Raw genomic sequence first — 69,867 nt, 5'->3', positions numbered from 1 at the left:
TATATAAAGAGAACTGACTTGGTATCAGGTCAGTCATCACTTGTGAATGTGCATCTTTGGTAACTCACTTCCCTTCTTTGAGTCTCAGTTTCCCTATCTGTAAAATGGAGATAATAATGGGACTTACTCTCAGTTTGCTGCTGAGAAAGCACTTACCAAAATTTTTAACATACTAGGTGCTCATGTGGTAGAATGGTTGGGGTAGAATTTGGATACGAGCACATGAAAGAAAGAAATTCCAGGGGAGGTGACAATGTGTGCAATGGCCAAGTGGCATGAATGAATAGGACTTGATTGGGAAAGGCAACAAGGAAATGTTAGCATGTATGGTAGATATTCAGAGAGGCAAGGGATATACCTGAAGTTGGTAAGGGTCAAAGAAGGATAATCCTTGAGTGGCAGGCTGAGGAGCTTGGACTTGATCTTTTTGGTAATGCGGAGCCCTGGATTTTATGAGCAGGATGGAAAAAGAGTAAGATTTGTGTTTTGGAAATATTCGTTTCCAATCCAATTTGTGCTGCGAGTAGAATGGATTTTGAGAGAGGCACATTGGAAAAATGGAGAATGCTGAGAAGGCTATCATACCAATTCGGGTAGAGATAAGGGCCTTAAGACAAGTGGTGGCAAGGTGGGGTAGAAGGGAGAGATGGTAAAGACAGAAGTCATAAGCCTTAAGGGAGATTTGGTGTGAAAAAGCATGGAACACAAAATCTGGTATAAGAAGACACTCTTGCTGAAGGAACTCTATACCTGGCTTATTTAGGATTAGGTGTGTGCCTTTGAGTGACAGAATAACAGCAGTTTAAATGAAATGAACCAGGTAGGTGGTCCAGGACTGGTGTGGTTATCATATGTAAATATCCACACTTCTCTACCTTATTACTTTGTCACTCATGAGTCAGACCTCATGGTCCAAAAAGGCTGCCCTAGCCACTGTATCAACATTCCAGCCAGAAAGAAGAAGAAAAGAGAAGGAGAAGGGCACATTCTGGAAGGTGCCCACCCCCAACCATAAGAGAGCATCAGAAATGTGGTCTTTATTTTGGGTGACCCATGTGTCTAAGTAGAATTTGGAGGTTCTCCCACTAAGGAAGAAGGTGGGGATGGATATCAGGGACCACTTGCAGTCCTAAAAATGGCCTGTTGAAGTGGAGGCTACAGGAAAGAGAGGAGCCAGAAATGATTCCCAGGAATGTGGGTGGAGGACAGGACAGGTCTTCCCTGAGGCGGGACCCAGGAGAAGGAACAGATTGGGGAGAGTGGGATAAGGTCAGAATGGACATATGGGGTCATCCTGGGTTGATGTTCAGGTAGAGGCAGGCCAGGTAAATGCACCAAGCGCTCAGTAGTGAGGTCTGGACTGAGAATAAACACTTTTTGTGTTATTAGCATATCCGTGCTTGCCACAGGGATGATGATGGCGAGTGATAGAAGCAAGTGGCCAAGGAGAGAACACCGACATTTAAGAGAAGGGAGGGATGGAACCTGAGAAAAAGCAGCTGGGGAGGCAGGAGGAGAATGAGCAGAGAGGTCCTGAAAGCTGAGGTCGACGTTTCCCAAAGGAGGTGTGGTTGGCAGTGTCTAACGCTGCTAAAAATTCAAGTGAAATGAAGGCTGAAAAGAGGCCGTTCAATTTATCAACCAGGAAGTGAAAACTGAGTTTGCCAGAGCAGCTTCAGGGGAGCGGAGGGCCAGAGTCAGGCCGCAGGGAGTCAGTAAGAGGTGGGAAAGAGGAAGAAGAATCAGCCAGGGTCCATGGCTTGTTTAAGTCATCTCTCCCACCTCAGTGCTTTCGTGGGTCCCAGTGACCCATGTCTGCCTGGGTTTGGCCGAGACGGTTCCAGCTCGAGGTAGGGTGCAATACCCCCTTCGCTCAGGAGGTGGCAGCACCACACCAAGCGACAGCACCTGGACCGACACAGGGCACGTAAGTTTATTTCCAGGAAAGTGAAGCTTAGTTCCCTGAACACCAAAGCTTTGTGGGAGGAAAAGGTCGTCATCTTGGATGAGAGCCTTGAGCAGAGGAAACTGAATGGAACTTTAGGTTCAAATCCTCGTTCTTGCTTACCGGCTGTGTGACCTTGAGCAAGTCCTGCTTCCTGGCTGGGAAACTGGGGATGATAATTAGCCCGAACCTACCTCTGGGGTCACTGGGAGTCTCTAAACGACTATGGTCGTGTCTGATGGTCTTGTGGGCAGCGGGGACAGGCTCAGGAACCGAGGGAGGGAATCCAGACCAGATGAGCCCGGGCGGGGGTGGGGGTGGGGGGCGGTGGAGGCAGTGGTGTGTGTGGTCCTACGATTCCCCGCAGTGATTTTGGAGTCAGGAAAGCTGGGTTCATATTTTGCCGTTGGGGGAACCGAGGCTTATAGAGAGGGGAAATGACTTTCCCAGGGTCACGCCCTGCAAGCAGGCAAAGCAGAGGCACCACAACCAAAATTTGGAAAAGAATTTGATGTGTAATATATTTTTAAAAAGCATTGAAGTTGTATCATGGGGAAAATCAGAACTCCGGGACTTTTCTACCACCATAATGTGGTTCTGTGTTTCCTGCACTCAGAACTATTGAGTGTCTCTCTCCTCTGGTTCCTGTTTGACCCTCACATTCTGAGAGCGCCCCGACGTCTGCTCCTCTCCCCCCCCCGCCACCCGCCCGAGATGACGTGCAAGCACATTAAGGACCTGAGAGAAGGAAGGCCACCTGAGGACAAGCCTGGAGGTCAGGAGACGTGGACTCAGTTCTGGGCTCTGCCCTGTCTTACTGGGCCTCAGTTTCCCCATCAGCAAAATGCGTCTGTTGGACCAGCCTAGCCCCTGGGAGTCTTGGCAGCTCTGATTTTTTTCCGAAGGCTCTTGCTTCCACCTTGAGCTTCCCTACCTGCCCCTCGAAAAACTGCTCCCCCTCAATGTTGTCACTATCCCATTTCCTGTTAATTTTTCTTCATAGCTCTTATCGCTCTCTGAAATTATCTTGTTTTTTGTTTATTTTCTGTCTAGACAGTAATCTAGTGTCTACTCCACGTGAGCAGGGGCTTTGTGAGTTTGGGAGAGCCGCTTTGACCTTGGCACCTCAAACAGTCTTTGGCACGTAGTAGAGATGAACAAACGATTGCAGAATAAATGAGTGAAGGACAAAGAATGCAGCCCCTGACTCTCTAAGGCAAGTCCTGCAATCCCCGTTCAGCTCTGCCATCTCTCTCTCTCTCTCTCTCTCTCCCGGACACACTGGCCCTAACTACTGGGCCTTCCTGGTCCAGCCTCCCTCCTGGCTCCAGACTGGCACTGTAACACCAAGCCAGGGTCTTTACTGACGCCTTGTGGCCATGGAGACACATAACAGGGGCTAGCAGGATTCCCACGGGAAAGATGATCAATCCCAGGTGACCCTGCTTCCCTCCCTTCCTGCCAAACAGCATTTCTTAATCACCTTGTGATGGTGATGACCGGAGATGAGAAGCAGGTGTGCTTCTTGCCCTCCAGGAGCTGAAGTGACACCTGGGGAAGGAGAGGCGGGGGAAGGGGGTCATAAGATTCAGGAGAGGAGCTTTGGGGAGTCTAGTGGGAGTGAGGGCAGGAGGTAAGTGCACATCCCACCCCTGTTCTGAGCAGGCAGGGAAGCCTGCGTCTTGGGCCTCAGGATCCTCCTCCCAGGGTATCTGTTCTCCAGCAATCTCCCCACTTTCTTCCAGGAAATCCTCCATGTCCCCTGTCCACTTTAGAGGCTGTGTAGGAAAAAGAGAAAGAGAAGAGGAGGTGTCTGGTGCCCAAAGAAGCCATTTGGGACCAAAACAAAGATGTTAGAGGAGAGTATAAAGAACATTCTGCTTTGTGATGGGCAATGTAAACCTTCCACAGCACAACTTCCTGTAAAATCCACCTTGCCAGCTGTATTAATCAGGTCTTGCTGTGATAATGCTGTGAAACAAGCAACCCCCAAATCTCAGGGGCCTACAAAATCCGCGATTAATTCACACTCCTGAGCCTTAGATCAGCTGCAGTTTAGCTGACGCTTGGCGGACCAGGCTGGACTCCTGACTTTGAATCTGGCTCAGGTCTGTTCCAAGAGTCTGCATTGTGGACCCAGAATGAAGGAACAACAGCTATCTGAGTCTTTTCATGGTGGAGGAAGGAAGCACCAGAAGGTCTGGCAGAACTCACCAGGCCTCTTTTGGCCTTACCTTGGAACAAGCACACTGTCCTTTCTCCCAACATTCCATTGGCTAGAGGAAATCCCATGGCCAAGCCCAAGGTCAATGGGATGGTAGAGTGGAGGCTGTGGTGCTCAGGTCCCCCCTTCAGGGACTATGCACTCGTTCCCCAGCTGCTGGGAGTTGCCACGGCTGGCTTACAACTGTCAATCCCTGGGAACTGCCTCATCTAAAGCCACGCCCCTCCCGGAGGCTCGTGACCAGTGATTGGCTGATGCATGGAAACAAAGGCCTGCCTCTTTCCCTCAGTTTGGCACAACTCTGAGCCCTGGAGTTCCTGAAGATCCGCAGATGCCTCAGCTTTAATCACATTGCGTTATCAGCTTCTCCCTCTGCCTGGTCCTGCCTTCCTGACATCCTTCAGATGAATCTCTTAAGGACGCTCCCTGATAAACCTTCAGCACACCACTCTCTGTCTCAGAATCTGTTTGTAGGAAAGCCACTTTAAGACAGGTAAGGAAGTATACTCCACCCAAAGGTAGCCATGGCGATGATGAGGAAGAAAGGAAGCCTTTGGGACAAATAATACCGTCTACTGAAATAGTTAAAGGATGCATCTTGGAGACGGATCTGATTTATTTTGGCTGCAACAAAATGCTGGGCACATGCTAAATGTGTGTGTGAGGGGAGAATTGGGGCCACATCTGAGAGGTCCACATTTTTTGGTTGCACTGATTTTTATCTTATATATTAGGGTCCCATATAAGGTTATGTTGTAGCAAAAGTTCTGCGACTTAAAAAAAAAGGTTTCCTAACCACTGGGTTCCATGATGTCTAGACGTGTGTCTGGATCTGTCCAGCTGGGAAGGGGCAAGCCCCAGAGTAGATCCTCAGCTCTGTGTACCTTGAGCAGAAAGGGAGCCAGGTAGGTGGGTCAAACCCCCATTCCAGGTATTATGGACTGAATTGTGACCCCACCCCAAATTCATATGGTGAATCCCTAATCCCCAGTACCTCAAAATGTGACTGTATTTGAAGATAGGGCTTTTTTTTTTTTTTTTTTTTTTTTCCGGTTGAGTCAGGTCTTCGTTGCTGCACGCCGGATCTTTCATCGAGGCTCGCGGGCTCTCTAGTTGCGGCACGTGGGCTCAGTTGCCCCTCGACATGTGGGATCTTAGTTCCCCGACCAGGGATTGAACCGGCGTCCCCTGCATTGCAAGATGGATTCTCAACCACTGGACCACCAGAGAAGTCCCCAAGATAGGGCTTTTAAAGAGGCGATTAAGTTAACATGAGATTGTTAGGTGGGCCTTAGTCTATTATGACTGCTTCCCTTATGAGAAGAGGAAAATAGGACACACAGAGAGAGAGAGAGGAAGATCCGACACACACACATGCACAGAGACACAATCATGTGAGGAAACCAGAAAAAGAAGTCCATCTACAAGCCAAGAAGAGAGGCCTCAGAATGCAACCAACACCCTGACGCCTTTATCTTGAACTTTCAGCCTCCAGGATTGTGAGGAAATAAATTTCTGTTGTTTAAGGCTCCACTGTCTGCAGCATTTTTGATGGCAGCTCCAGCAAACTAATACAGCAGGTAGCAGCTTTCAGGACCCTCTTGCACACAAGAGGTGTGGAAGGGAAAGAGACGTCCCTCTCAGATGGAAAATAAGATGTTTCAACAGCTGGAACTGTCCAAAGTACATGAAATAAGTTATCCGAATTGGGAACTATGTGGCATGGTTTTCTTTGATCTGCAAGAGTGTAAAAACTATAACATATACAGAGCACCCTGGACCCTAGGTGACACCAGCAGAACTGCTCGGAATTTGAGACCAGCTCAAATTGCTGACCCACAGAATCAAGACTGAATAAAACTGTTGTTGGTTTGAGCTATTGAGGTGGAGGGTGAGTTGTTACCTAGCAATAGATGAGTGACACACCAGCTAAAATCATATCTGCTCTCAAGGCCATATTTGATGACAGTCTGGGGACTCCCATAGCCACCTGCAAACCCTCCTTGCTGAGCCAGACAAACTTAGAAGATAAAGAGTGGCGTGTGCATTGGGTAATTGTGCATCTGTTTCCTCCAGGGGCTGGATGACCTCGGGGCCATAACTTGGTCTCCCGCGTCTGGTCATCCTGTGCATTGTGCTGAGCCAGGGTCTGACGTACAGCAGGTGCTCCATACACGTTTATTCAATTAGTGAAATGCCATGGGACTTGTCTAGATTACCGGCATCTCGTGCTCAGATTACCACAGCAGTCTCCTAACTGGTCTTCCTGCAGCCAGGCTTACTTTCTCAAATCCATCTTTCACCCTGGGAAGAAAACTTTCTAAAATGCAAATCCATCCTGTTTGATCCCTGGTCAAAATCTTTGACTGACTCCCCATTGCCCTCACGTTTAAGTCCTATCTCTTTGGAATGATTTGTGGATCCTATAAACCTTGACTCCTGTCTCATTCTAAAGTCTCATCTTGCACCACTCTCTCCCTTTCCCTCTGGGCCCAGCCAGGGATCTCTTTCTTCCCCACTCATGTATCACACTTATTGGTGCCGCTGGACTTTTACACGTGCTATGCCCTCTAGCTGGAACATTCACCATCCCTGTTCCCATGCCTGGCTAAATCCTACTCACCCTTCAGTACATTGGGTCACCCACTTTGCCTGGATTGAGAGATGACAAGAAGTGTGGATCTACCAGCAATCCCACTCCTGGGCAAACTATAATTCAAAAAGATACACGCACCTCTATGTTCATAACAGCACTATTCACAATAGCCAAGACATGGAAGCAACCTAAATGTCCACCGACAGATGAACTGATAAAGAACATGTGGTACATATATATACAATGGAATACTACTCAGCCATAAAAAAGAGTGAAATAATGCCATTTGCAGCTACATGGATGGATCTACAGATTATCATACTAAGTGAAGTGAGTCAGAAAGAGGAAGACAAATACCATATGCTACCACATATATGTGGAATCTAAAATATGACAGAAATGAACTTATCTACGAAACAGACTCACAGACATAGAGAACAGGCTTGTGGTTGCCAAGGTGGGGTGGGGAGGGACGTGGGGGAGGAATGGATTGGGAGTTTGGGATTAGCAGATGAAAACTATTATATATAGAATGGATAAACAACAGGGTCCTACTGTGTAGCACAGGGAACTATGTTCAATATCCTGAGATAAACCATAATGGAAAAGAATATAAAAAAGAATGTGTATATATATATATATATATATATATATATATATATATACATAAAATGTATAACTGAATCACTTTGCTGTATAGCAGAAATTAACACAACATTGTAAATCAACTCTACTTCAATTAAAAAAAAAAAGAAGTGTGGATCTACATTGGCTTCTGAGTAGTGGCTCACGGTTTGGCTGGATGGTCAGCACTCAGAAGGCACAGAATTGGTGGATTGAGGATAAGGAAGACTTGGGAAGAGGTATTTAGGTGGACATTCGGAAATGGGCGCAGGGTGTGAATATATTTCTATCCCAAGGAAAAATCTCACCAAAGGGCATCCACGGAGAGCAGGCTCTGGATATTCAGATGCTAAGACAGCACATCCTGTGGGTGTCAGTCAGCCTCTCTCCGGAGTCCCTCCAGTGCTAGCTCAACATGCTCTTGTATAATGTGGTCATGGTGGCAAGAATGAGACTACTTATGGGTTCAACGATATGGACTTACCTCACCGAGGCTGGTCTGGCTAAGGCCACAACCGTATGTCCGACCAACCATCAGCAGGGACAGGTGCTGAACACCCAAAATGTCACCATTCTGTGGGGCTTCATGAGCCACCTGGTACCAGGCTGATCCCACTGGATCTATTCTCTCATGGAGGAGGCAGTGGTTCATCCTCACTGACATAGCCAGTATATAAGGCTCCAGGAAACAAAGGAAGGTAGGTGAGAGTGGCGTCTCTCATGATTACACCAAGTAACCGTCAGTATTAGTTTCCTGTAGTTGCCATAGCAGATTACTATAAACTTGGTGACTTAAAACAACAGAACTTATTCTCTCACAGTTCTGGAGGCCGGGCGTTGAACATCAGCCTCACTGGGTCTACATGAAGGTGTGAGCAGGGCTGCACTCCCTCCAACACTCTAGGGAAGAACGCGTTCCTTGATTCTTCCAGCTTTTGGTGGCTGCTGGCATTCCTTTGCCGAGGCCACATTACTCCAATCTCTGCTTCTGTCTTCATATTGCCTCCTCCTCTTCTGCATGTGTGAGATCTCCCTCTGCCTCTTTTTTTTTTTTTTTTTGCGGTACGCGGGCCTCCCACCGCGTGGCCCCTCCCGTTGCGGAGCGCAGGCTCCGGATGCGCAGGCCCAGCGGCCATGGCTCACGGACCCAGCCGCTCCGCGGCATGTGGGACCCCTCCGGACCGGGGCACGAACCCGTGTCCCCTGCACCGGCAGGCGGACTCTCAACCACTGCGCCACCAGGGAAACCCCTCCCTCTGCCTCTTTATTATTATTATTTTTAAAATAAAGTTATTTATTTATTTTTGGCTGCATTGGGTCTTCACTGCTGCGCACGGGCTTTCTCTAGTTGTGGTGAGCGGGAGCTACTCTTTGTTGAAGTGCGCAGACTTCTCATTTTGGTGGTTTCTCTTGTTGCGGAGCACGGGCTCCAGGCAGGCGGGCTCAGTAGTTGTGGCACGTGGGCTCAGTAGTTGTGGCACGCAGGCTCAGTAGTTGTGGCTCGTGGGCTCTAGAGCGCAGGCTCAGTAGTTGTGGCGCACGGGCTTAGCTGCTCTGCGGCATGTGGGATCTTCCCGGACCAGGGCTCGAACCCATGTCCCCTGCTTTGGCAGGTGGATTCTTAACCACTGCACCACCAGGGAAGTCCCTCTGCCTCTTTCTTAAAAGGACACTGGCAATTGGATTTAGGGCCCCTGGATAATCCAGGATAAGCTCCCCATGTCAAGATCATTAACTTAATCACATCTGCAAAAATCCTTCTTCCTTATAAGGTTACATTTTACAAATTCCAGAGATTAGGACCTAATATCTTTGGGTGGTCATTATTCAGGTTACTACAGCCGCTCGTGAAGCTTTTGCTTCGTGTCCCCATGACACCAGCCTCCAATAGTTTGGAGGTCTCAGTTATCAAGGGAAGAAGGGAAGCAACACAGTTCTTGTTGAATTGGAAGCTGAAACTTCTAACTGGCTATTTTGGGCTTCTCATGCCACTCAAACAGCAGGCAAAGAAAGAGTTAACATGCTGGCTTGCCAGACTGATCCTCTCTGCCAAAGGGAAATTAGGGTGCCGATATACAGCAAGGGCAAGGAAGGGACCCAGGGGATTCTTGTGGGTCCTCTTAGTACTTCCATGTACAAAAGTTAACAAAAAGCAATGGCACTTGGGGCTTCCCTGGTGGCACAGTGGTTGAGAATCTGCCTGCCACTGCAGGGGAAACGGGTTCGAGCCTTGGTCTGGGAAGATCCCACATGCCGTGGAGCAACTAGGTCCGTGCACCACAACTACTGAGCCTGCGCTCTAGAGCCCACGAGCCACAACTACTGAGCCTGCGTGCCATAACTACTGAGCCTGCGCGTCTGGAGCCTGTGCTCTGCAACAAGAGAGGCCGCGACAGTGAGAGGCCCGCGCACCGCGATGAAGAGTGGCCTCCGCTCGCTGCAACTAGAGAAAGCCCTTGCGCAGAAACGAAGACCCAACACAGCCAAAAGTAACTTAATTAATAATAATTTTAAAAAGCTATGGCACCCAGGGCTTCCCTGGTGGCGCAGTGGTTGACAGTCCGCCTGCCGATGCAGGGGACACGGGTTCGTGTCCTGGTCCGGGAAGATACCACATGCTGCAGAGCGGCTGGGCCCGTGAGCCATGACCGCTGAGCCTGCGTGAATGGAGCCTGTGCTCCGCAACAGGAGAGGCCACGACAGTGAGAGGCCTGTGTACCGCAAAAAAAAAAAAAAAAAAAAAAAAAAGCTATGGCACCCAAAACTGTGCAGGACTACTGAAGCTTCAGACCTTTCAGGAATGATTATTTGGGTCACTCCACCATGTAACTAACTCCAACTAGCTGAGATCCTGGCGAGGGCAAAGAGAACATAGAAGGACAGTGGAAGAAAGAAGTTTATTCACTCAATTAGTGAAATATATATAATATATAAAGAGAAACATTTACTCAATTAAATGTATCTATGTATCTATCTATGTATCTAACAACTATGGCACTGTGATCAGTTACCAGAAGGAGGTCTACTGCAGCTATGTATATGTTCTTTGCTTGGTGTGTGTGTGTGTGTGTGTGTGTGTGTGTGTGTGTGTGTGATATTAAGTGATTTTTTTCCCCTCTCCTCTCCTTTTCCCTTATTATTATTTATTTATTTTTTTGCAGTATGCGGGCCTCTCACTGTTGTGGCCTCTCCGTTGCGGAGCACAGGCTCCGGACGCGCAGGCTCAGTGGCCATGGCTCACGGGCCCAGCCGCTCTGCGGCATGTGGAATCCTCCCGGACCGGGGCACGAACCCGTGTCCCCTGCATCGGCAGGCGGACTCTCAACCACTGCGCCACCAGGGAAGCCCTTCCCTTATTAGTTTAAGATTGTAAGCAATTGCTAACTTTACTCTTCAGTTGTAGGTGCAACTGTGACTGAATTAGAGTAATTAACATCGCTCTAATATGGATTCAGTGACTAACTCCTGGAGCTGGATACATCTATTGGATGTCGGGACTACTTGTTTTTCTCTTTCCGGGGAGTGAGTTAGAGCCTCTTCATTTGTATGCAGGATAGTTGTTAGATGGACGTTCAAACGTGTGGATTGACGTGTGTGGATACTGAGTGTCCAAAGGGGTGGGCGGTGCCAGTTATGAAGCTACTGTCTTTTCGTTCCAGATTCTGCCTTCTGTAATCTGCTCTGTGAAGCTGGAGCTGGCACTCTGCAAACCACATCAGCTTTGTCAGCTAGTTTTGACAACTAGGGACACTGGGGAAACACTGGAAGGCAGAAGGAGTGGAGATTTTCCTTCTTTGCTTACTAACCTCATCGGCAACAGCCTGGTAGCCACAGCCGCTCCCAGCCCTCAGCTACTTTTCTGTACTCCCAGACAAGCTTCACTGTGTCCCCTAGGAGGTACTAGCATCAGCCAGACAGCACCCCCTCTCCAGACCTCTGAGCCCTAGCACTTTAGGGTTCCCCCAATCAAGCCTGTAGTTTCTGTTAGTCCCAACCTCTTCCCTGTACTCCTGCCTTAGGAGTGGGAGCTGCTTCCTGCAGTGGTTCTGTTTGTTCTTACAGTCTACCTACATCAGTGTAACCCATTCCCTATAGTAAAGTCTTTGTGTTGAAAAACCTAGTGTAGTTTCTGTTTTTCTGACTGGACCCTGACTGATACAAACTATTAGAAAAGTGGTACTCACTTTTCACTGGGGCACTAAACCAAAAGAAAGTAAATTTGGAAGTGCCGGAGGTCATCTTGAGAGGTCAGCCTACCTAAGAGGAGAGCTGAGACAGAAGAGAGATCCCTGACACATTTAAGCACCTAGATCTAGCTGTGCATGAAGCCAAATCTATCCCCTGGACTTTTTAGTTATCTGGGCCAATAAATTTCTCCCTCCCTCCCCTTCCTTCCTTCCTTCCTTCCTTCCTTCCTTCCTTCCTTCCTTCCTTCCACTTAAGGCATATCGTGTTTCATTTCTGTTGTTTACAACCAAAAGAGTCCTGACTAATCCAAATCTCCTCGTCCTCCTGTGCAGCGTTGGTGGTATAGTGGTGAGGATAGCTGCCTTCCAAATCTCCTCATCCCCACCCCCAGACCAGATGCCCCACTCCACAGGCACTGAACAACCAAGACCAACCACCTCCTGCTGAAAACTTTAATGAAATCAATAAGTTAATAAGTTAACAAAGTGAGGTACTTGCATATCCGAGAACCGGGTTGGTGGGGAACCTTGATGGTGGAAGCAGGAAGGGCTTCTTCCCAAGTCTCCTTTGGTCATAGGGTAATCCCATTCTCCTGCCCCTCTCCACAGCTCTGTCTCTCAGGGGGCGGAGGTGTGGCTCTCTGGGGACAGTGCAGTGCAGGTGAGGTGAGCCAGGATAGGCTCCATCCAGGGCATGACGGTCACATGCAGAGGGCATGTGGGGGCAGAGGCTGGGCACCGTGGGGCTGAGCAAGATCCAACCCCAGCCCTGGCGCTGGTGCATGCAGGTCCCCAGTCATGAGATGCAGGCAGCTGGGCCTGAGACCCTTATTCCCTGGTGCCCCACAAAGGGTCACCATTGGTCCACTACCCATCACCCTCCTGCCACCTGCACTGGCTTTGCAGAAGAGGGACAAAGGGTTAGGGATACCAAAGAGGTGCTGGGGGCCTGGAGTGGATGGAGGCTTATGCGGTATGGGGGCTGCCAACTGAAGTGAAAAGTGGAGTATGGAAGGAGGGGAAACAGTGCATGTGAGCGCCGTATGCACTTGGTTCCTGACAAATGGTACTCGCTAGATGCCTTATTATTCTCTCTGGGAGTGAGTTAGAGTAACTAGGAAGAGGGCAAGCCTAGATGGAAGTGGGCCTGATAACCACCCTGCGGAAGGGCCTTTGGTCTTTCCAGTGCTGTCCAGGCCCCAGAGGCCTAGGCCTGAGTTGTGCTGTGGGGGCGCTAAGGAGGGCCCTCGGGGGCAGGCAGAGGCAGCAGTTAGGGCTCCTGGACCTGTGAGGAGTAGATCTTCTTGAGAAAGGGGAGCTGGTAAAGTTCTGGAGACCTGGAGTCACGTCAGAGCTCCCTCTCCTGCCTGGACGTAGTTGGTAGGAGTGGACATTGCCCTGCAAGGCCAGTCCACTGGCCTCAGCTGCAGAGGCCCAGGAAAAGCTGAGTGGCTCTGTGCTCAAGTCTCCAAGTGTGGGTGACTGTGTGTGTCAGCGCGAGTGTGAGAGACTTCCTGCATGTCTGGGGCAACTGTAGGGACATGTTTGTGTGACGGTTGGGAGCATTGTCTACGGGAGGTTGGGGGGAGAACACAGAAACTTGTGCTGTCAAAGGTGTCTAGGGCCAGAGGGGAGTGAACATTGGCAGGAAGAGGGAGCCCCTGGGAGGGGACACCTGCAAATGGGAAGAAAGGCCCAGACACTGCCCTTTGGGAGGCAAGGGAGAAAGAGGCCCCATGCTGGGAGGTGAGCAGTTGATAAGCCAAAGAACAGGGATGGGGGTCATAGCCAAGCAGCCTGAGACCAGCTACTGCTGGGGGCCCATCTCCCAGTGGGGGAGGGACAGAGGGACCCCATGGGGGTCCCCAAAGTTGCATATTTAACATAGTTTGCATATATGGTGCCCACCTGCCTTGCGGCAGGGTCCTGTGCTTGTGGGTACCTGTATGGGCACCGTGGGCCCACCCCCAAGTGGGGCGGGGACTTGGCCGGAAGGCTTCCCTGCTCTGTCCAAAGGGCAGGCCAAAGACCTCACCTTGCATAGCTGGAAGCTGAGTCAGGGCCCAGGGCCCCAGCGCCCCGCTCCCACTCCCGGAGCAGTGCCCCTGCCCGGCGGGCCGTGTCGGGCCTTGATGGAACGGGCAGGGCACTGGGGGGCCCAGAGGCCGCAGGACAGCCGCCGCTGCTGCCCTCCGTGCGGCCTGGCATCTCACGCTCCTGAGGTGGGGCGGGTCGCTGGCACCCACATCGGGTATCTCGCCCACCCAGGCAGCTCAATACTGCGTGTGGCCTCTCTCCCCACGAGGGAGCGAGTTCAAGTAAGAGAGGAGTCCGGAGGCCTCAGAGGGCGGGTCCGAGCGCCAGGCCGAGGGGCTGGCCGTGTGCTACCCCGCCCCTGAGAAGCCCCTCAGTCCATGTTGGTGCTGACCGAGCGGGAGATGCTGAGCGTCTGTGCGGAGACGGAGATGTCCTCGTGGTCCACAGGGCTGTGGTAGTCGGAGGTGATGTCGGGGTCGAAGAGCGGCACTTGCACGGTGCCCAGGCTGGCTGAGGTGCCAGAGCGCAGGCAACGCGAGTAGAAGCCCAACAGCAGGTCCAGCTTGTGCTCGATGGACTGCACCTGGGGGCGGGGCGCGGCTGGAAGCGGGGCCTGGCCGGGACTGGAGGCGGGACTTGGGGGGCGGGACGCGGCTGGGAGGCGGGGCTTTCCCGGGGAGGGTCACATGTGGGAGACGCGGCTCCTCCGGGAGGGGGTGCGACAGGAAAGGCGGAGCTTGGCCGGAGGGCGGAACGAAGCTGGGAACCTGGGCTTTATTCCCCGCCCCGCCCCCCACGAACGAAATTTAGTTGTGATTGGTTGGGATAGTCCGGGTGATCGACAGAGACAAGTGAGGAGGGGGTCAAATGAAGTAGGTGGGACTTCGACGGGCTTATCTGAGACGCTAGCAACCTAGGGCGGGGTTTGGCTGGAGAGGGTGGGGTTATCGGGGTCTTTTAGCAGGAGTGGGCGGGCCTCCTGGGAGGCGGGGCTTATCTGTGGGGCGGGGTCGGTCGGGCAGGGGATGCCTGCCCCGCGGGTACTCTGGGCTGCTCTGAGAAACGCACCCTCCCCTTGGGCTTGACCCGGGGGCCTTCCAGAGCTTCTAGGTCGACGACTAGCTCCACCACACCAGCGAAACTACCTCCGACACTCACCTGCTTCTCCACCTTGACCACGCGTCCCATCATACTGATTTCATCCACCGCCTCCGTGTCGCAGGGCCCTTTGTCGACCTTCTCCCGGGACTTCCGGTCCCCGGGGCCCCGGCCGACAATCTGGTCCACCCTGTGGGGAAAGGGAACTGTCAAAGGGCCCAGGCACTCGCCACAACTCTCTCCTACAAGAATTTAAGTTTGCCTGCTGAAAGGGGAGAGAGACATCCTGCAAGGTGGGAGCAGGCAATCTGAGGGAGGGGCCAGTTTGATCTGCCAAATGGAGGCCGAGTTAAACGGAGGTACCCGGCCGCTGCTTTGAGGGTTTTCCAAACAGGAGAGCAAAGGCACCACACGGAAGCATGACAAGTAAAACAGCTGCCTGATGGGAGGGCAGGCAGGCAACGGTGGGCTGGGTAGAGGGAGAGACAAAAGTGGGAATGTGAGTTATAAGGGGGACAAGGCTGGAACTGGATGCACGTTATTTTTCTACTCCTCTATATAGCAAAATTCTTGAAAGCGTTATCTCTACCCTCTATCTTCAGTTTCTCTTCTCCCTTCCTCTCCAAAACCTCCCCAATCAGGCTTTCATTCCCACCATTTCACCAAAACTACTGTTGTGAAGTTCCCAAATGACCTCCACGTTGTTAAATTTGATTCTCATTATACTTGACCTGTTAGCAGTGCTCAGCACAACTGATCACCCCTTCTTCCTGCATGTTCTTCATCTGGACTCCCAAACATCAGCCTCGCCCAGTTCTCCTCCTACCTCACTCACCGCTCCTTCTCAGTCTCCTTTGCTGGTTCCTCCTTTATCTCCACAATCTCTAAACATTGCAGGACCCAAGGCTCATTCCTGGGACTTCTTTATTTCTATTTACTCTCACTCGCTAACTGATGTCTTCAGTTCCAGATTTTCAATTCCTCTATACACTGTTGACACCAAATCTGTATCTCCAGCCTACACCTCTCCTCCAAACTCCACACTCCTCTACCAGATCAACACTCCATTTAGATGTCTGATGGACATCACAAGCCCAACATGTCCCAACTTTCCTGATCAAAACTTGCTCCACTCAGGCTTCCCTGGTGGCGCAGTAGTTGAGAGGCCACCTGCCGATGCAGGGGACATGGGTTCATGCCCCGGTCCGGGAAGATCCCACATGCCGCGGAGCGGCTGGGCCCGTGAGCCATGGCCGCTGAGCCTGCGCGTCCGGAGCCTGTGCTCCGCAACAGTGAGAGGCCCGCATACCGCAAAAAAAACAAACAAAAAAAACTTGCTCCCCTCATTGACCTCCCGCATGTCAATAAACAGCAACTTTTTTCCTTCCCTCTGAAGCCAAAACCTTAGCTTTATCCTTGATTCTCTCCCTCTCTCTCTCTTTTTTTCTCTTACACTCCTTCCAAAATCCCTGTCAGCTCTACCTTCAAAATATATCGAGAATATGACCATTTCTCCCCACCTCAACTGCTGCCACCTGGTCCAAGTCCCCAGCATCTCTTGCCTGGATGTCTGAAGTAGCTCCCTCACTGGTCTCCCTGCTTCCACCCCAGCCCCTTATAGGCCATTCTCAACACAGCATCCAGGGTGATCCTTTTAAAATATACCTCAGATTTCATCAGTCCTTTGCTCAAGGCCCTCCAACGCTTGCATCTTACTCTGATGAACGCCAACATCTTTGCAGTGGCCTACAGGGCTTTATATAGTCTAAGTGCCATTAGCTTTCTAACCTCATCTCCTGCTTCCCTCATGCCAGGACAGGCGCACTGGCCTGCTTGCTGTTCCTAAATCATCACCCCAGGCACCTGCCCATCTCAAACCCTTTGCACCTGCTGTTCCCTCTGGAAACTATTTAAACAACAACCATGGGACTGTTTGCCTCACCTTCAATTTTTTTTTCCCTCAAATGTCACCTTCTCGCCTATTTAAAAACCACAAATCCCAACACCCTAACCCTTATTTTTCTCCTTAGCCTTTATTATCATCTGACATATTCTAGTTTCACTTACTATCATCTGTTCTCCTTCAGCTGGCATGAAAGCTCCATGAGGGAGGAGCCATTTGCTTTCTACCGTATCCCCACTGTCTGGTAAGTAACAAATAAATACCCAATAACTATTTCTTGAGAGAACAAATGAATGGGCAGTGAGAATGCAAGCCACAAGAGGAAAAGGGAGAGTTGTAGGTGATTGGGGTCTTGACGTGAGAATCTACCTAGACGCTGGGTGGAGAGAAGAGGTGCTGGAGGATTCCAGGGGCAAGAGGTGAGCAGCGTTGAGGACAATTTGCCTATTCCCTTAGGAGATGGGAAGTCACTGATTATCTTAAGCCTGTTACTTCAGGACGAGAAAACAGTCATCTAAAGACGTTCCCGCGGCAAGCAGGTCAGTAGGGTTCGCAGGGAGGACCTGCGGCTTGGCGTTTCCTCAGGTTCAACAACAGGTGCGGGCTCTGGCTGCAGAGCGCTGCAGGCCAGAAACTCCAGCTCCCGCAGCGGCGCCTAGGGGGCGCTCGGGGCTCCGTTCGGGCGCCGGCAGAGAGGCTCCAGCGGACCTCGTGCGGGGGTTGGTGCCGCGGCCGCCCTGCCCCCCTCCCCCTTCGGAGGCCGGCTCACCCACCGGGCCTGCAGACTCTTGATCCGGCCCAGCATGTCCAGGTGCCCTGCTGAGTACTGCTCGATGACGTCCTTCACGTCGTATGGTCGTAGCGTCTCCTTGAATTTCCTTTTGGCTACCAGGAACTTCAGGATCCTGTCGGGGGAGGGGGTCTCAGAGGACAGGGATTCTTTTCCAGCCCCCTCTCCGTCCTTTGCTACCTTGTCCAGCACGAGGGCAGCTCCTGCTTGGGCCACCGCAAACAGCCACTGCTGGGTGTCCAGCCTGCCTACATACCCACCGCGCTCCTGCCCTGGCCCCCTAAGTTTGTTTGGTATTCTTTAATGTGCCTGTATCTTCAGTCAGCTGGGAGGGCAGGGGCTGGGCCTGGTTTCTCTCTGCTGGGTGGGACACAAGGTAGGCATCTGTGAACACTGTTGCTGATGACAGCTTAGGGGAAGACATTTTTGCATATGCCTGTTAGCACGGCTGTGCTGGACCCCGGGCACCCAAAAGGGCACCAGATCCAATCCCTGGCCTCAGGAACACTGGTCTGGGGTGGGAGACGGAGAGGACACAGACAATTATGGGGTGACAAGGGTCATGTCAAGGAATGGAGAAAGAAGACTGCGGACCATGAGAAGGGAGAGCTCGGGTGGGGAGGTCAGGGGACAAGTCTTAAGAGTGATACTTTGCAGTCCCAGGGCAAGAGGTGGGGAATGAAGGGAGGCTTTCTGGACACAGACAGGCAAGGCGATGTGTGAGTGAGAGTCAGTTCAGAGTAGCTGGAACAGGATGTGAAGGAAAAGGGTTAATCCATGGGAGGCAGGGGAAGTGTGTGTATGTGTGGTGGGGCTGAGGGGGGTACTCTGAAGAGCTCTGAATCCCCAGCAGCGACTGGGCCCTGGGAGGTCGGGGCAGTGGGGACGGCCGTGTGGCTTCCTCTGCAGGCCTGTGTGGAGGATGCCCCGGATGGGCAGAGTCCCGGGTGGGAAGACCCACTGCAGGGGAAGAGCTGGGAGAGGGCAGTGGGGTGGAGACACAGGACAGCCCTGAGCAGTGCGGGAGAGAGGACCGAAAGGCTTCTAAGTCTGAGTCCAGCATGACTCCCACGGCTTGGGCACCGGGTGGATGGCGGTGGCACTGCCTGACGTGGGGACATGGGAGGAGGAACAGGATTGGGGCATGCTGCGTGTGAGGCGTCAAGGAGAGCTGACCTTAGCCAGGGGGCAGCTCGGGCGTTGTGTTCCAGAAGCTGGGCACTTGGAGGGGAGAGACAGGATGTGTAAAAAGCAGGTGGGGAGAGGCCTCAGACTCTCTGGGAGGAGGGTGCCCAGCTGAATCTGATTTAAAAGGGTTAGGCAGGTGCATGAGGCAGGGAGGAGAGGGGGTGAGTCTAGAAGGCCTAGGGGTGAAGCTGGAGCGGCAGGGTGGAGACAGAGACTAGACCAGAACTCCATTCCAAGGAGCTTGCGGCCAGATCCCTGGCTGGATGGCCAAAGGGCTCAGGAGACTCTGCCCCCCCCCCCCGAATTGTTGAGGGAGACAGCCAGTAAAGCCAGTAGGGCAGGGGCCTTCAAACTTTTTGACCAAGACCCACCATAAGAAACACAGTTTACAGAAGCTAGTATACACACACGCACGCACACACACACACACACAACTGAAACAAGTTTCAACACTTTTATTCTTACTATGAGGGATGCACTCTGATACTTTCTATTCTTTTTTTTTTAATGTTGACCATGGCCCACTAAATTGATTTCACTTCAAACTGTTGTGACCTGTGGTTTGAAAAATACTGCTCTGGAGGAAGTCCTGGGGAAGACAGACAGGCAGAGGTCAAGACACCCAAGGAGAGACAGTAAGTCTGAGTCACAGAGGCAAGAGGAGGATGAGACTGAGACACAGAGATGGAGCAAAACCGCCTGTAAGACAGAGACCCAGGGAGAAACAGGCAGGTGCCGATACCAGCTAGGGAGAGAGAAATAAAGAGAAGAGAGCCTGACATAAAGTAAGAGAGAGGAAGGGGAGAGAAGCAGAGAGGACACCGCAGGTGTGAGCGGAGGGACCACGATGGGCAGCGGTGCCCACCGCCCCACCCGGCCAGCCCTCCAGACACGATGAGTCTGCGCAAACCCTGCTGGGAGCCATATGCCGCCTCTCCACCCCACCCGCCTTCCACTGAGGGTACCAGGCAGGTGGCAGCTGGCGCGCTGGATGCTAGGCCGGGCCTGGCCATGAGGGCAGGCCCCAGATGGGGAGCAGCAGTGGGCGGCCCGCCTCCAGCCTCAGTCTCACCTGACAGAGCGGATGACCGTCTTCACGGCGGGCATGACATCGTCCACTGTGAGTTCACACTGGTAGCTCTTCTCCTCTGCCACTTCCTCTGAGGGGCCCTCTGAAAAGTCGGGGAGAGGGGGACAGGTGGTGGCAGCAGAAGGGGCCATTCCCAACCCCTACCACCACCCTTAGAGGTACGGAGAGGGAGACAGAGCCTCGGGAAGGGCCCAGAACCTTCCTGGGGCACAGAGCAGACCAGGTTCCTGCCCCCCTGGCTGTCCTGCCCAGAGTGAAAACCTCAGTTTGCTGCATGCCCGTTTGCCCTGTGTAAACATCTCCCTGGTGGCTGGTGCGCAGGAGCTGCTTTAGGGCACGTCTGGTCTGGCCCGGGGTAAACTGCACACAGCCCTAGAGGAAGTCCCACCCGTCCCACCACGCAGGCCAGTGAGCGCCAAAGACAAGGGGCTTGAGGCCTCTGCACATAATGGCGCACACAGCCTCATCCTTCAGCCAGGAGCGAATCGAGGGACTGGGTCCCACCCCCCAGCTCTGCAACTGACGAGGCCTCTAAACCAAGTCATTCTCCCTCCCGCCCCCATGAGAGAAACAGCTTCTCCGAGGCTGGTGCCCTGCACTGCACAGACAGGTAATGCTATCCTGGCCTCACAGGGGCCGGAGGGGCAGGAGGCCAGGCAGCTTCTTGGCAGGGAAGAGGAGGCCCCGGGCACCAGCCATGCCCAGACTTCCAGCACCTCCCAAAGACTGGTTTGTGGGGTTCTGTAACTTTCCAGGAAAGGGCTGTCTGAGTGGTCAGCCAGCAGCATGTTGGGGGCTGATACAGCACGGACAGAGACAGCATGGCCGGGTCCCCTCCCTCCGAGGTTCCCGTCCCCAACCTCCATCCTTGTCTACCCCCCCAACTCCTTTTCCCACCCAGGGCCCTGAAGCAGGTCAAAGCTGGGAGAAGTCTTCCAGGGGACTTGGTCCAACCCTTTTGTTTTCCAGAAGAAGACACCGAGGCACAGAAAGGGGCAGTATCCTACCTAGGTCACAGTGCAAGTCAGGAGCAGAGCTCGAACTCAAAAAAGTGACCTCTCTAACCAGTTAAAAGAAACCCCACCAGGTTCACAGCCTCACATCCCCAGGCTGGGCTGGCAAAGAGGGCCAGGGTGGGGAGTGTGGGCCGTGGAGCTGGACAGACGTGGCTGGGGATACCAGCTCTACCACTCACTAGCTGAGAGAGCTCAGTCTCCACATCCATAAAATGGGGATAGAGACAGACCCTACTTCCCAGGGTTGTTGAGAGAAGTAAATGAGATAATCCAGCCCCCAACAGTCAGGGCTCAGTTCAGCAAGGATGGCTTCCTGCTCCTTCCAGAGCATGTTTATAATACTTCTAGCTTTTGTTGGGCACTTACTATATTCCAGAACTCTTCTGTGGATAATCTCATTTAATCCTCACAACAAACCTATGAAGTAGATATGCTTCTTGTCCCCATTTTATAGATGTGCAAAATGAGGCCCAGGGAGATCAGGTTACCTGCCCAAGATAAGTGACAAAGCCAGGATTCAAACCCAGGCAGCCTGGCTCTAAAGTCTGTGCTCCTAACCACTACCAAATGCCACCTCTACATTCTCCTCTGATTCTCAGTCTGGAGCATCAGCAAAGCAGGTATTATGATGCCCATTTTACAGACCAGAAGACTGGTGCCCAAAGATAGTCAACCTGCTGCAAAGCTAGGGCTAGAACCGAGTTATTTCCACCCCCCAGCCCAGACTCTGTGTCCGCCCTGCCACCCTCAGCAGGTCCTGGCCCCAGACCCGCAGGGGCTCACCCTCAGTGGAGGCACGGGGTTTGAGTCTCAGGGAGGCCCGGAAGCGGGTGCGGTCGTTGAAGCTCCAGCTCTTCTGCACCTTGGTGGGGCTGCTGGCCTCCCCCTCCTGCTCACTGCTCGGGGAAGTGGGCATCGGTGGAGGTGCTAGGTGCTGCTTGGAGGGGCCTGTCCGTCGCTGGGAGCTGCCCATGCGGATGCGGTCTTTGATACCCATCCGCCTGCTGGCACAGCAGGTCGGGTGGGGGAGAGAGCCAAGTTAGCCGGAGCTGGGGGCCAGTGCGAGTGGGGACACTGCTGACTTAGGGCTTGGGGGCAGCTACTGGGGCTGATTCTCCACCAAGGGGAGACTTCCTGGGACGGGACAAGGGTGTGGTGAGGGGGGCCCTGACTCCTATGAGAAGCTGATCCAGGGTCAGTCTGAACAGCTCCCCTCCCCACTCCGACCTCCCACCCCTTGTTGCCCAGACAGATAAGGGGTACACAGGAGACAGATGTCAGAGTGGAAAGAGTGACAGAAACCCAAGAAGGGAGTCAGAGACAGACAGGGGGACTGGGGAGCTGGGCCTGGCCCAGGCAGGTGGGTGGGTGGAGGTGGTGACCCCTCTGGGGACAGACAGGCTGCTGAGGGATGGAGAAGCTCACCTGGCCACGCACACTGAGTTAGGCCCCCAGCTCCTCCCTGTACACAGGGGCGGGCTGTGTGGAGTTGAGGGCATGTGCCTGTGTAGGGTGTGCGCTTGCATGCACACAGGTGCCAGTGTGTGTACCTACGTCGGCATGTGTATACACGTGTCAATTTATATTTTCCTCCTTTGCCCACCGCTGGAGCTATCTGACCCCACACTGGTCAGGTCAGGGCTTTAGGACATGGTACAGTTGTACAGGCAGTGCACTGCAAAATTCCAAAGTCTCCATCACTCAGACTTCAGTGAGAATGGTGCCCCTGGAGGTGTGCAGTGCACTGGCCTGCTGGGGCTCTTGGCCCAGCATGGGCCCACAAGTATGCCCAGGCCATGCCTGGTGCCCCTCCTCCCAGTGAAGGTCTATAACCTGTTCTTCTGTGGTCTCCCCTGCCTGAGTTCTAGCCCCCCCAGACTGACGTCCTGCTTATGTGACCCACCCCCAGCCTCCTGAGTCTGCAGTTCAACAGCATCTACATCTCCGTGTACGTGTGAACACACGTGTGTATCTGTGTGTGTACTCAGACTTCCCTTCCCGCACCCAAACTCCTCACCCATTCCCCAAATCTTGGAGGAAGACAGGTGAGGGGAGGCCTCAGGTTCCCCGCAACAGGCCCTGCTTAACCAATACCTGGTAGAGTAACTCTGTGTCCAAGAGGTTCAAGGACCACGTTGTCGCTGTCTGAATAGGACCTATGCAAACATCCCCATCCCATGGCCTGTGGTGTCACCACTGCCTCCCTGCTGTGGCTTGCCACTTGAAGGGCCCCCTTCAGACACGTTTGGGGCCCTTCCACCCCAGATGTCCAGGGCCCTGGCTCAGGAGAGCACCAGCCAGTCTGGGAGGAATTCTGAGATGGGCCCGGGGCTGGGGGAGGACACTGTGTCACCTAGTCTCTGGGACTTTCAGATCCAGGGTTGAGAGGACAGACTCTGGTTTCAGGGCAGAGTGGGAGCTGTGGTCCTCCATGCCCAGGGCATGGGGGACAGAGTATAGAGCCGAGGTGCTGAGGTGAGGGAGATCTCGAAACCAGGGGCACCTTCAGCAGGTGCCTTCAGGAAGGCAACTGGGATGTAGGGCCATCCTTAGGGGTAGGAACCTCTGCCCGGAGGGGAGAGGTTACAGGTCAAGGATGCGAGCCCTGAAGATATGAGGACAGGGCGGCCCCTGCAATCCAGCATGCTGTTTGCTGGCCCAGGACCCCCTCAGCACATCCCAAAGATTCCAACCAAAGTTTGAGGTTGGCTCTCCCAAACTTTCCTCTGCCGAGCTGTTACTTCAGGCTCTCTTCATGCTGGCAAGCACCCCCCAACCCCATCCGTGCAGCCTCTCCTTCTGTCCTCCACTCTTCCAAGGGGCAGAGGAAGAGAGGGGGGCGGAGAAGGCCCTGACACTCAGCCAAGGGCCCAGAACTCTGGACCTCTGTGACCGGCACATCACTCCAATGGTGTTCTGGGGGAAGGGGGTGACCTCCCTGTCACGAGAAGTGTGCAAGACTGAGTTTGCACTCAGCAGGACTGATAAAGGAAGGGGGTGGGGGCTTGCCCTAGAGGTCTTGAAAGGTCCCTCTCCAGCTCTGATTCTGTGATGGTTGAAGGAGCTTCCAGCGTGGTTTGTGGGGTTCTGTAACCTTCCAGCCAGCCAGAGACCCTGGACTCCTCTTCAAGGTAACAAGGCACTGTTTTCCCAGGGGCGGCCCTGGATTCCAGCTCCTTGGGCAGTGCCCAGAAAATGGCTCATGTCAGCCTCTTTGAAGCCTAAAAGCTCAAAGAAAATGGAAAGAAACCTGGCACACAGTGGACATCGAAAGAGCTCCTTCCCTCCCTGGCTCCTCAGAACACACAAGGTCCACTCTGACTGCCTGAGCCTTTTCAGCTCTCAGCCACTTCAGGTGGCGGGCTCCAGTGTTACGACCCCTATTTTACAGATATGGAAGGCGGTGACTCGGCTTCCAGGTCATAGAGCTCCTCTGGATGGAACGAGGCCTGGAACCCAGTTTTCTGTGACTGCAGAGACTATGTTCTTTCCCTGGGGCAAGCCGCCAGGATAGGGTCTCGGGCAGTGATGCTCAGGTGGGGGCTGTTTTGCTCACCAGGGGACATTTGGCTGGAGACATTTTTGGTCGTCACTCTGGGGGGTGCTCCTAGCATCCAGGTAGAGGCCAGGAACGCAGCTAAACATGCTGAACAATGCATGTGACAGCCCCCAACAATAAAGAATTTTCTGACCCAAGACATCAATGGCGCCAGTGAGAAACTGATTGCAGCGTCTGTTGGTGTCTGGGGGACAGATGTGTGGGCTTGACTGGGGCTTCCCCGTGTGAGAGGGTAAGCTCGGGGCACTGGCTGCCCTCTGACTGCTCTGCTGGACCCAACCCCTGTGCTCACTCCCACAGGGATTTCTTTAAGGACTCCATCTGCCTGCCAAAGGCCAAGCTCGGTGGTGGAGGCGTGGCGGAAGGCAGCCTACCCCTACTGGTGCTGCATACAGCCCCTCTCTTCAGGACTGGGAAACAGCACGTGGCTGGCCTCTCCACCCTGGCCTCGCCCTTCCTGCCCACCACACCCACACATCCCAAGGAATCTTGCAAAGGGGCAGATCTGACCCAGAGACTCCTCGGCTTTATCCTCCAGCATGTGCCCGTGTCCTACAGCCGTGGTTTCCAAGCTCATATCATAACATACCAAACTGCATGAGGCTGACATTTATATAGCACTTCCTCTGAGCCAGGCACAGTTTGAACGGAAGCAGACCCTACGATCGTCCGCATTTTACATGGGAGGAAATGGAGGCACAGAGGGCTTATGCCCGAGGTCCCCTAGCCAGGCTCAGATCCAGGACCCATGTTTCTAAGAAACACTGCTTCTTGGTAGAGCAGCCAGGAGCTCCGTCACCCATCTCCTCCTCATGGGTCCCCTGATCCACAAGGCTCCTGAGGCACTTTGGGAAACCCAGGACTCTGTAAGCCCAAGCTGCCAGGCAGGGCCAACAGTATAAAGCTCACGGGGCCCTTGGCTTCTTCATGACCCAGCCTCGGCTCCCGACCTCCACGCTGGGCTGCCTGTTCTTTGCCAAAGCCGCGCTCTCTCTCACCCCCTCCCCTTGGTGCGTGTCGCCTCCTTGGCCTGGAAGGCCCTCCCTCACACCCACTCCTTTGGGGGCCTCCTCGGGTGAAATGCCTGACCCAAGCTCCACAGGCCCCCTGCTTCTGCCTTAGTTGTGCTCATCACACCGAAGAGCAGTTACTCTTTGCAGCTCTCTAGGCACAATGTTTTATTTATCATTGTGTTCCTAGTGCAGGGCCTGGCACAGGGCAGGTACCAAGGGATGTAGTGGCTAAATGAGGCAGCTAAAGAACTGGGCTCTGGAGTTAGCGAAGGAGGTGCCAATCCCAGCTCCTTCAGGCATCTGCTAGGATCTAGGTGGTCAGCGGGGAGCCAGGAAGCTAAAGGCCCGGCAAAGGTCAGAGTGGGAAGGACCCTCAGAGAGCCTCTAGTTCAATCTGCCCATTCCATAGATGGGAAACTGAGGTCCAGAGAAGGGAACAATTTGGCCAAGATCACGCAGGGGGGTCAGCGGCAGAGCCAGAACTCATCCCAAGGCTCCTGTACGTGTCCCTCCTGGCAGACTGGGCACCAGACCTTGCAGACTGGGCACCAGGCCCTGGAAGACTGGGCACCAGACCTGGCAGAGGCATCCCCAGGAAGGCGAGGGGCTCATCAGGGCCCCAAGGCAGATGGCAAGCGGCAGGCACATGCACCTTGTCTCTGGCCCATCCTGTCCGCCTCTCCAGCCCCAGAACTGGGTGGGGCAAGGAGGAACGGGAACAGGACAAGGCGACGGGGTACCTCGGTCTCCAGCTGGCGTGGATCCGAAAGAAACTCCGTTTATTACTAAACATCTGGCTGGAAAGTTGAGAACAAGACACAAACAGAGGTTAGTGGGAAGGAGGCAGGTGGGCAGAACATGGGGAGCTGCCAGGATGGGGCTGGCTTCCCGTGGCTGGTGGGAGAGAAGGACCCCCCAGCTCAAATCATCCTCCAGCCCACATGCCCAGAATGCAGAGGTTCTCCAGCTTTGCATAAGGATCTCATGGGGAGCACGTTAAATATGCAGAACTCTGTGCCTCTTCTCCAGAGATGCTCATTCCGTGGGCTTGGGGAGAGGTCCAGTATCTCTGCATTTTGAACAAATGTCCCATGGGATGCAGACACAGGGAGTCAGTGGACCATGCTTTGAGAACCACTGTCTTAGCACCTCATCACAAAACCCACAGAGAGAGGTGCTGGCCCTGCAATGCCACCCCTCAGGAAGTCCTGCTCCGTGTAGCCCTGGGAACGTACTCAGCCTGGATCCACCCACAAGCACCACTAAAGGTGTGGCCAACCGGGGTGTGTGTGTGTTGGGGGAGGGGGTCCTGTCTTGGGCACCCACCCCACAGGGCCCAGAGAGCCAAGATTAAGGATATGGCCATTTGGCCTGAGGCTGGTGCCTGATCTCCTAGAAATCCCAGCTCAGCCCCCTGGCATCCCTGGGAAGAAGGGACACTCCACCACCAGCACCATAAGCCCCAGCCACACAGACACTGCAGGGCAGACAGACACAGGCTGGAAGTCAGTGATGGCCGAGCTCTCGGCAGTCATCTGTTCCTAGGCCTCGGGGGGCCAGAGACCCAGAGCAGCTGTGGGGGGTGGTACCAGTACTGGAGTCCAGGATAATCTCCATTTTCAGTGTCTTCCTACTCAGGCAGAGTGAGACGAGAGCGAACTGAAGCTACAGAGAGCCCTGGCGCAGGCCGTGGGCCGCGGTGCTCAAATGCCAAAACTTCTGAGTTTCTCCCTGTCAGCTGTGGTTGGGTGGGTGTGGGGATAACACTGTAGGACATTCAGATAGTGACAAAGGATACGAGTGGGGCTGCACCGTGGACCCTCTTCCAGTGAACTCCCAGCCTACCCTGGCCAATCATGCTTCCCTTCCTCCCAGAGACCTGGAGGGGCTCTCCCTCTCTACCCACTTCCTGTTCAGCCCCTGGCCAGAAGTGCCCTCACTGAGACCGGAAAAGGAATTCTGCTCCCAGCATCCTCTGCACCAGAACCCCCTCCTCCCTGTTCCCCAGGCCCTTTTAGCCCAGAAACCCAGAGCCCCTGATCAGCCTAAAAACTGCTGATTTTCTGCCCAGAACCCAGAGGCTCAGAGTAGCTTGATGACTTTCTCAAGGACACGCAGCGCCAGGCGCGGAGGCTTTCAGGGCACCTCCACCTTCTGATCCCCGAGTGGCTCACCTCTTCTCCCCTCCCTTGTTCTGGGCCTGGGACTCAGAATCACACCTGAGGCTCAAGGACCAGATGTCCACCTGATTCAGGGATGATATGTAAAGATGAGACAAAACAAAGAGATGGGTAGGCAACGGGGTGATTGTGGTGGTGGGGGGGATTGAATCCTTGACCTCAAAACTACACCTCTACAGGAGAAGCCGCTTTCCCATATTGTGAGTTAGTGGGCCTCCCTTACCCAAATATGCCTGAAATTCCACTATTTATGAACATTTACGTGAGGGTAAGCATTGTTCTTTCTTTGTTCTTCTTTCAAGATGCAAACGCTCCAGGAGAGGCAGGTCAAGGGGAAAGAGACTGTTGGGACAGCAAAATGTCCCTCTATAAGGAAGAAAGACATTGTGGGAGAATCCCAGGAGGACCCTCTGGGATTAGCAAAGCTGTGGACAAGGCTTGCACAAGACAAGAGCATTAGTCATTGGTTGAGTTTACATAGGCCCTACAGCAGTTCTTAGTCACAGAGCTCTCTTTCCAGGTGGCATCTCGTTCCCGAGAGGCGAGTTCATCGTCAAGCCCCTTCTAGAGGAACATGCTGGGGGGGGGGGGGTCCCTGCCCTCACACCCCAGTATGGTGTCCACGATTACCTGAGCTGTAAGCACCTGTGGCCAGCGGCCTCCTCCTCTCTCCAGCTTCCCGGGAGGGATGGGAGTGCAGGGATGGAAGAGTGAGGGGGATGTGGAAACAGAGAAAGAAAGAGGACAATGGAATGAATGGAGGAGGTGATGGGAAAGGATGGTGTGGACATCTCCCCCACTCAGACCCTTGGAACCCAAGGTGACAAGACGATGAGTCCACTCTGGCCTCTCCAGAGAGACCCTCGTTCTGTACCTGTCAGACCCTCTGATGACAACTGGTCCAGGCCTCATGACAAGGCCTGGGAGTCCCCAGCACAGGCCCAGACACCCACATAGTGGCTGGAGGCAGGTCTGAGAGAGGATGAGACAAAGAATGGAAGAGGAGGAGGAGAAGCAAGAGGAGGTGGCAGCCCCGGGGGGCCCCTACCTTTCCCCAGGGCAGAAGAAGGTGCTGCCCGGCCGGTGGCAGGTGGCAACGGGCGGGTAACGGGAGGGCGCTCCGTCGGGTACTGGCGCCCGCCGCACCTCCAGGGGCCGTAGGCCCCCGTTGCGGGCCCGTTGCACGTGCTCAAACAAGAGGGCCAGCTCTCTGCAGGACAGGGCACCGTCAGCAGCAGGCAGGGCCCTGGCACCGCCCCCTCACCCAAGGGCACTGAGCTCCTGACAGATCTTGCCAGGCCCTGCCTCTCTGGAGGTGCTCGGCAAACACCCCAGGCCCGTGTGGGCAGGGGTGGGGGTGGGAGACTAGCCTTCCTCCCTCTCTCTCTACACTCAGCTCCTGGGAAACCCTCAAGGGTGCCAAGTATGACAGTGCAGGGTGGGCGCCACTCGAGGGCACCCTCCCAAGGGGGCAGGTGGGAGCTCAAATCCACCTCACTCTCTGCTCAGCAAGCCGAGCTCCTGGACGTGGAGCTGTGCCCACCCGGAGGCCAGCGGCAGCCCTGAAATCCTCGCCCTCCAGATCCGACTGGATTTTAGGGGGAAACTGAGGCTGAGGAGGGAGACTTGATAGGGCAGCCCAGCTTCCTCCTCCTGCAGCATTCACTCTTGCCACTGGGCTCTTGGAGACCAGATTGAGGGCTCAGCTTCTTCTTAACTCTCAGGCTTTCTTGTTTCTATAACCCAAGAAGGATATCGCCTCTCTTTGTCCTCTTTGTCTATTGTATGGATGAGGAAACCGAGGTCCAGGGAAAAGGAGGATCAGTGGACCCAGAATTTCCAAACCAAGCTCTGTTCCTCTTTCCAGAGGACCCAAGACCACCTTCCCAAATCTTTCCTCCCCATCACACACCATATTTCTAACAAACCAGCCCCTGCCCCACTCCCCAAGGCCTGGCCTTGAGTCCTTAGGACTACTTCTAGAAAGGATGGCTCCTTCTAATCTAACCAGCTTCCCTGTCTCTAAGGTGGGAGCTTGCCTCTGCCAGGTGGAGAGATGGGGGGAACCAGTGTAATTCTGGGAGCCCCTCCTTCCCAGCCCCTTCTCTCCTGCTCCTCCCCTGGAAGGCCCCTGGGGCTGAGAGGGAGCGGGGATGGGGGCAGCCAGGTGTAGGGGTGAGTGGGATCACGCAACAGCTGCTCTTGGAGAACTAATGAGGCAAAAAAGGCACCGGCAAAAACGCTGAGCACAGCAGCCCGGCCCCGCCTTGCTCACTGCCCGCCTGCCCACGGGACTGAGCCGCTCTCCAAGGTCTTCATTCCTGCCTCAGGGCCTGGCCAGGCACCTGGCCACACGACCTTGGTGATGCTGTTTAGTATCCCCCTGTGTGGAGCCACCCCCGTGCAGTCTTACCCCAGCCTGGGCCAGTGGGGCGAACCCACTTCTGGGCCCTAAGGCTGCTGCCTGGGACAGTAAAATCAGTTACGCATGGGGGTGCTGGGCTGGGTGCTTGTACCCAACATGGCACACACGTTCTTGCCCACGCCACGCTGTCTCTACCCAGCTGCAATACGCCAGGGTGGCGAGCGCTAACACCGCCCCCAACTCAGACCGCGGGGAGTGAGCTGCCTGGGCCACTGCCCTGAGTGGCAACAACTCTGGGTGAGCGTGTGGCCTGCTAACCCCAGGACCCAGGGCTCAGCCAGCAGGGCAGGGCTCCACCCCACGCCCTGTGTCCAGTGTCACCGCACTCCCTGGTATAGCAGTGTGGGAGAGAGGACGGTCCAGGCTCTGGGTGACACAGGATCTACAGAGCCAGCCCCAGATGCTCCCATGGGAGCTGTCACCCCTTTGCCCCCCCACCAGGGTTGAGTCCCAGCCATTTGTCCCCAAGGAGCATTACTACCAGCCACCCACCTCCCCTTACCCCTGCAGTAGGACCTACTTGAAGGACGGGAGGATGCTGTCATAGTAGTACCAAGTGGCTGTCAGGTAGGCCCGGCTCGTGTCGGTGGAGTACAGGCGCCATGCAGCCTGGTGGTGTGGAAGAAACGGGAAGGAGGTGGTGGGGGACAAGGCATCAGAGAGGCCTCTCAGCCCCCCACCAGCCCTCTGCCCCCAAAAGAACCCAGTCCTCAGGCCAGTTGAAGGGTACTCGGAGCCAGAGGCCAGTTCCAACTCCATAGCCACCAGCAGGGCTAGAAGGAGGCCTGGAGAGAAAAGACTGCCCCGAGGTGATGTACAGTCAGCATCAGAGCCAGAGGCCTCGGAGCGTGGGAGGTAAGAGCTGCGGTTTTGTCATCAGGTAGAAGTGGGTTTCCAACCCCAGCTTTGCCACCTACTCATGTGGGCAAATTAAGTAAATGTGCAGAGCCTCAGGTTCCTCATCTGTGAAACGGACATAATACTACTTACCTAACAGAGTGTTGTGAGGACTAAATGGGCAAATGTATATTAAATGCCAAGCGCAGTGCATGGCACATAGTAGGCACTTAATACCTAGTCCCCCCTTTTTTTTAAACATCTTTATTGGATTATAATTGCTTCACAATGGTGTGTTAGTTTCTGCTTTATAACGAAGTGACCAAGTTCCAGTTTCTGCTTCATAACAAAGTGACCAAGATCCCCCTTTAAACACTCCTGTTATCCTGTTACCACAGCTGATAAATACCTATTCACTGAGTATTTGATTAATGTCTTTCTCTCTCCTTAGACTGTAAGCTGTGTCTTGGCCAGCACTGTATCCTCTGGCACCTGATGGCTGCTCTGCAAATGTTTGGGGAATGAACACTGACTGAATAAACGATTGTTACTAATAATAACCCCACCCCCTCCTTCCCAGCTGCCTGTCACTGCCCATGGGATTGACGAGGGGAGGAAACAGCATCACCTACCAACCCCTCAGCATCCATGAAGTTGCAGGGTTTCCTCTGCGGCAGGAGGGATGACGACCAGACAAGAGGAAGGACAGTCCCTCTCCCCCGAGGTAAAGCGAAGAGCCAGGTAGGGACTGTGAGTGGGGTGATCAGCGAGGGCAAGAAGGCTTGGGAGGTGCTGGGCAGGAGGAAGCAGAACTGGACCCTTCTTCGGGTGCCTCTTGTCCTTAAGGGACCGCCCACTGCTGACCTCACTGGCCAGGCACCCTCCCAAGACAGGAATATTTTTACTTCCTGCTTGCCTAGGCCCCTGGCTTGGGCTGGGGAGCAGCTGCCAGAGCTGTCTCATTAATTATGGGCACCACAATACCAGCTGTCTCTCGGCCCGGCCAGTGCCAGCCGCCTGCCCCTACGATGCCCCTCGGAAGGCCAGCTCCCAGGGAACAGCAGCCATTGTGCCCCAAGGGATGCTAGGAAGGAAAGTTTGGGCTGGTGGCTGGAGATAGTAGAGATGGGAGGGGGGGTTCCACCCTGGGGAGGAAAGATAAGGGGGCCTTGAGTCAGACCTGGGCTGGGGGGTCAGAGCATGCCCAGCTGGGGAGCAGGCCGAGGCAGGCTGTGCATATGTGCCCTGAACTATTTCTCGCCGAGGTTTCTCTTGCACAAGGCTGAGTCACGGAGTCACAAAAAAATCAGAGTCTTGCCTCAGCCCCGTGCCCCGTCGGAATGCCTCAGACAGTGGGGGAAACTGAGCCCACACACTCCTGCTTTTTTCCCACCCGTCTGGCTGTTCCTTCTCTGCCTCCTTGGCTGGCTCAACTCTGACCACCCAGCCGCGAAGTGCTGAGGTTCCTTAAAGCCCAGCTCTGGACCATCTTCTCTTCTCCTTCTGTCCTCTCCCCACTGGGCAAGCACTTCATTACCATCTGCACACAAGGCCCAGCACATTCCTCACCTCGGCTGCACACCAGTACATCAGTGGCCTCCTCAACATCCCCCCTCGGGGGCTCAGAGGCCCCTCAGACTCTGCATGCCCCAGCCAAACTCACACTCTTCATGCCCCAAGTCTGGTCCCCCTCCAGTGAGGAGGGTCATCCACCATCCAGTCAGGCAAGCCAGTCACCCTGCTATCTCCCTCTCCCTCACTCCTGATGTCACCGATTTTACCTCCTAAATACGCAGCATCTGCCTATTTCCTTCCATCTCATCTGTTGCTACCCTAGTCCAAGTCACCCGCCACCCCGCCTCACCCAGACTGTTCCCAGAGCCTCTTATCTGCTCCCTCCACACACCACATCCAATCCACTCACCACCTTTCAGAACACGTATCTGATCATGTCACCCCTTCCTCCTGCTCCATACCTGTTAATGGATCCTAATTGTTCTTAGGAAAATGTTAAATTCCTCTCTCTGGCCCTCAGGTCTAGGCCTCGCCCACTTATCCAAACCCTTCCACTTGAGCTTTCTGTTCCCGTCTCAACTAGCTTCCTTCCTGTTCATCAAACACGCCCTGCTCCCTTTCACCACGGGACCGTTGCACACGCTGTTCCCTTACCTCGAAGGCTTCCCCCTTCACCTCTTCACCTAGTTAACTCCTACCCATCCTCCAGCTCTCTGCTCAAGTGTCAGTTTCCCAGTGTAGTCATCCCTGAGTTCCCCTTTAAGGTCAGATCAGGCCAGGTCCCCTGTAAAATGCTCTTCAGAGAACAATTTCTTTCTTTCAACGTGTTTCTCTCGGTTTGTAGCTACAACATTCACTTGCGGGGTGAATTAAGGTGTTGGGAGTAGAACAGGCTTACTGATGACTGCACAGCTGATGGGTGGCAGGACTGGGTTTCCACTAGGGACCTAGGGCCTCTTGTCCAGTCTCCACTCCACATCAGGCCATGTAGAGTTGGGGTTGCAGTGGGTCAATGGGACAGCTCTGGCTAGCCCTGGACTGGGCATGTGGTGCAGGGAGAAATTTCTGACAATCTTAGCCAGCGTCCTAGCTCTGTCCCTGACTTGGCACGTGACGCCAGAAAAGTCACATCTCTCTGAGCTTCAAAGTGGAGTCATAGTTGTGAAGCTGGGACACGAGGGTCATCATACAGAGCTGACACACCAATTCAGTTCAGGGGCTTCCTGGGCATCCCGTACCTGGATGAGGTTGGCTGCTGGCATCCTCCGCTTCTCAAAGTGCTTCTGCCTGTGCTGCTCCTGCACCTTCAGGGCAAAGCCGGAGCCAAGGATGCCCTAGGACGATAGGCATGGTTCGCGGAATATGGTGATGGTGGGGACAACAAAAGGCAGCAAAGGTGCCCCCACCGCTGCCCATCTGAGGTGCCCACCACCACTCATGCAAATGCTGGACGGGGCTTAAGCAGGATCTGTCCCCAGGACGCCCCCGCCCAGGGCTGGGCCATCCTAAGTGGAGGGGGACTCACGGCAGGCAAGGCAAAGAAGGAGACGCCTATTAAGGCGAAGCCAGCAGCCAGGACCCTGCCCAGCCACGTGTGTGGTGTCTTGTCACCATAGCCAATGGTCGTCAGTGTAATCTGGGAACACAAACAGGTTACCTGCAGGGCTGGTTACGGGGGCCACCCGCAGGAGCTTGTTGGGTCACAGGCAGGTGGGAGCCTGATCACAAGGGAGGGGGCCTCCATGGTTGCCCACAGGGACTGGTCACAAGGACTTGTCACGGGGGCTGGTTAGAGGCATAAGTGGATTCTCCCCCTCCCCCGTGCTGGTGGAGGAGAGGGGTACAGGTCACAAGGGCTTGATGTAGGGAACTAGATGGGGTCACATGCTGGTCCACTGGAGGACTAACACAGAGGCTGGTCACGAAGGCCCCAGCCTTAGTCGAGAGGACAGGGACAGGCCCCTAGGTCGGGGTCACGATGATCAGGCCGGGGAGGGTCCCAGGGAGAAGGGCGGCCCTGCACAGACCCTCACGCACCGTCCCCCACCAGAGCGAGTCGGCGTAGGAGGAGAAGTCGGAGTTGGCGTCCTTCTCAGCCAGATAGACCAGGAAGGAGGTGAAGATGAGCACCAGAAACCCGAGGTACCAGGCGGTGATCAGCTCCTGTGGGGTCAGCAAGGGATGAGACCATACACCTGGCACAGGTGGGGAGGTGGACGGCTCCCAGAATGGCCTATGGGAGGCGTTCTGAAAAGGGATAAGAGTACCGACCTCTCGGAAGTCCCTGGAGGTGGCTCTGCCTGCCTTTCTTTCTCAGCAACTCCCTTCAAGGAGACCCTGCCCCGCCTTCAAGGAAGAGCGAGGCCCTCACAAAACCTCAGAGCACGCCCCGGCCCTGCACTTGACCCTCCAGGTTCCACGCTCAGACCTCCGCCCACAAGCCCATCTTGCACCGCCCCCCAAGCCCCACTTTCAGGCTTCCATCCCGCCCCACACCCTGTCGCGCCCCAGCCCCACCCTCAGACCCCGCTCCAGCTCCCCACTTCCCTGTAAGCGTAGACCCCCAAACCCGGAAGCTTCCAATTGAGACTCTCAAGCCCTGCCCTTCAGGCCCCGCCTCCTGGCCTCGTCCTGACCTCCCCTCCAGACCCCGCCCTTGCCCCGCCCCCCGAGGTAGCCCCTGTGGCCTCGCCCGCGCTGGGTCCCTGGTCTCCCCTACCACGGCCCCGCCTCCGCGCGGCCCCGCCCCTCCAGCTGCCGCACCAGCTCCGCCCCGGACGCGCCCCCGAACACGCCCGGCCTCACCTTGCTGTGAGCGTAGACCACCGAGCCCAGCAGCTTCCAGGTGCCGCCGCGGCGGTCCATGCGCACCATGCGCAGGATCTGCAGGAAGCGCATGCTGCGCAACGCAGACGTGGCAAAGATGTTGCCCTGCGTGCCGGCGGCGATGACGGCCACTGAGGCCACGAACACGATGAAGTCTGCAGGGGCGAAGAGCGGGCGAGGTCATGGCCAGCGCCGGGGAGCCAACCTACCCTGTGCCTGGACCCGAGGTTGGGGGTTCCTGGGGCCGAGGGGGCGATTGGGAAGGTCTGTTGAGTCTGTGTCAGCAGCCAGGGTCCTGGGGTCAGGGTGTTAACCCTGGGGCTTGGGGGTCAAGAGTCAGGCGGGTCTGGGTAGGCCCATTACCGATGACACAGAAGGGTTTTCTGGCAAAGCGGAAACGGCCCTGCCATCCTCGGTAGCGGCAGCAGCATCCCGCGGACCAGATGCGGATGATGTACTCCAGACCAAACACCACGATCATCACGAATTCCTGTGGGACCAGGGGCCTGAGTTCTGGTCCCCACTCTTCAGGACCGGGGTCTAGGTCACACGGCACCCACCCAGCCCGGAGTCCCTGGGTTAGGGGTACTAGGATTTCCTCAGACCACCTCTCCTGGAGGTTCTTACACCTGGATGGACCTGAGGAGGATTCCAGAAGGAAGTGGCTTCTTCCATGTCTTCCAAAGAGACTGAAAGCCCAAATCTATCCTCCCTTGCTGTCCCCATGAGCTGTCTGGGTTTTTCTTCTCCTCATCCCACCCTCCCCCTCCCAGCCATCCCAGCCTCTGTAACCCTGACCAGGTGACATAAGGGGTGGTTGGTTGTCTGTCACTGTGACCCTCCAAGGTGCTTCCCATTAGGGGGAAAACCCCCATCACACCAGGGGTGGTGTTAGCAGTTTTGATCCTGAGAAGGAGTGGCTCTCCTCTGGGCCCATCATAAGCCCTGGCATAGAGGCGGGAGCTCTCCCAACACCTGCTATAAAGCAAGGGATGAAGCCCAGAGAGGGGCAGCCACCAGGTCAGAGAACACAGCACAGCAAGCCACTCTCTGAGCCATGGTATGAGAAGCCTCACTCCACCTTCACCCTCAGACCAGAGGTGCTACCCCGACACAGCCTCCCTCAGACCCAGACTCCGGCACTCACCAAGATAAGGAGACACTCGTTGGCAATTTCCTGGTGCTCCTGGATAGTGGACAGCACGGACAGCACCAGGCAGCTGAAGACCAGCAAAAATCTGCAATAGCAGCATGAAGGAGAGAGTTAGACTGCTGCATGGACAGGGCAGCCAAGGAGCCTCTGGCAGGGGGCTGCAGAGTCAGAGGAGGAGGAGGAGGAGGGAAGCTTCATTTGGGAAGAATAATCTGGAAAGCAGACTAAGAATCAGAGTTCCTTGGAGCTGTGGCTTGGTGCTGGACACCAAAGGGAGAAGCCCCCGAGCTCCAGGAGGCTGCTGAGCTCACAGACACCTTACAGCCCTCTCAGTTGCCCTTGATGCAGCTGCCGCTCACAGAGGTGGTCACTGAGCTGTGGGTGGTAGGTCTGTCTGGGCTGGCTGAGGGAGGGACCCAGGAATCCCCCCTTCCCTATGAATTCCAAGATGGCAGAAGCATGGTTTCACCTGCAGAATGAGGACAATTGCCTCTGCCTTCGTGGGTTCTTATGGAATTAAATACTGAGACAGCTAGGGAAGGAAAGGGGATTGAGGAAGACAGATAGGGAGGGAACATGCAGAGGGGGAGAGGGTGTGGGAGGGCAATCAGGCAGCAGGGAGCCATGCCATCGAGGCCTGGAACTTCCCTGGAACTTCCCGGAGGGCAGTGGAAAGCTACTGAGTGGCTCAGAACCAGATGGTTAGAAATGGAAGGAACTTTAGAATCCAACTCATCTGACACTCCCCTCAACCCTAATTGCACACATGAGGAAACTGAGGCCCAGAGGAGGAAAGGGATTCACCCAAGGTCACCCAGGATGTCCAGGACAGGGGTGAGATTAGAGCCAGGGTTTCCAACTCCCCAGTGGATGGGAAGAGGGGAAAGGGCGTGAGGAGAGAAGCTGCTGGACTCAGGGAGAATGTGAATATGTGAGGGAAGACAAGATGTGGGGCACAGGCTGCAGATGCGGCAAAAGGGAACAATGCTGGCCTCCCGGAAGCACTCCTCCTTTTGATGGGGGTGTTGCTCCTGGAAGAGACTCCAGAGGGCATGGGCTTCTCCGGAAACGCACAGACCTACAGCCTCTCCAAAGTGTTCCCAGAGTGTCCCCACCTGGGACTGCTGACACTGCATTCTGCCTGAAACGACTCACCACTGGAGCCTGATGAGATGCTGTTCACGGTCCCCTCGCCCCAGCACTCCTGCTGGGATGCCCTGATCCCACTGTTCCCTCAGAACGCCCCTCCCAGTGCTCGCCTCCCAAGTCACTGTCTATGGCGCTTTATTTGTGTTCATATTTCATCGTGGCAGGGGCATGGGCTCCGAGTCAGAGAGACGCGGGTTCAAATTCCGGCCCTGCTGTGTGTGTGACCCTGGACAAGTCACCTACCTTCTCTGAGCCAGTCTCGGCATCCGTAAAGTGGGGGCTGACGGGGGGATGGGGTGGGACATGGGAAGGGCGTGGCTCCACCCTGGCCCACTTACACCTCCCTGGACAGGGCTCCCAGCCTGCGTGGAGGGCAGGTATAGGGCTGCAGCCCAGCACATGCCCCAGGGCAGGGAGGATGTAGGTGGTAGATGTCAGTAAAAGGTTTTGGTTGAATGAGTGAGGAAGAGGAGGCCTCCTGTGCCAGTTCCAGGCAGGAGCTGAGTCAGCAAAGACGTAAAGCACAGGGAGAGGTTGGGGAGAACACCAGCTCCTTGTGTTCAATAATTAACCACAGCAAACGCAGCGAACCCAGTGCCGCATCCACTGGGAATGGGGACCACCACCGACACAGGGCTCAGGGGCGGAAGGGTACTCCTGAGGTTATTCCATCCAGCCCCCTCCTCTGGGAGGCCTGCAGCCAAATTTTGATGGGCCTTCACCCCAGCCCTGGACAGAAATCCTTTAATCCCACTGCTCAGCTGACCTCAGGCAAATGGGTCACGTTTGGGGCTTCCTGCTGAGTGTTTCAAGATTTTTTTTTTCTCACCACTATTCTTTCCACGTCGATAGGTACACATCTCTAAAATGTCCACTTCACAATAGGTTACGTGAAAAAAGCAGATTATGAAACCTTAAAGCAATGTGATTCCAACTTTTAAAATATAGATATTTTGTGTATACATACCAAGAATCAGCAGGGCTGATCTCTGGGTGGCAAAATTAAGAATGATTTGGCATTTGTTTTGCTTTTTGCTTATCTTCATTTCTTAGTTTTTTGGGGTTTTTTGCGGTACGCGGGCCTCTCACTGTTGTGGCCTCTCCCGTTGCGGAGCACAGGCTCCAGACGCACAGGCTCAGCAGCCATGGCTCATGGGCCCAGCCGCTCCACGGCATGTGGGATCTTCCCGGATCGGGGCACGAACCCGTGTCCCCTGCATCGGCAGGCGGACTCTCAACCACTGCGCCACCAGGGAAGCTCATTTCTTAGTATTTTTAAAGAATAAACATGTGCTGCTTGGGTAATAACAAACTAACATCAATTTTAAAATGCATTTCCTTAAAAATACAAACGGGGGGGAAAAACCTTTAAATTCTGTCCCCACCCCTTTACCATAAGAGCCCTGGCCACTTTTTTAAAATAAATTTATTTATTTATTTTTGGCTGTGTTGGGTCTTTGTTGCTGTGCGCGGGCTTTCTCTAGTTGTGGTGGGCGGGGGCTACTCTTCATTGCGGTGCACAGGCTTCTCATTGCAGTGGCTTCTCTTGTTGCGGAGCACGGGCTCTAGGCTCATGGGCTTCAGTAGTTGTGGCACATGGGCTCAGTAGTTGTGGCGTACGGGCTTAGTTGCTCCATGGCATGTGGGATCTTCCTGGACCAGGGATCGGACCCATGTCCCCTGCATTGGCAGGCGGATTCTTAACCACTGTGCCACCAGGGACGCCCCCAGCCTTGGCCATTTAGCAGGTGTGAGGGTGTGGCAGCCTCTCCCCGAGTCCAGTTCACCTGTCAACGGCCTGCTCAACATCTCTTCTCGGTTGTCCAGGGGCCTCTCAAACCCAACGTGTCCAAAAACAAACTCTCAATTTGCCCTAAAATCTCTCTCCTCTCTGGTTGCCCCATCTCAGGAATGGCACCACCTTCCATCCAGGGGCTCAGGCCAAGTATCTAAAGAGTGACCCTTGACTCTTCCTTTCCCTCACCCTCCACATCCCGTCCTTTAGCAATTTCTATTGGCTCTAACTACAGAATGTAGCCCTGGACGGACTAACCCCCATCATCTCACCCCGACTGGTCTCCCTGCCTCCACTCTGGCCCAACAGGAACCCTCTTCAAAGCAATCAGTGTGATTTTCCTACAAAGCAAAGCTGGAAACCAGGACTCTCCACAGAACTCTCCTCTGATTTCCTATGGCACTTAGAGAGCGGCAGTCAAATTCCTCAGCATGTCCAGCAAGGCCCTGTGAGATCCGGTCCCACCCAGCCCTTGAACTTGATCTGCTTCTCTCCAGCCCCTCCATCATTGTGCTCCAGCCATTCTACCTCCCTGCCATTCCTGGAACACATCAAAAGTTTTTCCATCTCCAGGCTTTGCACTTGCTTTGCTGTTTCCTCTGCCTATTTATTGCTCCCGTACTCATCCAGATCTCTGTTCAAACATCACTTCCTTGGAGAGGCCTTCCCCAGCCACCCCCTCTCCAAAGTAATGGCCCCATCCCCGCTCTCTCTCCCCTGAATCTGCTTTATTTATTTTTTCATAGACTGAGTAAACGAACAGCAGAAATTCATCTTAAACAAACCTCAAAACACCGCGTCACCAAAGCCCCCAGTTTGTACCCACTGCAGAGGCTCCCAAAGTTCCAAGCACATCCATTCCTGACCCGTTGGGCCCCCCAGCAGCCTTCCTGAGAAGCGAAGAGAAGGTAAGTCTCCAACCCTGACCAGCTCTATTTGGTAGACACTGTTTAAAAAACGCCTGAACTTCGCCTCCTCCAGCCTTCATACACTGGCTGGGGGTTAGATGCTCAGTACAGTTGAACAGATATACTTAGTTTGTCAGAGAACATCTTGTGTTCCAGGCAGCTGAATAATTATCCCCATCTTCCAGTTGAGGAAATGGGCCCAGGGAGGGGCAGACTTGCTCCAGGTCACTCAGTGAATCCATGGCAGAGCTAGGGCCCAAGCTGCCTTGGCCCTCCTGAGAGGTCCTCACACAGACACCCATTCTTGGGACAGCAGAGAGAGATCATGTCTGGAGCTTAGGGATGGAGGGGACAGGGAGAAGGAGCCCTGAGCTGGGATCTGGTCATGTCTGCCAGAACCAGTGTGTGACTTCATTCACACAACAAATAAGGATTGTCTAAGGATTGTCTCTGGCCCCTTCTGAGGCTTCAGTTTCCCCATCTAAAAAGTATAGGTGGTACACAGGAGCTGGCTGGCTTGGGCCCTCTAAAATCACTCCAGGGCTTCCCTGGTGGCGCAGTGGTTGAGAGTCCGCCTGCCGATGCAGGGGACACGGGTTCGTGCCCCGGTCCGGGAAGATCCCACATGCCGCGGAGCGGCTGGGCCCGTGAGCCATGGCCGCTGGGGCTGCGAGTCCGGAGCCTGTGCTCCGCAACGGGAGAGGCCACGACAGTGAGAGGCCCGCGTACCGCAAAAAATAATAATAATAAATAAATAAAAAATAAAATCACTCCAGCAGAAAGGCCAGGCTGGCAGCCACTTACTGGAGCATCTTTGCCCAGCATGCCTGGCTGCAACTTGGGGCCCATGTTCTCCCTTGCCCAGCCCAGCAGGCAGAGCTGGGACGGGTGGGTGATGCCTGGCTGGCTCTCCCTGGTTAGAGCTTATTGTGAGACTTACTGCAGGCCTTCCTCCCCCACTCACCCATTCTGTGACCATCCCACTCATTCAGGAGGGCAGCAAGGAGATTAGGGATGAATAGGTGAATGGTTTGCTTGGATCCATGGTTGTCAAACTACAGTGGGCATCAGAATCACCTGGCAGGCTTATTAAAATACTGATTTCTGGGCCTCACTCCTACAGCATTTGATTCAGTAAGTATGAATTGGGGCCTGAGAATATGCATTTCTACAAAGTTCCTGGTGATGCTAATGCTGCTCCCCCGGGGACCACACTTTGAGAATCACCAGGTTAGTGAACGGGAGTGGTCGTGGCTGACTCAATTACTAGCCAACTCAAGGCTTTTTAAACAGCTGTAATCATTGCCTCCCCCCACCCCCACCCCACCCCGGGGCCTTCCTCAAATTAATGCCAGGGAACCCCAACCCTAACCCTAACCCTAGCCACAGTGTACGAAGGCGGGGGTCGGGGTGGGGGAGGAAAAGCCTGCTGGGGAGGTGGGTCTCATGCCAACCTCAGCTTCACCCCAGTTCGCTGTGTGACCCCATAACTGGTCCTGCTGGCCAAGGCTTCCTGTTGGCCAGGCACTGGCGGGACCCTCCATGTGCATATTCATAACCCCTCCTCCCAGCACTTCCATGAGAGCGGCACCACAGTCACCGTGGTCCATCAGTGAGGAGACAGGCTCCGAGAGGTGTACGATGGCTGTACAACTCTGTAAATACACTAAAAACCACCGAATTGTGTGCACTTTAAAAGGGGGGCACGTGGGGAGCTTCCCTGGTGGCGCAGTGGTTGAGAGTCCACCTGCCGATGCAGGGGACACGGCTTCGTGCCCCGGTCCGGGAAGATCCCACATGCCGCGGAGCGGCTAGGCCCGTGAGCCATGGCCGCTGAGCCTGCGCATCCGGAGCCTGTGCTCCGCAACGGGAGAGGCCACAACAGTGAGAGGGCTGCATACCGCAAAAAAAAAAAAAAAAAAAAAGGAAAAAAGAAGATAGAAAGAAAGGTATACTAGGTTGTCCAAAGCCATAGGGCCAGGACCTGAACCCAAGTCCACCTGGACCACCAAGGCATAGTGCCTCTCTGGGCCTCAGTTTCCCTGTCTGCAACATGAGGTGGGGAGTGTCAGCCTTATGACTACCCAGCAGTGGGGTAGAAGGGAAGGGTGAGCCATGAGTTCAGCTCCACACTCTCTGGGGATGTCTGTGGAGAGACAGATGCTTGAAGGCTGGAGAGATGGGGATATGGAAGGCAAGAGGGCTGGGGTAGGGTGGGTTAGGCAGCAGAAAAGAGGTTATCGCCTAACCTCTCTGAGCCACATTTACTTAAGAAATGCAGGGACTTCCCTGGTGGCGCAGTGGTTGAGAATCCGCCTGCCAATGCAGGGGTACGGGTTCGATCCCTGGTCCCGGAAGATCCCACATGCCGCGGAACAACTAAGCCCGTGTGCCACAACTACTGAGCCTGTGCTCTAGAGCCCACGAGCCACAACTACTGAGCCCACACGCCACAACTACTGAAGCCGGCGTGCATAGAGCCCGTGCTCCACAATAGAAGCCACTGCAATGAGACGCCCGCACACCACAATGAAGAGTGGCCCCCACTCACCGCAACTAGAGAAAGCCCGTGGGCAGCAATGAAGACCCAACACAGCCAAAAATAAATAAATAATAATAATAAAAGAAATTGTTCACTGCCATCCACACTCAGCCAGTTTTATTGTAAAGCCAGCAATTAATCATACAGGCCCCCAAGATACTAACGAGTGTAACACAGTGGTGATATGATGGATGAAGTGGTAACAATGTACCCAGAGGCTGGGGGGGAACCCCAAGACGGCTTTAGCAGAGTCAAAGTAGAGGGATCAGTGAAGAGGCGGAGGTGACGAGGACAGGGGTGGGGTGCCCCAAGCAGAGGAAGCAGGATGTGTGTGCAAGCAACAGAGAGGTGGGAGCCTGGAGGCAGCACAGGGCAGCTGGTAGTTCTAGCAAGTGCGGGCCTAAACTGAAGGGGCAGAGGAGAAACCAGAGACGGCCAGATCAGGCACCCTCAGACCTTACGAACGTTACCTAAAGGCAATGGAAAGCCACTGAAGAGTTTTAACAGAGGGAACGATATGGTCTGATTTGTGTTTCACAACCACAACTCAGGGGCAGTAGGAACCATGGATTAGAGACTGATCGGGAAAAGCAAGTAGGAAGCTCCACAATAGTTCAGATGAGAGATGACAGTGCAACACGAAAGAGAAGTGAATGGACTGGATAAAGTGTTAGAAAGTGTTAGGAAGTAGGACTTGATGGTTAACTGGAAATGGGGACAATGAGAGAGAATAACTCATATTTCTGGTGTGGGGACTGGATGGATGAAGGTGCCATGACTGAACTGAGATGGGAGAGCCCAGTGGAGGAGCGGGTGTGGGGGTGATGCGCTCCGTTTTGGACGTGTTGAGATGGAGAGGGCTGGGCAAACACTCTGGGTATGAAGATAGAAACCTGAGCCGGAAATGTGGATCTGGGGGACATCGAGGGAGAGGTGGTGACTGAGGCCATGGGTGCGGCTGAGACAGTCCAGAGAGCATGAGGCAAAGTTAGAGGAGGAACCAATGGAACCCCAGGGGTGCAGAGGGTGGAGAGACCCTCTACCCAGACTGGGATGGAGCAGCCAGTGAGATGGGATAGAAACCAGAAGAGAGAGGTGCCAGGCCAGGAGAAGAAAGTGTTTCAAGGAGGGAGTGTGGACGACAGTGTCAAATGCTACCAAGAGGTCAAGCAAGGCCTGAAAAATGTCCACTGGATTTGGTGACACATTGGTCACTGGGTACCTTGGCAAGGCCAGCCACGGGGCAGGGGGGTGCTGGAGCAGGTCTAGATGGGATGAGAAAGGGAGAGGGGCCGTGAGGAAGTGGAAACAGTTGAGTGGAGGTATAACTATTTAAAGAAGTTTAAAGTGTAGAGGCTGAGATCCGTAGCTGGAGAAGGATACGGAGCACAGGGAATAAGCCATTGTTCTTTTTGTGGTTGTGGTTGTTGTTTTAAGATGAGAGAGCCAGAGTGGAAGGAGCCAGGAGAGAAGGAGAAGTTGAAGATGTGAGAGAGAGACGCAGTGATCAATGGAGTGAAGTCCCCAGGGCAGCTGGGAGGCTGGGATCCAGAGCAGGGGAAGGGCTGGTGCTGAGCAGAGAGGACCCCCGCAGTTTCCATGGTGACAGGCGGGAAGAGGGAGAGACCAGGTGGGAGAGGAGATTGGGGGACAGATGGGAGAAGCCTAAAGAGTCCCCATCAGGGGACTCGGCTTTCTCTGGGAAGAGGAGGCCAGATCTACTTTTCAGTAGGGAGCAGAGTGGGTGGGGGTCTGAAGAGGTTCGAAACCGCAGGTGTGGAGAATGGGAAAGTGAGTTGACCAGGCCCTGGAGAGGGGTCCAATGGGAACACAGGACGGTTATCCCCATAGGGGAGGATGGGAGAAAAGACCTAGAACATCGCAGGTGCTCCACACACGCATTTTTGGTTTGGCTTGGGTTGGGCTGGGCTTTTTTTGCTTTTTTAAGCATGATGATTCTGAGGGAGGAAGGAGCCTGTGTGGGATGAGGGAACCTCCCCGCTCCCCACAAGGCCAAAGTAAATGCAGTTCCAGGCCCTGCCCCTTCCTTCCCACTGGGTCTCCTTCCTTCCTTCCTTCTCTCCAGTGTCCCCCCTCCCACACTGAGCCCTGCCAGGGTCTGCCCCCGGCCTGGCCACCAGCTGGCTCTCTCATTTCTGCATCTGGCCTTGGGAGAGTGTGACTCTTTCCTTGCCTCCCAGACCAGGACCCCAAATGCAAGGTTCTATCTTCCCTTGGCTATGGAACCCTGGGGCCAGTCTGTCCCCATTCAGCCAAGGTTCCTGGAAGGCAGAGGCCATGACCCCCACCACCTTCCAGCAGAAAAGGGCTTCTTAAACCCCAAACCCGAGCTGATACTGATGAAGGAACTTCAACTAGACCTGAGAGGCACTTCCTGACAGAGGTGCAGTGTGGCCCAGAGGGTCCCAGGCTCCTCTGGGAAGAACAGGCTCGAACTTTCTCTTGCAGGGGGATAAAGGGTAGGGGCAGTCAGCCAGGCCTCAGAGTGAGGCTCTTTCCAAGAATCCTCAGGGGCTGGGACGAGAAGTTTCCCCTGATCCAGCGATTCTAAATATGGCAAAGGGAGCAAAAGCACGTGACCCAGGGCCCCGCACCAGGGCTGCTGCTGCGGCCGCCGTTTCTCTGGGCCAGAGGCCTGTGCTGGGGCTCAGGGCTAGGAGTGAGGTCTCAGTGGAGTCCCAGTTTCCCCATCTGCAACACGATGGTAGGGGACAACTCAGAAACGGCTAAAGTCCCTTTAGCCTTACAGCTCTCCAGCCGTGGGGCAGAAGGGAAAGGGCTGGCCTTCAGCTCAGTTCCAGATTCTTTGAGGATGTCCCTGGAGGGACAGCAGCTGCCAGTACATAGTACAAACTATGAAAAAAATGTGCCCTCCTGGAGGACCAATTAGAAAAGGCATTCCCTTTAGCATGAAAAATGATAGAAACTGACCCTTCCAAATGACCCCATTAGAACCAGGTAACCCTTGCCCTGGGCTGACCCACCCTCAAGCACAGGCTGCATTTGGCACCACTCACCCTCTCAGCCCAGCCCTTTGCATCATACAGGGCACACAGGACATGGGGCAGCTCTGGAGATGGCCCTGACAGCCAGCACAGCCCTGGAAGGGCCAACCCCTTGTGGTACCACGTGTCTCCGTGCCCCTCTCCTGGCTGCCGGGAGATGGACGCTGACCCAAGAAAGCAGCCCCCACACACATAGGTAGGGTTGAGACAATCAGATTCTTTCTCTTAGGCATGGAATTAAGGCCTACCATAGAGGCCTACTCAATATTCTGTAATGGCCTATATAGGGAAAGAATCTAAAAAAGAGTGGATATCTGTAGATGTATAACTGATTCTTTTTGCTGTATACCTGAAACTAACACAGCATTGTAAATCAACTAGATTCCACTAAAAATTTTTAGGGCTTCCCTGGGGGCGCAGTGGTTAAGAATCTGCCTGCCAGTGCAGGGGACACGGGTTCAAGCCCTGGTCTGGGAAGATCCCACAGTCCGTGGAGCAACTAAGCCCGCACGGCACAACTACTGAGCCTACGCTCTGGAGCCCACGAGCCACAACTACTGAAGCCCTCATGCCTAGAGCCCGTGCTCTGCAACAAGAGAAGCCACCGCAATGAGAAGCCCCCGCACCGCAACAAAGAGTGGCCCCCGCTCGCCGCAACTAGAGAAAGACTGCACGCAGCAACAAGGACCCAACACGGCCAAAAATAAATAAATAAAAATAAATAAATTTTTCTTTTAAAGTTTAAAAAAAATTTTTAAAGAAATAATACATGAATGGATGAAAAAAAAGAATAAAAGATTATGTATGACTTAGGGGAAAAAAAGAACCATAGAAGCACGTTGGCGGAGGTGCAGAGAGAAGTGGAGATGAGACTGTCGCTCCAGAATCTCATCTCCCCCTCTCGACTCCACAAAGCCCAGATGTGCTTCCTGCTGTGAAGCCTTACAAATTCTTCCCTCTCCTTCCGGTAGGTGTTCTCCACCTCCACATGCCAATTTTTCTTGAGCCAGTGTGAATGGTCTTGGTCCCAGTATGGTATAGAAGGCGGTGTCTTCTCGACAAGGTGCTTTATGAGTCACAGCCTCGTTCTCTCCCACCTGAACCAGCTCCAAAGCCTCCTACTTGTTCTTGCTGCTTCCCTGAGCCATGCCAGCTAGACTACCTGGTGCACCAGGTAAGTGGGCTGAGCAACATGTCAAGGGTGGCAACGAGGAGCGGGCAGGGGCTATCCATCTGTCCAGGGCTGGCCAGGCAGCGCTGACTCCTCAAATAAACAGGGAGCGTGTCCTCCCAAGCAGGAGGCCAGCAAAGTGAAAGCAAACTAAGGGGTGGAATTCAGGCAGCCTGAATTTTGGAAACTTAAACAAGATGGCCAATGGAAACTTTCCCCTGGTTCTACCTGAGCAGCTTGTGTGGATTTGGGTGACTCAGTTTTACATGCTGAGCTGGGCATAAGATTTCATTTGAACAAAGAGCTTTGCTGCTTTTTGTTTGTTTGTTTAAAGTGTGAAATCCACCGACTTGCAGGCTCAGGCCCAAGCACCTTAAGCATGGTTGCAAGGCAGGCCCTTACTCACCCCGCCACCTGACTCTCCACCACTCAGTGCCCCACCTGGCACGCAATACTCCATTGTCACAGCTCTGTTCCCCCCCAAAAAAGCAAACAGAACTTTTTTGCTCTGTTTTTTGCTCCTCACCTTTGCCCATGCTGTATCTGCCCCTCCTCCAATACGGCTGGGTTAGGTGGGAGCCCCCACTCTATGCTCCCTTAATCCCCCATCTCCAGCTCTACACTCACCTCCATCATGGCATTTGCCTCAACACGTGAAAAGCACTGTTTTGAGTACCAGTCTCCTCCCCCAGACCAAGAGCTCGTTGAGGTCCTGTCCTTTTCACCTGGAATGCCCTGTTCCCAACTCAGGATGGGAGCTGGGTAAAAGTTTCCTGAAAGAGGGGACGACCCAGCACTGGACCTCTGACTGGTACTGGTACCCAGGGTGCCCACACCCTGCTGGCCGCTCCCAGCTCCACACCTCAACCCTCCCCGCAGCAGACGGGATTATGAGGGAACTGGGGTGGGCAGCAACACCCAGGAACCCCACAGTCCAGAGCCACAGAGCATTCACTCACTCATTCAGTAAGTACGTATTTACTGAGTGCTCGCCGTGAGCCAGGCACAAAGACCGACAACATCCCTGCCTTCATGGAGCTTACGGTCTCATGGGGGGAGATGGATAATAAATAAATAAGACAATGTTCAAACTGTCAGACGATGATGGAGAAAAATAAAGAAGGAAATGGGAACAAAGAACACTGGTATGGGAGTCGGGAGCTATTCTACAGAGGGTGGTCAGGGAAAGCAGCATTGAGAAAGTGACATTTGGGCAGAAGGAAATGAGGTATGAGAGAGGTGCCTGAGACCTGAGCCAGAGGGTGCCTGGTGTGTTCCAGAACCATCAAGAAAGGAGTGCTTGGGGCTTCCCTGGTGGCGCAGTGGTTGGGAGTCCGCCTGCTGATGCAGGGGACGCGGGTTCGTGCCCCAGTCCGGGAGGGTCCCACATGCCGCAGAGCGGCTGGGCCCGTGAGCCATGGCCGCTGGGCCTGTGCGTCCGGAGCCTGTGCTCCGCGGCGGGAGAGGCCACAGCAGTGAGTGGCCCACGTACCGCAAAAACGAACAAACAAAAAACAAACAAACAAAGAAAGGAGTGCTCCCAGAGCGGAGTGAGGAAGGGGGAGAGTAGTAGGCAGTGGAGGGAGGTGGGAAGCAGAGCATCTACTGGCTAGCGTGAAGATTTGGGCTTTTAGTCCAAGTGAGATGGGGAGTTTTGAGCAGAAAGTAACATGATCTGACTTACGTTTGCAGAAGATCACACAGGAGGTTGAGTGGAGAACAGACTATGGCACGAAGAGGGGATGGGGAAAGCAATGGCATTCACCCCTGTCTTGAGTTGACACGCTAATGGTTAATCCAAGCGACAGGTGATGGTGACTTGTACAACGGGAATAGAGGTGGCAAGAGGTGAGCAGATACTGACTATATTTTGGCACTGAAAGATCCCTTAGGGTCAATGAATCCTCTCTTTATAGTTGGGAAACTGAGTCCCAGAGAGGGGCATGACCTACCTGTGATGATACAGGAGATCAGTGGCAGAGCTGGGACTGACACCCAGATTTCCCTATTCCTAAGGTAATGTTTTTTGATTTCTCCTCTTTCTGTAGAAGGACCCAGGCACCTGTCCCTCATGCCCACCTTGAAAATTCCTTCATCCTGGTGGCAGAATGGGGCCCGCCCCTGCCCTTCTCGCTGTATGTGTCAAGGGTGGCACTGGGTTCGAGGATTACCCAGGCCTCCAGCTACTTGAGCCTGGCAGGGGTCAGGGTCACCTCTTAGAAGCCTTCTGTCCTCTGAATCAGCAGAACTTGTGCAAAGGGGGAAGGGGGAAGGGAGGGAAGAGTCAAAAGAGGGGAAAGAGCTTGGTTCTCCCAGAGCAGAGAGGGCACCGAGAGCTGGCAGGGTGGAACAGGAGCTTGGGGAGGGCTGAGCCCCCTAGGGAGGACACCCTGGGAGTCCTGCAGACTCAGCCATTGAGGATCTCACCCAGGGGGAGGTTTACGGGGATTGATAGGGGAGGAGCGTTTGGATGCATTTGCTATTAACAAGGCCACACCTGGGGCAGTTGGTTACAGCCGCCCTGAGAGCATTGCTCACCATGGGAATCCCAAATCCAGGACCAGCCAGACTGAATTCAGCAAGACTGTCTCCAATGGGCCCTGACAGCTGGGAAAGGCTTGCTGAGCGACCATGGCCTGCTCCACAGCCAAGGTGGAGGGGTGGTGAGGAGGGTCTTAGGCTGGAAGCTGGAAGCACATCTGCAGACATCTCCGCCCGCAAGTTTCCTCGGCCTTTAAGGGGAGAGGTTCCGCCTGATTCAGAGTCCCTTGAAAGGCAAGGCCCTGCTTCGTGGCTCTGAGAAAGGTGTCAGGGTTGGGGGCAGCAGACGGGGAGGCACAGGATGTGGACACAGCTAGGAACCTGGATCAACAGGCTCTCTATCCTGACTCTGCCACCACTCAGGAGGGGTTGGAAAGCTCTCTCTGAGTTACAGTTTACTTCTCAGGGAGAGGAAGGGGTTGAGTAAGGGTCTTCAAGAGCCCCATGTTTTGCTGATCCATCTGGGACTGATGATTTTGACTTCCCAATGGGAAATGAAGGAGGCAGCTCCTGAAGCTGCCAGTCCTGAGGGACTTCTAGGGTCTCCCGGAGGTGGAAGGTCTTTTACATTTCATTTGCATGGCACTCCTGTGCGTGGAAAGTCTAGAGAGACCTCCTTCTACCTCCAAAACTCCCCTATAATTGAATAATCATAGCAAGGAGGAGTCAGGGTAGACCAAAGAAGGACTTCCAATAGCTCATTACCCACAGAAACAGGGCTGGAGGTCGGGGGAAGGGGACAAATTGCACCTCTGGTCCTGACGCCCCCTCCTCTTCTGAGGAAGACAGAACCCTACACGTTTGAGAGCGGAAAGAACCGGGCTTGAATTCAGCTCCGATCCTGACCCCTGCCAGGCTCAAGAATTCAGCCTTGGCTGCATGACCTTGAGCAAGGGAACTGTCCCTCTCTGGGACTCAGTTTCTCCATCTGTCCAATGGGGCCAATGATCCCTAGTGCGGCAGCCTGGAGGCAGAGGTCTGGCCCCGATGAACCCCGAGCTGAGGGGTTGCAGAAAGGCTTGGGTTCACTTCGGGACGCAGAGGAGGTGGACACCAGGCGGGGTTCCTCGGGGAGAGGGAGACGTTCCTGGGGAGGAGGGCTCCTGGGGGACTCCTCCCCCGGCACGGCCTCTGCCCCTTCCCCCTCAGGGGCCCCTTCCCGCTCAGGGGTCCTCGGGGCTGACCCCGCCTTGTCAGCAAGGGGAGGGACATACTGGAAGGGGCGGGACGCGGTGGTGGGCGGGGCCCCGGGCTGTTCCTGGGAGGGGCGGAGCGTCGCCGACACCCGGCACCGCTCGCGGGAGGGGCGCGGGCGGCGCTGCGGCTCCAGTTACCTCCCTGCGGCCTCCCCCGCCCCGCCGGCTTCTTTTTCCGTTTCCAAATTAACAATTGAAAACGCGGCGGCCTGAAAGGCGAGCAGCGGGCCAAGCGGAAAGTGTGAAGGTGCCGCCGCGTCCCCGAGGACGGGGGCGGAGATGGGGGCGCGACACCCCGACTGCCCGCGGCTCGCCCACCCATCAACGCTGCGTGCTGGGAACTGAGCGCTCCAGGACCCAGAGGTGCCAAGGGCCCTAAATCGGGTCCTGGCCTGATCCGGCCCCTGGTACTGCCCTGGCCAGTGTTGTAGGACCCAGTGCCCAGACTCGGGGTGGTGCCAGCCCCCGAGGGAGGTGGGGGGAGGCACTAGGGCTGGGTTACTACTCTCGAGGCTGAGTGCCCAGGAGGGGCAGGTGCCAGGCAGCACCCTCATTGTACAGTCCTTAAGGGCTCCCAGAGTCAGGTAGGTTCGCATGTGAACTCAAACAAGTCATTTCACCTTACTGAGACTCAATTTCCTCACCTGGCAAATGGGGAGGGAAGATACAGCGACCACACAGGGCTGGTTGTGGGGAATAAATTAAATGAGAAGATGCATGAGGCTGGCCACAGTGAACACAATAGATAGTAGCTATTATTATCTTGGGTTGATAATGACGATGATATTGAGCCCTGGGCACACCTCCACCTCCACCCACAGCCAAAGGAGCTGTCCACCAATGGGGAATACTGGAGTTGACAGGTCTTTCCCTCCCCTCACTTCCTCTGGGCTTCCCCAAAGCCCCACTTGACAGATAAAGAAACTGAGGCCAGGAAGGTTCTTGTAAGGGGCTCAGAGTCACATGGAAATGAAAAGGGCTAGGGCCTGAGCCCAGGTCCTGCCCCCAAGCCCAGGCTCGTCTTATGGAGATGGGTGGTCCCTGGGGTTGGGACCCTGAGCACTGGACCCCCTTCCTCAATGTTCTGAAGATGGGTGCTGATACCAGGGCAGCTGGGATGAACGAGTGGGTAATGGAGAGAGTCCCTGCTCCCGGGTATCCAGAGGTATGGGCCTGAGGGTGGACACCAGGGAAAGATACAGTTTCTGGGCCCCTGGCACCCCATAATGTAAGCTCCATGAATGCAGTGACTTATCTATCTTGTTCACCACTATCCCTCCTACACCTAAAACAGGGCTTGGTGTAAGAGCAGATTATCGATAAATATTTGTTGAGTGAATGAATGAATGAGCAGGTCCCCTCTTATACAGCTTATACAGTGGCCTCACACTCCCCACCTAGTTGGGGAGGGGGGTTTGGAAGAGGAACTCCTCTCCCCAGCATGGAGACCCAGGGCAGCAGAATGGTGGGAGACAGAGGCAGGAACCAAGACAGAGCGAAGGAGGACATAGCGAAGAGGCTCCAGAAGGCGAAGTTGAGATCAGCTCTTTCTTCCCAGCCCCCCACTCCTGTCCGGTCAAGCACTCGCCCCATTCCTCCTCCCTCCAGCACCTCTTCACTGACCACCACGATTCCAGCACCATCCTCATCCTCACCCACAGCCCACTTACCTTGCAGTCTGTGCACCCCTCCCCCATTTACAATCCTACAGTGGCTTCTCATGGTTCACAACCTGAGGTCCTCAGCCCAGAGCCTGAGGCTGTGCACACACTAGGCATCAGATACACTCCACCCCTCCATACTCTGTCTATTTCCACCCTGGTGACTTTTGTGCTCTCTCCTCTTCTTGGGATGTTCCCCCTTCCTCCCCAAGAATCCCTGATCTGCTTTGAGAAGTGCTCCCCCAGCCCCTGGTTGGGATTCCTGGCCCCCTCTGGGCACCCCAGGACCTCTTTGTGATGAGACAGTTCCTACCTCTGTCCACTCCCCACCCCCCACCAGCTCATTAGGATCCATCCGTCAAGGGCAAAGCCAGTTCTGACTCCTCCACTTCCCACGGGCTGGCCAGTACATGCTCAGACAGTATCTGGGAGGCAACAAGAAGGTCCAGGTCTCCAGGGCCTTAAGCATCAGTGAGTCAGGAATGTCCCACTGTCCTCTGAAGCCCAAGAGTTCTCAGCAAGGGCATCTTGGGGTTGCTACAGAGGTGGGTGGGTGGGTGGAGGGAGGGCCAATGCAAGCCTACCTGGTGGGGCTGGGAAAGAGTACAAATGGAGACGCACACACTATAAGTCTGAATATTTAAAAGCTTAAATCAAGCTAACAAGCTGTTAAATAAAATAAGATCTATCCTTCCTGACACATATAGCTTCATAAGGATCTGGAAGGCTAGGCCTGAATTTAAAATCTTGGATCCCTTGGAGTCCCATGTTGGAATCTGGCAGGGAGGGGACAGCCAGCCCCTGCTACCCTCCAGTCCCTGGCCCATGGTGTGCCCTCTTCTCTTCCCACACTGGGATCGTCCCTCACCAGAGGGGGCCTTGGGTACATTCCTGTGGCTGCCCCCAGCCTGCTCTCATCCACATTGGCTGCAAACACCTGCCCTTGGACCTAGAAGCACTCACACAACAGTGGCCCTTGGGATGGCGAACCATCAAAGAGGTCTGTGCAAGCCCTGGAGTGGGAAGTCCAGGGTCCCCCGGAAGGTGTTCTAGAATAAGGAGGGCCGCGCACAGGCTCCAGGTTGGTGGTATGCAGGGCCATAGAGTGAGTGGGCAGAATTCTGGAACCCCACCTTTGACTCACCTAGAGCAGCCCTGCTTTAATGTATTTTATATACTGTGTCACTCCTGCGCTCCCGTGTCACGTTTCATTTAAAGAACCAGATCTACTGCTTAAAAGCTTGCAAAACAGCAGTCAGGACCCTTCCCTCCTACTGAACAATGGAGAAGCTGAGGTTACTGGGACCACAGTCATGCAGCAGTTTAGAGCAAATCCAGTGCTCGATCCCAGGGCTCCCGCTTCCTGGCCAGGCCCTGGCCTCCGTGGGCACATTTCTGATCAGTAAGACGCAGTGCCTCCAATGGACTTGCCATTGGGAGGTGGTGAGTGCCCAGTCCCTGGTGGGGTTTAAGCAGGCCTGCTGCTGGGGACTCCTGCCTTGACGGGGGCTGGACCCTCCACTCAGGACGCTCAGCTCAGGAGTGGATTGAGAGGCCAGACCAGGCCCAAGAAAGAGAGGGAGTCCTGGTATAAATAACCGTGGGGGACGGAGATGTTTGGGCTCGTCTCCTGGGCGACGGCTGTGTTTACTGCCCAGCGAGGGGGGGCATAGCCCACACATTTGCCTCCCTGACTTGTAGCCAAATTTCTCCAGGAAGGGGTGGCCCAGGATTAGCCCCAAACACTACAGCTCTGTACCCCTATGAGGTCTTCCCCCTAACTCTGCCCCAACATGGGCCCAAAACCTCCCTGACATTGCCCCCATCCTTCAGCCCCAAATCCTGCATGGCACTGCATCTCCACCAGCCACAAATGCCCCAGCATTTGGCCCCATAAGTCCCAACTCTGCCTAAATCAGTGGGGGGATGGAGGGTGGTGGGAGCGTGAACAGGGCAAGGGAAGGCCCCAAGCAGAGTAGCTGGGTGTGTGCCAGGGATCTGAGCTGGGGTCACTGGGCACGGGGGCAGAGACAAACCTCTCCCACGGCCCTGGCCAAGATAGAGGAGGGCTGCAGCCCCCAGATTAGGAAAGTGCAAATCCCTTTCCCCAGCCCAGTGACCACGCCATGCCTGTCATGTGCAGGGCATTAGATGGCCAGACTCCATCGTGGGAGGGGCTGGCAGGTGCCTGTTGGTCATCCCACGACCAGCTCCTCTCCCCAGCTAGCCAGGCCAAGAGAAAAAAACCTCAGTGCAGGAGGGCAAGTGGAAAGGTCCCTTTCCCCATGGGGCAGCAGCTGCAGCCTGGCCCAAGCACGGAAGCACAGGGGTTGATGTGAGCTGAGTTCCAGCCTGCAGCCCAGCCTAAAACACACACACACACACACACACACACACACACACACACACACACACACACACACACACACACTCTGCCCAACCTACTGATGGATCCTGCTTGGGACACCAGCTGCTTTTCACTGAGAGATCAAAATAGGAGCTGTGTCCATCAGGGGTCCTAGACAGGTGCCCAGACACCTGGGCTCCAGTCCCATTTCAACCACTTCTCAGCTGAATGCCCTTGGGCAAGTCATTTCTCCTTTCTGAGCCTCAGTATAAAATAGTGTAACAAATATCTTCCTCCAGCGTTATGAGAACTCAATGGGATTCATTGAGTAAACATGAATTAAGCCCCACAATGGGCCAGGTATGCCTTAAAGCATCAAGTGGGAGAGGCGATGTTCTTCCCAGTATGAGGCAGCATTTTGGACCCAGAGGCTGAGGCTCAGGGATGTGAAGAGACCTACCCAAGACAACACACAGGGGACCTGAGCCCAGGTCAGCTCTGCAGAGAGGTTTTCATTGTTATTTATTGTTGTTGGGGACAATTGAGACTCTTGGGCTGAGCCTAGGCTCTGCCACTGACCTAAGTTTGGTCTATGCCCTGTTCTGGGCCTCAGTTTCCCCATCGGTAGAGTGAGGGGGCTGGGTGGGATCCGTGATTTCCACACCCTATTGAGCTGGCAGACAGGGAGGGAGCAACGAGCTTGGCAGGCTGGGCCTCCTGGGCTCTGCCCCCTCCCCAGGGCACCCTGCCATCAGCTGGGCCTAACCCAGTGCTTTCACGGGGCTGCTCTAAGGTCACTGTTCTGGGGACCCCCTTAGGCCCCAGACCCCCGTGGCAGGTAGCCTCAGGGCCTGCACCCACCCCCTCGGCCTCCAAGGCCTCCTCAGCTCATTCACACACACCTTCCCCCAAGCCAGGCTTTGCAGAAGCAGCTGAACTTTCCACACAGGCAAAATCCAAGGGCTTCAGGCCAGGTCTGGCCAGGCCCTGGCAGGGTTAGTGGGCAGCTCCAGAGGAGACGCTCAGGGGCCTGGGCCCTGAGGGGAAGGCGGAGGGAAAAGAGGCCAAAGGGCTGGCCTCCCCAGGGCACCCTGCTAGAGCCTCCCCACAAGCATCCTCCTCGCCAGACCCAGAGAGGTGTTTCTAAAACACCAATCTGCCCATGGCACTCCCGTCCTCAGTTCCTTCCTGAACTCTAGCCTCCTGCAGGAAGCCACAGCTCCTCAGCCTGGAGTTCTCAGCCTGGCCTTGCTCACGTTCCAGCCCCTTCTCTGCACACCTCCTGCCCCGTCTAGGCTCCCACTCTCCTGCCATCTTTCAGTTCTTTACAAATGTCATGTTCAGACCCACCTCTGGGCTCTGCCCATGCTAGTCCCTCTGCCCGGAATGCTATTCCCTCCTCCTGTTTGCCTTGACTCCTACTCACGTTTCAGGTCTCAGCTGAAACCTCTTCCTCTGGGAAGCCTTCCCAGCCACCGCCAGTTTGGGACTGGGCCGGCCCCCACAGGACTCCACCCAGACAGCTGCCAGCCTCCTGGTGCATCTCCCCCCCCCGCCCCCCACCTGGGGAACACAGCAGGGTCTGATTCATTGCTCTGTCCCCAGCACGTGGGATAGGCCCTGGCCCCCAGGGACTGCCAGTCCAGGCTTCCCAAATGAGAGAGGAAGAAAGAAGGAATGAATCCTCAGTGTAGAAGTGGGGTGGAGATAGGACCTGAACTTTAAGGCTCAGCTGGTCCTCACGGCAGCCTCCCAGCAGGCAGGCCCATCAGGGCCAGTTAGGCATAATATGGTGGAAAAGATGACAGCCTCCAGAGCTGGACTTCCGGGGTTTGAATCCTGGCCCCACTATCTACACCCAGGCAAATTACTCAACCGCTCTGTGCCCCAGCCTTCTCATCTGCAAAATGGGCACAACCGTACTAGCTACCTCCTCTGGTTGTTGAGAGGAAAAAGTGAGAGAAAAAGGGCAAGTCCTCAGAGCAGCATCTGGCCTACAGCAGGCACTCCATAAGCATCAGCTGTTATTGTCTTTGTTATGTTTTTCTTTATTTTTTTTTTTTCGCGGTACGCGGGCCTCTCACTGTCGTGGTCTCTCCCGTCGCGGAGCACAGGCTCCGGACGCGCAGGCCCAGCGGCCATGGCTCACGGGCCCAGCCGCTCCGCGGCATGTGGGATCTTCCCGGACCGAGGCACGAACCCGTGTCCCCTGCATCGGCAGGCGGACTCTCAACCACTGCGCCACCAGGGAAGCCCTGTTATTGTCTTTACTATTATTGAGAGCCATAGCAGCGGGGGACGCTGAGCCTCCGAGAGGGAGGTGACTGCCCAAAGCCACCCAGCAGGAAGGTGTCTCTTGCTTTCCCACCCTAACCCACTCCCCCCACATACACTACAAGTGACCCCCACGCCAGCCCGCCCACGGTGGCCCGGCAAACCTGCTCCCACCCGCTCACTCCACGGAGTCTCTGCACACTCAGGCTTCAGTTCCATCCTCCTGGACATTCACCGCTTAGTGGCTGCATGACAGGGCTTATGCTGACCATTTAAACTTCAGTGTCCTCTTCTGTACAATGGGGTAATGACAGTGCCTACCTCCTAGGGCTCTGAGAAGGATTAGATGAAGTAGCATGTGGAAAATACCCCAGATCTGGCACCATACCCTGTATAGGTTAGACTATGAAACTTATTACTATGTGAAAACCATTAGAACCCTTGAGCTTCTGAGCCCCCAGTAAGGTGGTCACAGAGCCCCGGCCGCTGCGCAGGGGGCTCCTGAGGAAAGCAAATGCCAGTCCGGCCGATATGCTCTTACAGGACCTCTATACCAACCACCCTCCCCCACGATATCCCCTCCTCAAGGCTGAAACCAGTGCAGGCCAAGGCGAGATGAGGGGTCCAGGACCCAAGAGAAGAGGCAGCATGGGCCAAGGAGCAGGGAGAGTAAAAGCAGAACAGGCCCTCTTCTCATCAAAGCACTTGGTAGCTCATGAAGCACCTGATGCAGGCAGCGGCCTTGGGAGGTGGGCAGGTGGAGATGACAATTGTCATTCTACATGAATGGAAGCTGGAGCCTCAGAGAGGCTGAGTCACCTGTCTGGGGTTACACAACCTTTAAGAAACAGAGGTGGGAGCCAAACCCCGGCCTGCTGACATCTGGTTCAATGTTCCTTTAACTGCGGGGTAAGCCCTGATTCTGGGTGACCTAACCCCCAACCCCTGCCCCCGAGAACAATCTTGGCAAGAGCCCTGGGCTGGTCCTCACCGCACCCCAGGGCAGGCAGGCCCTGAGGCCCAGGAGGAATAGACCGGGGAGACTGATGGCTGCCCCAGCCCTCTAACCCTTTCATCCCCACCCGGACTCCTCCCAGCTCTGGCCCCAGAGCTCAGGAGGGAGAAGGCAGGATGGCGCCCAGACTCAGGGATTTCACGCACCGGTAAAATTCTCAAAAACAATTTAGGGACTGCATGAAGTTGTCAGCTTTTTATTTCGCCAAGTAAGGACATTTTTAAAAAAATTCCCAGGCCCGTCATTTCATCAAAGAAAGGACATAATCTCAGACTAAAAGACAGCCCTTTAAATGAAATAAATTTCGCTTTGTGGACAAGTCACCACGTTGTCCTTATTTCTCTCAGTTTTGCCTTAGGCCACTGAAGAGAGCCCGGGTCTGCTGACGCGTGTGAGAACCATTTTGCAGCTTCGGTGTGGGAGTCACACAGACATGGGTTTGAATCACCACGGACAAGTTGTGTCATTTGGTGCACATTATTTCCCCTTTCTGAGCCTCAGTTTCCAATCTACAAAATGGGAACATGAATAGTGCTGCCACTCAGTGGTACCTGGAGAGCTAAGTGGTCTAGAGTTTGCAGAGCCCTAGTTCTGAGACGAGATCAATCAAGCCCAGGCTCCCAGCCAGCGGCACCTCCCTGTCCTGATGCTGCCTATGGCTCCCCGTCGTCCACAGCGTCAAGCCCACCTCTGTAGCCAGACCCTCTGGACACACCCGACTCTGCAGATCCTGGGGCAAAGAGAGTAGAAGAACAGAGTCCTGCCTCAAAGCCTTTGCTCTAGCTGTGGCCTCCACGTGGAGCGCACTCAGGACAAAAATCACAAGGGCTTCCAGCTCACTGCCTGCACCCAGAGGACCCAGGGGTCATTTTACCACTTCTCTCTAGACGGCAAAACCCTTCTCATCCTAACAACCAGCCTCAATGTCACCTTCATTCCCTGGCTCTGCAAACATTCACTAATTACCACCCACGCACTGTGCTCAACCCCATACAGAAGAGCCCAGAATACACAAGGGAGGGTGAGTAGAGATCAGGGGGCTCCAAAGGGCCCCCAGTCAAGCCAGGGGTGGGGGGCGCAGGGAGCGATTCCAAGAAGAGGTGGTGCTCAAACTGGGATCTGAAGGATAAATAGGAGTTCGCTAGATGATGGGGTGAGCGGGAGAGGGGACGGACTGTGGGGTGGAAGGAAAAGCATCTGGAGTATTAAAAGCACACCTGGGGACGCTCTAGGTTGTTTCTTAGGCGAGGAGCAAAGGATCCCCGAGAGAGGGGTTCCTGACTTGGGCACTGCCGGTGGAGGAGTCACTGTTGGGGGGAGGTGGATACGTTTGGAGACAGATGCTGAGTTTGAGGTGCCCAGGGGATGAGCAGGCGAGGCATCCACAGGAAGCTCGGGGATGAAACTGCAGAAGGGGAGGCTGTCATCACAGAGGTGACCCCCCAAAGTCACAGAAGTATGTGCACACACATGGAAACTGTGCATGGAGAGGAGGGCCCAGGACAGAGTCCCCAGGAGACCCAACATTCAAGGGGAGGAGGAAGGGGCAGAGCTGCTGACAGAACCCAGGGAAGAGCCAGGGGCGGGTTGAGGAGAGTCAAGGGAAGGGTGCGTGCAAGCAAGGAAGGGCCCCTCGGGAGGCAGCCCAGCAGCATCCCAGGAGCCACAGTCTGGGTTCAAATCCTGTCTCTACAACGTATTAGCTATGTTGACTTTGGGCCTTAATTTCCCTATGTGTAACATGGGGCTAATTTACTTTTCGACAAAAAGGAAGATAAAGGGCATGGAGGGAGGCTTGGGTCACATGTTCCTCTGGCCCCCATCCTAGGTCTCTCCCACCAGACTGGCACCAGTCCCCAGAGACCAGAAGATTAAATGAGTGAATGAAATCAGGGGCTGCCCCTCTCCCTCAGAGTGGACGGCGGAATGGGAGGCAGCTTTCCTCGGTTCTCGGTGGCTCCAGCACCAGTCTCATCTATCGCGGAAGGGAGGTGGAGAAGGCCCCAGGTGTGCTGTGTCCATCCTCTTGGCCTCAGTTTCCCCACGTGGGAAACAAAGCCATGAATCTGCTTGAGCTCGGAGGCCCTTCCGCCTCTGATGCTCTGTGGCAGGGCGAATGGAGGAAGGGTGAGGGGAGAAAGACCTAATCCAGACCTACTGGTCCTGCCCCAGGGGAGGAGGTCCCACAGGGGTCCGGGTCCCCATTGTCCCCAGGGACTGGTCCCTCCAGAAGAGGGTGGCAGCCGGACCAAGGAGGGCAGAAGCAGAGGTGCCAGGATTGTGCTGACAAAGCTGTTCCTTCTCCCCTCCTCTCTCCCTACCCCTCCCCTCCAAGGGGACAGCCGAGCCCGGCAAAAAATAAACTCAAAGGCAGTGACCTGGACGGGCCTGAGGCTCCCAGGGCGGAGTGACAGGGAAGCAAGGATGGAGGAGATGACCACACACCCCCCCACAGAAAGCGAAAGGGTGCCTGATCTGATCCCCCCTGCCCACCCCCCCGCCCCCCCTCACCAACAGAGGGGCTCAAAGGGAGCAGCTCCATCCACTCTCCTTCCATCACGCTGGGAGGGTTGGGTGCCACCTGCTTGATAGGCACAATGGGCAGAGTAAATCTTGTCCAGGCCAGCTAGACATGGGTTCCCAAGTTTTGAAAAAAGTACCCCAGGGAATCTCACTCTACCTCCTGGTTTGGGGAAGTCAGTCCTTCCTCCTGTCTGACCTCTATCTCGCCTGCTTCAGTGGGCCCATTTATCTCTAGCAAGCTGCTCTCCCCCTGTCCCACCTGCCTGGCCTAGATGTCTGAGGAGTCTCAGGAGAAAGCGTTCCCCAGACTTCCCTGCAGGGATTGCGGAGGGCCCCTGGGCAGGAGACCCCGCTCCACCCACTGTTCCCCAAATCTTTGAGAGGAAGGAATCTCTGAGCTCCCTGCTCCCTTGCCTCCCTCCCTCAGGCACTGCCCAATTAGTCTGCTGCCTGAGGCTGCCCCTCCCGGTCTCACCTCCCCAGGTGCCAACCCCCAGGGCACGCAGATCCTGCCCTAGGGACAAGTTGCCCAGAAAGCCTAGAGTCCTGGGGGGAGTGCTTTCGGATGCCCCAGAAGTGTGACCAGCACCCTCTCCCCGGCCCCTCAGAGTTCCCGCTGGGGACAGGCAGCCTTCCTGGTGCCCTTCTAAGTGCTGCCAAGTCCTCTGAGGAGCTCAGGAAGAAGGTACTGGAGAAGAACTGCCACCACCCCGCACCCTACCCCTACCCCCACCCTATAAAACTCAAGGTCTGAGACAGCGGCTCCTCCCATGCATCCAGAGTCCCTCTGTGCCAGGCAGCCCTTAGGATCCACTTTCCTGCTCAGCCCCATTTTACAGAGGGGCATAGTGAGGCTCAGGGATTGGGGTAGAGTAGGTGTGGGCACCTTCCCAGTAAGTGTCGGGACTGAGACCTCTAAGTCTCCTTTGGGATTCCCTGTCCCTATTCCCCAGAACGACAAGCTCAGGAGAGAGTGGGGGATGGCCCTCCCCTCCCAGGAGTCCCTGGCTGTCCCCCTGGGCACCACGGCTTCACTTCCACCTGCCTGGGGCCAGACTAGCTGCAGAGTTTGATAACGAGGCCCACATCTCAGCCGTACAGCAACACCCTCACATACGCCATCCTCCCTGTACACACACAGACACGCTCACACCTACTCCGTCCCTGCGAGTCCCTGGGAGAGGAGGCAGGAGAGCCCAGTGGTCCAGGCACCCTCTACAGCCTCCTCACTGGGCAACGCCCCGGCCCCCCGCACTCCCGGCGGGGGCGCAGGCGTGGTCTGTCTCTCCCTCTGCCTCCCCAGCCCCCGCACTCCCGGGCGGGGCTTAGGCGTGGTCTGTCTCTCCCTCTGCCTCCACAGACCTGGTACGGAGTTGATGCTCTTTAACTCTGTTTGTCAAGTGAAGGAAGGAACAGTCAGTGAGATCCTAGGCACCCAGGCTGACGTCCCGGTGCCACCATTACACTCACTGCGTGACCTTGGGCAAGTGGGTGATGTCCCCTCAGTAGCCCCACTTTCCTCAAGTGTGAAATGAGGATATGTGCCACTATTATGTGCCCACCTGATGTAATGGCTGTGAGGGTTAAGTGAGAGAATGCCGGGAAGAGGCAGGGCAAGGCGCATCCTAGGCTCCTCAGATGTCCACAGAAACGCGTCCTCAGGCTCCCTGTGCAGAGCCGCTCACCCCGTAACCCAGGCGAACGCAGCTCTTGGTCACCCCCAGGTACACCCAGACACACTCACCGTGCTGACAAGGACATCCGTCAAACCTCTCCCCAGGAAGGAGCATGATGACGATAATAACGATATAATAATAACGGTGATAAGATAACAGCTACTATTTGTGCCCAGCATGGTGTCAGGTGCTTTAACTCACTTGGCCCTGACAATTCCAGAGGCAGGTATCATTAGTCCTATTTTTCAGATGAGAAAATGGAAGCTCAGAGAGGTTAAATAACTTGCCCAAGGACACATAACTGCTAAGAGTGGAACCAGAAATGAACCCACATCTGTCAGACTCAGATCCCATGCTCTTAACCCCCTGCGGGGTAGCCTCTGGAGCAATGAAAAGTAGCCCCTCTTCCTCCACCTCAGCCCCACAACTCCCATACAGGGGCCTTTAACAAAGGGGCTGCCTACAGGTCAGACGCTCAGAATTCCCCGCTGGGCCCCCTAGCCCACAAGAGGGTCGGCCCTGGCCAAAGACCCACATGGGTGCAGGGGAGGAAGGGGGATGAGAAAACCTCCAGCTGGCTTCTCCAAGTCTGGGGAAGTTCCCTGCACAGCCTCCTCTGGGGACACGGCCTTGGCCCGCTCTGCAGAGCCTTCCTCTCTCCTTGTTCCCCAGACAATTTCAGCTCTCCTGACTGGCTCAGAGAACCTTAAATTAATCACCCATTCAAACTGCTGCCATCAGCCCAAGAATAATCACCGCTTGAAACTCTCCTGGCTCCGGCATTCTGAGAATATAGGCTTCTGCAGCAATAGGGATTGAAGTTAGACAACCAGCAGGGCTTCATCGATGGAAGGAATGAATGCGCCATGGAGCTGGGGTGGGGTAGCAGACAGTGAGAAATCCAACCTGCTCCAGTGACCCCAAAGGAGAACGTGGAAAGGAGGGAGCAAAGGGGGTGTAAGGGGTAGGGAGAGAGATAGAATAAGGGCTAGAAGCCCGGCAGGATGGTCTCTCCATTATGCCCTTCTTACAAAGACCAAACAAAAGGATCAGGACTGAAAAATAGCAGCACGAAAAATTTGGGTCACACTCCAAGACTTTCTCCATCGCAAAGCCAAGTTCTTGGAGCAGTCTCCCCTATTGGCCGGGCAAGGAAAAATACTATCTAAAGTCCTGATCTGGGAGGCAGAAGGCCTGGGTTACTGGCATAGTTCTACCACCGACTCATCGGATGTGACCTTGGACGAGTATCTGCCCCCTTTCTGTGCCTTGGTGAACCCAGCAGTGCACCGCAGGGCTGGACAGAGGACCTCGGAGGGAGCTTCAGGAGAAGCAAAGGTCAGCAAAGTCCTAGGAAGCCAGCCACACACTCCCACAAGGGTCTAGGGCTGCCCTCCAAGGTGGATGCACAAACACACACAGATCCATAAGGGCAGACCTGTAGCTGTGAACAGGTGGAGGCAGAAAATGCAAGAGATGGGGCCGACTCAGCTCCGTCCTAGAGGTCTAGGCTGGGGCGCAGGCCCAGGTGTGCGTCTGTGAAGGCGGAGAAAAGGTGGGAGCAGCTGTGCATTAGATTTCTTTGCATTGGATGTATGCTGTGTGTGCGCTTGTGACACCCCTGGGCAGGTGTTTCCAAGTGGCCAGGAGTGCATGCACGAGACAGACCGACGGGCATGTAGCAGGGATGTGTGTGTGCAAAGCCGTGCACAACAAAAGTGTGACTGCACTGGGTGAGGCTGGGCAGTTTCCACCCGATTCCACAAAATTCTGCCGCTGCCCACTCCCCCAACAGCCTGTGTCCTGGGGGGACAGGGGGACAATGACGCAGGAGTGTGGCTCCTGAGCAGCCCAGGGTTGGGGTGCTGGCTGGAGCTGAGGTGCAAGAGGAAGACGGCACCGAGGCAGCACCAGCTCTGGGTTGAGGCTCCTCCACGCTGACTGGGGGGACCTCTCTTGAGCCTCAGTTTCCTCACCTGCAAATGAGGAGGACCCCAGCCCCCGCCTTACCGGGCTGCTAAAGGACACAATGAGAGTGGTTTATAAAGGGCATCAGCGCGGTGCCCGGCACACGGCTGATGCTCCACGTGTGATCAGCAATTTCAGTTCAAACGCCAAGGGCCAACCCGGGCAGCCTCAGGGGGCAGCAGGGAGGCCCTGGACCGAGAATCAGGAGTCTCCGGCCTGAGCCTGCATCTGCCACTGATCCACTGTGTGATGTTAGTCTCCAGAGCCTCAGTTTTCCCATAAACAAAATGGGGCTGTCAAAATGTGTGGACCCACCTAGCAGGGGGGCCTGCCTGGGGGCTCTGGGCACCTTTTGCTGGGATTATTTCCAACGCAGGTGATGTTCTTTCTGACAGTCAGGGTGGGAGCTTGGTGGGAAGCACCGGGGTTGGGAGCCTGAGGGGCCCAGGAGCTGCTGCTACCTCCTCCCCTCCCCATTCCCACAGCTTCTGACCCCAGGGACAAGGCTGACGAAGGATGTTTACAGAGCATAAACCTTCACTTAGAGAAAGTTCGTGGGGCAGCTGGGGGCTGGGAGCTGCAAGAGTCTCACAGCAGCGGCAGGCGGCGTGGGGAAGATGAGGGGAGATGGGGCTTTGGTCTGTACCTGCCCCTTTCAGCCCTCTGACTTCAAAAGGGAGGCCAGGGTGGCCTTTGACAGGGTGCAGCAAGGAGGCGAACATCCCTTCCAAAGGCTCAGAAGCAGGATGGGCAGTGATGTGGTGTTTCTCAAAATTCAGGGAGCAGGGACTGTGAAGGGCTGAGGGCTGAAATCAGGGACTGGGGCACAGGGGGTGTAGTAGGGGCTTGGTGACAGGACCAAGGGCCTAAAGAGACGAGGGAGAGCTTGGAGAGGGGACAGCAATCCTTCCTTCTGGGTCTCAATGAGAAGAAGACAGGAGTCAGTGGTTCCCACTTCCCAGAGGCCTGCGGCTGCTGGCAAAAACGCTAGAACTGGGGCTGGTCCTCTGGGTGATGTTCCACACCTCGGGACCAGAGAAGGTGCAGGTTCTGGGTGGGGCTCAGAGGGACATGGCTGGCAGGTGTGAGGGAGGTGTCCCCTGGGGTGAATGGACCCGGCTCACCTCAATTCCCTCCTTGCTGAGTCCTTCTCTGGCAGGCTTTTCTTCTGGGGCCCCTCCCACCAGGGCCTGAGTCTCTGGGAAGGGGGTCCTAGCTACCTGTGCACACTGGACTCCCCTCGCTTGGGCTGCCTGTGAGAGTCATTGGGGCTGGGGAAGGATTTGACCAAAAGTGCAATAATCAGGCTAGAATTCCAACAGCAGGAAGAACTTCCTGGCTCGCCCAAGACCCTGCAGTGAGTGACTGCACAGCCCCACATCTGGAGCTCCTCACGAACAGGAGAGGCCTCCTGTGCGGCCCCCTCCCCCAGGCCCAATCATAACACCAACCCCTCACACTCCCACAGGCCCTTGCGGCTCACCGAGTTCTTTCCCACCCATTACCTCGTCCAAGAGGGAGGCCCGCAAGTCTGGGGTTTCTACCCACTTGGATGGCCTAGAGATCTAAAGCTCAGAGAGGCGCAATGATCAACCCAAGATCGCACAGCAGGCAAGAGGTGGGGTTCCTGACCCCTCAGCCCACTCTGACCTCTAAGATGAATGACCCGAGATTCCCAAATGTCCGGACGTTTTCACACCACATTTCCTCTCCCAGAGTTCCTGAGAGATGCCTCAGCCCTGGGATCCTGGTGACAAGTGGTCAGAACAACCAGGTCCCTGGCCAGGGCATTCCTGGCATCCAGAAAGGGCAGGATGTGGGGCAAAGCTACTAGCGGATTTAGTTCCTGGAGAGGAAGGAGAGGCCCCTCCAGAGGAGGTGAAGACAGTGCTGGCCAGAGGACACGAGGCAAGTCCTTCACACTCAAAGGGGCTGAGAGGCCAGGCCTGGGGACCAAGGACCTCCACCTCAGAGCTCTATTGCTTCCCCAGGCCCAGCCTTGCCTTGGAAAAGTCATCTCCCGAGAGGAGCCCGCGGACGATGCAGCTGCTCCCTGCGAAGTGTCTCAGCCTCCACGGGCACCCAGGCTGCAGGGTGGGCAAGGGCGCCTCAACGCAGCAGCTCTTCATTAGCAGTCCCCTGCCCCTCATCCCCAACTCCACCGTCCACTGCTACCCCAGCAGAGAACCCGCAGCACTCCAGCAGCCCTCTCTGCAGAGAAAAGATTCATCCAGGCCCTGACAATGGGCATTGGGGGATGGGCTACTCCTAACCATTGACCCTGACCCTAAGTGAGACCTCACGGTCCAGAGCAATCTCAACTCTCTGCCCTTGCTCCCCACCCCCCCACCCCACCGGCCCTGCCCCGGCCCGCCACAGGAGGTCTCTGCACCAAATCGTGGCTGCTACCTTCAGAAGCATACAGGCTGAAAGAATTCCCTTCCGCTACCCTCCCTGTGGTCAGGGGGGCTCCTTTGCCAGCATTTCTCCTCCCCTCCGCTCTGAAATTCTGTGGGCCAGCTAGGATGGGGCAGAGGCAGGCAAGCAGACAGCAGAGGGTCAGGCAGGAAGACAGACCAAAAGACAGGTGGAAGCAGACATGTAGAAGAGTAAGATTCAGGTGGACAGGTGGATAGACAGATGGACAGACAGGCACCCAGATAACTGGACAGGCCAACAGAGGGATGGAAACAGACAAGCAGAAAGACTGTTGGATAGCTGGAGAGACAGAGACAGGACAACTCACACACCGGCAGAAACTCACTCCGGCGCAGGGACAGCCAGACAGGCAGAAGGACTGTGGGACAGTCAGGTGGACAGGCAAGGGGACCACCCAGGAGACCCCAAGACTAGAGGGCCCTCTCTGGGGGCAGCAATAAGGGATTAATATCGGCACATTTCCCAGGGACCAGAGGTCTCTCTCCCGGGCACCTTCGAGCGTCCGAGAGCCAGGCCCAGCCCTTCAACTGATATCTGCGGGGCCTCTCATGTTCCCGGCTGGGCCAGGCCGTCCCCCAAGACTGAGCTCTGAGCTGCCAAAATTCGCTCTTTACATCCAAGAAGGGTCAGTGTTTTTGAAAGTTGTAGGAGCCTGGCGAGGGGGAGGAGGGGGCCCGCAGCGTGAGTGTTTCCAAACTTACTCCTCTCCTCTTTCTTTTTCCCCAGGGTGCCCAGAGCCAGGCCTGGTGCAGCGGCCAGCAAGCTGGGCAGGCTAGCTGGCCAAGCCTGCAGGGCAGGCGGCAGGGCCCACTGCTGCCACTGGGAAGTTGAGGGTGGATGGCAAGACTGAGCGAAAACTCAAAGTCAGACAGCACACGCCAGTGTCAGAACTCTGGTGGCTCAAGGGGACCCCAAACACCTATAATTGGGGACCAGCCCTCAGCTGGGGGGAGATCGTCCCTGGAGAGGGGCATCTCCGAGGGGAGTCCAGGTGGGAGGCCACTGTAGCTACAGAGCTGGGGAGAAGGTGACAGAAAGTGTGCGGGGGCCAAAGGGCCCTCTGTGTCTGGGACACAGGGAGACAGAAGTGAGGAAGAGGAAAAGGGAGCCGCACTTTAGTGGCTGCCGATTGGAGAGAGATGGGGGACAAGAAGCTGGACGTGGGGCGTACAGAGGACAGAGAAGCAGGGGTTGGAGATCAGGATGGAAATCAGGAGTTGAGGTGGGGGAGGTCAGAAGCCAGGTCAAGCTGGGGTCAGGACTTGGAGAGCGGGGGGTATAGGGGCAGGCTGTGGGGGGAGGGGGGATCGGAAATCGGGTTCAGGCCTGGGGGCAGAGCGATGAGGGTCGGCCGACCGGGGGGCTGGGGGGCAGGAGGCGGAGCCAAGGCGGGGCACCCGTCCCCCGGGAGCCCAGGCTCCGGCAGGGGCCACGCGGGGCGGCAGGGGCCACACGGGGCGGCAGCGCGAGGGCACGGTCGGGAGCTCGGGGTAGCAAACTCACATGAAGACGTGGTAGACGAAGGCCCAGCCGCGGGGTCGCTCCAGCACGTTGTAGACCCAGTTCTGCAGGCGTCGGTAGCGCTTGTACGCGGCCGAGGAGCGCTGGCCGCAGGCGGAGCCCGAGCCCGAGCCCGGCCCTGGGAGGGGCGCGTCCGGCGGCAGGGGGCTGCCCAGGAGGCCCAGGCGGCGCGGGGAGCCGCCCCCGCCCGCCTCGCCCTGCTCGCTCTGCACCGCCGTGAGCGCCACCAGCTCGGCGCGGGGGGCGTCCGCGGGCAGGGGGGCTAGGCCGAGGCGGCGCGGGGGGGCCTCGGCCATGGGCGGCGCCAGGCGGGGGGGGCCGGGGCCCGGGTCCGGTCCGGGGCTGGGGCGCGCGAGGGGCGCTCAGCGGCGCATGTCTCGGACCCAGGGCCGGCTGGGCGGCCCGAGGCGGGCGCGGTCGGCGGGGGCTAGGGGCCGGGCCGGGGCCGCTCCGGGGCCGGGGGCGGGCGCTCAGAGCCGGGGGGCCGCCGGAGCCCGCGCTGACCGCCCTCTTCCCCGGCGACTGGGCGGCTCTTTCCGACTCCAACTCTCTTATTACGCGCTCCATGCCGCTCGCCTTTCCACCTGCCGCCGGCGCGCCGCTCACATGTCAGCCTCCCCCGCCCCGCCCCTCCCCCGCTGCCCCCGCCCGCCCCGCGGCCGCCTTCCCAAATCGGGAGGGAGCGAGCGAGCCGGCGAGGCCGGGCTGAGGGAGGGGACGTGCGGAGAGGCGGCGGGAGGGCGCCCCCGCCGCGCGGGCCGCCGAGTCGGGGCGGGGACCGGACCGCGTGGCGGCGGCCCCCGGCTGGTGCGAGCGGAGCGCCGGGCTGCGCGGGGCTGCGTGGACCCGAAGGCCGGGCTGGGGGCGGGATGCCTCATGTGCGGTTTTGGCGAGTGGGGCGAGGAGTCGCGGCCGCCGTCGCGGATGGGACGCGGGTCCCGCGGAGTTTAAGTGTGAGTGGATGCAGAAGTGCCTGCTGTGTGGGCGCAGTGGGTGGCTGTGATGGTGAGATTGAGTGAGGAGGTGCGGTGTGGATGGGCGTGCAGGGTCCGGGCCGCTGGCGGTGGCGGCGTCAGCGAGGTGTGCCCCGTCTGGCCGTGCCCCGTGCGCGTGGGGCGGGGTGCGCTCGTGCCTGAAAGGCCTGTGTGTGCAGCACCGTGGGCCTCAGGTGTGTCTTCTTTTCTGCCCACCCCACCCCCGCCTCTGAGCGTCCCTTCTTCAGGATGAGGGGAGAGCCTCCGCTTAGGCCACTCTACCCCAAAGTAGAGTCTCCTCTGATCAGAGGGGCTGCTCCGCACCAGCCCAGTCTGAAGCGCGCCCTTGCCTCGCTTCCAGGGCAGGGCAAGGTTCAGGGCACACAGGTGTTGGGAGGTGAGCTCTGAACCAGCGCGGAGGCCGCACAGCCTCCTCCCCAAAGGCTCACAGAATCGCACCCAAAAGCGGCGAGACTTTCCCCACGGCACTCCCTCTCCAGCCGGAAAGTTCCTGGTGCCTGACCTACTCTCTCTAGCTTTGGGAGAGGCCTTTTCGTTCCCTTTAGCCCTCTTGGCCCAGCCCACGGTGCGTCATTTGGGTTTCCCGATCCTCCTTCCCTCGTCCCCTGACGAAAGCTTCGGCCACACCAGCCGCTTCCCCCCGCAGGCCCCTGGCCCCAGTGTGAAGCGCTTCTGCAGCAAACTCTTCCCAGTTCCTCCGGGAGGATCTCGGGGGACGGAGCCGAGCGGGAGGGGCGGGGACGGGGTGGGAAGGCGAGCTCGATTCTCAGCTGTCAGTCAAAGGCAGCATTGATCTGCTGAGCGCCAGTGGGGGAGGGAAGGAGGCAGAGCTGCCGGCGTGCTGGGAGGGGCTACAGGACCTGGGGGACCCCAAACTGGGCTTGACAGCCGTTTACACCCCTACCCCAACAGTG

The 69,867-nt window shown here is 55.7% G+C and overlaps 1 protein-coding gene across 2 annotated transcripts; it reads right to left on the bottom strand.

Annotated features, from left to right (window-relative positions):
* Nucleotides 1-12,015: 12,015 nt before the first annotated feature.
* Nucleotides 12,016-68,569, bottom strand: KCNQ4 (potassium voltage-gated channel subfamily Q member 4). 2 transcript variants are annotated; one of them, XM_032614304.1, is made up of 14 exons: nt 67,941-68,569; nt 36,201-36,291; nt 35,417-35,543; nt 35,033-35,208; nt 34,265-34,390; nt 33,753-33,863; nt 33,466-33,561; nt 30,396-30,484; nt 28,499-28,660; nt 21,482-21,702; nt 19,665-19,764; nt 17,388-17,519; nt 14,772-14,901; nt 12,016-14,196 (listed from the first exon to the last, which is right to left on the bottom strand). In XM_032614304.1, the coding sequence occupies exons 1-14, from the start codon at nt 68,252-68,254 to the stop codon at nt 13,984-13,986; spliced, it is 2,088 nt and encodes a 695-aa protein (XP_032470195.1). In that variant the 5' UTR covers nt 68,255-68,569; the 3' UTR covers nt 12,016-13,983. The 2 variants fall into 2 exon arrangements, with proteins under 2 accessions (XP_032470195.1, XP_032470204.1); XM_032614313.1 differs by lacking the exon at nt 28,499-28,660.
* Between the last annotated feature and the right edge of the window lie 1,298 nt (nt 68,570-69,867).

This window comes from Phocoena sinus, chromosome 1 (assembly GCF_008692025.1).
Source record: "Phocoena sinus isolate mPhoSin1 chromosome 1, mPhoSin1.pri, whole genome shotgun sequence".
In the NCBI taxonomy this organism is placed as follows: domain Eukaryota; kingdom Metazoa; phylum Chordata; class Mammalia; order Artiodactyla; family Phocoenidae; genus Phocoena; species Phocoena sinus.
The sequence above is the reverse complement of the archived record's forward strand: the minus strand, read 5'-3'. Positions and strand labels throughout refer to the sequence as shown.

Coding starts and splice junctions, on each gene's coding strand:
- KCNQ4 (XM_032614304.1), bottom strand. CDS start 68,254: ATGGCCGAGGCCCCCCCGCGCCGCCTCGGCCTAGCCCCCCTGCCCGCG. Junction 35,544..36,200: donor ACGAGTGTCTCCTTATCTTG/GTGAGTGCCGGA, acceptor CTGGTCCCACAG/GAATTCGTGATGATCGTGGT. Junction 33,562..33,752: donor CCTTCTTTGCCTTGCCTGCC/GTGAGTCCCCCT, acceptor CTATCGTCCTAG/GGCATCCTTGGCTCCGGCTT.